The sequence below is a fragment of the Gopherus evgoodei genome, chromosome 12 (genome assembly GCF_007399415.2).
Source record: "Gopherus evgoodei ecotype Sinaloan lineage chromosome 12, rGopEvg1_v1.p, whole genome shotgun sequence".
NCBI lineage: Eukaryota > Metazoa > Chordata > Testudines > Testudinidae > Gopherus > Gopherus evgoodei.
This window is the reverse complement of record NC_044333.1, coordinates 3,002,045-3,073,305: the sequence shown is the minus strand read 5'-3', so window position 1 is coordinate 3,073,305 and position 71,261 is coordinate 3,002,045. Positions and strand designations below refer to the sequence as shown.

Here is a 71,261-nt window from a genome sequence, read left to right as displayed (position 1 = left end):
GACAAATATCTCTTAGGGATGTTACTCTCACTATTCTCTTTTTGGCTTGACTCATAGGATCTGAGCATCAAACTAGCTTCTTTTCTTCTCATGCATAATCAACAATAAATGTTCTGCAGGCCGAGTTATCATCTCAGCAACTCCAGTACAACCCCATGAACTTTAACACTAGGTCTCCTCAATGACATTGGATTGCAGAGGGGTAGCTGATTGAGTCTCAGTAACCAGTTCTGCAAGTGACATCCAAAGAGCAGACAATGCCTGCTCCCTTTCCCATAACTGTGTCAGTTCTGCAGGGCTACCAGGAGCGAAAAGCCGTTAAAAAGAATTGGTCACTAAAGTCAGTAGATGTGACTGACTTGAAAGAAGTTCTGCTGAGAAAGAACGTGTAATTTTTACTTGCTCACTATTCAGAGTAGAACAGTATGTTAACAATTGTCAGTTTCAGGGCACAAGATAGAGACAAGTGCTCTATATCCACATAATAGTACTTAATATTTATTAAATATTATGTAAATAGAAGTCTCTGACTGAGAGTGGAGAGCATATGTTCAGTTAGATGTAGCTAGCATGCAGCCATAGCAGCTAAGGCTGAGATCTTGTCAGATTTTGTAAATTAATCAGGGTCAGGCCAGATCAGTCCTGAGAGAGGAAACATCCAAGCAACCTGTCATTGTGTTGGCAACTGAAAAGATAGTGTTCCCTATTTGTCAACTGGAGTCAGTGAGAGGATGATGCTAAGGGACATTGGAGGTGTGGTCTTGCAGATAAGATGTAAGAGGAGGTCTTAAGCCTGTATGTTCTTTGCAGATCACCTGCAAACTTTTGCACAAGTTAGTGTGTATGTCCTAGCCAAATTCCAATTTGGTAAGTACATTCTGGTTAGCTAAATACCCTCTGTATTTGTACATAGTTGGATATACTCTTCACTTCCAGTCCTAAAATGGTGTGCGTATTGCTGCATTTGGTTACACAGCTGGTATGTCCCACCCCAAAAGGGTGGATAATAGATTTTAACATTTCCAAGCACTTTGGGGACAGATTCACCAGAGACTGCTAGCACTGTTGAATTATGACTTGAAGCAGGTCACACTATGGGTGGATTTTTGTGACCTGCACATGCCAATGTTAGACCCGCAATAGAGGTTTCCCTACAGGATGGGGCGCAGCCAGATGCCGGACACAGTATTGGTATATAATACTTTCAGTGCTCTTTATTAATTAAACAAACCTTACTTACTCCACACTCACACCCCAAACATACTATACCAGAGTCCAAAGGTCAGATTGGTCCCAATGGCCAGTCAAGATTCCTTCCAATCATAAGATGCGGGGAGCCAGTGAAAACCACATTTATATCCACACGGAACTCTGGATCAATAAACGACTCCAATTTGCAGAAATCATAGGCAACTATTTATAGTCCATTCCGTCACATCATCGGTTCTTTGCCTTTGTTTACTGGGCCTTCTATCCACACAGTTCCAAAGAGACAATCCTGGGTGGGCCGCCATGATCACAGGTGTGCCATTTCCTCCAATTCTTATACCATTTTACATCAGTCCAGCTGGTGGTGGTTACTTTTCTGATAGATTTTCTGTATTTTTCTCAGAACATAACAAAATTGTTTTTGCACAAATAGTTCTAATAGTCCTTGACCCTAAGTTTTTGCTTCGATTGTCAACTTGCAACGCATGTACTCATGTGAAACATGTGTCATTCATACCAGGCCTCAATGACCTATAGCATATTACATGGATATATGAACGACAATGTGTGTGTGTGTGTGTGTATATATATCCCAACACCAGGACCATATGCACAAGTGTGGACCAAGTGAGAGTTCGAACAGAAGATGAAAGACAAATGCCCAAGATTCTGTTTGGCAAAGGCAGCTTTAAAGAAGTCAAATCTGGGGCTTTCGGAGCCCTGCTGGTGGATGCAGTGTTGCCAACTTAAGATTTCATCGTGAGTCTCGCAGTATTTGGTATTTTTTCAAAGCCTCAGCTGCTGAAATCAATAGATTACATTCAAATAAAGTAAGTTTCCAGCCCTTATGCTTTCTGAGGAAGCTTGAAAACATGAAGTGAGTTCACCCTAAAGCCAGAAAACTGAAGACAAAAAGAACTCAACGTTTGTTGTTTGTTTGTTTTTTAATCTCATGGTCGTTAAGCCAATCTCCTGATTTGGAAGCCTGACTCACCCTTTTTAATGCTTGGGCTTGGTAATATGGCAATAGGATAGATGCTGCCTGGTGGCTACTTAATCAGCACAGCTCCTGAGCAGCTGGGCCTCATACCATCCCAATGGGCAGTCCTGCCACTTTGAAGTCAGGTCTAGACCCAGACTTACCACTGCTGGGGGGCCATCATCCCAGGAGCAAGCCTGGCCCATCATATGTGCCTGCCATTTAACTTTACCTGTTCATCATTACACAGAAAACTTTCATGAAAGCTGGATCTTCCTCCCCTAGGTGGTCAACTGCTGCTGCCTTTACTCCACTGACATTATCGATAATCCTATCCCTATGCCATCATGACTGTCTTGAATGGAAGTGATTATGACAGAGGACCCCAATAACAACATGGGCCAGATCACACCATTAGAAATCCCCATTGTTAGCAGGAAAAAGATAAAAACAAAAACAAACTGATGATGAGATTGGCCCCCATATATCTTGCAAGGTTTCATTTATCAGACACTCTCTCTTACACAAGAATAGCTATTGAGGCTTTTTTTTTACCATAAAAATAAACGGAAAACCCTTTTTAAAATGCAACTTCAATCACCCATCTCAGTAACAGGACACACGTGCTGCTTTCAAAATTATCAATGTCCTTCTCCGATTTCTCTATACCAGAAATCTGCATTTGAATGTTATTTTTAAAGCTCTCTCATTCTTCACTGGAAGGATTTAATACAGATGAAGAATTTAAATCCTTCATTTTAAGGATGAATCCATGAAACTACAAAGAGGTGACACAATAGAGCTCAGACCGAAGAGAAGTAAGTAAAAGTGATGAGCTGAACTAAGTTAATTTAATTTAGCTACACAGAAGATATACTTTGGGATCTATAGCTTGATCTCACACGCTTAAAATTAGACATATGCTTAAGTATCAGAGAGGTAGCTGTGTTAGTCTGGATCTGTAAAAGCAGCAAAGAGTCCTATGGCACCTTATAGACGAACAGATGTTTTGGAGCACGTCACATGCATCTGACGAAGTGGGTATTCACCCACCAAATCTCATGCTCCAAAACGTCTGTTAGTTTACAAGGTGCCACAGGACTCTTTGCAGCTTTTACAGATGCTTAAGTACTTTGCTGAACTCGGGCCTTCTGCAGACTGACTTTGCAGGCAGAGGGATACAAAGTTATTTAAAACATAAATCTCAAACATTTCTAGAGGGAGTGTTACTTTAAGGTAGTAGCACACAGAAAATACACCAGACACAGCATGGTTTCATTGTTTGGCCTTAAAAATCAAACAGGCTCATCAGATCATCTAGTCTGACTTCTTCCGTAACTCAGGACTGACTCGCCCATGGCTTACCTACTTGTGGAGATCTTTTACACAGGCACTAATACTCTCCTTTCCCTGCCAGGGGCTGTATTCCCCATTCGATTAAATTGGCGAAGACCCTCCCTCAAAGCCTACACACAAGAAAACATAAAACCAAATTTTAAAAAAATAAATAAAAACAGAAATCAAAACCAAAAAAGGCTTACTTCCAGAACTGCCTCTCAGCATGACCCATTCCTCCTACAGCTCTCCTGGAATGTGCTTTATACAGGCCCTTTAAGTCCCAGCATGCTTTGCTGCAGGCTAGAACTATGGTCATGGCTGCCCAGGGGACTACATTTCCCAGTACTCTCTGCTTTCCAGGATAGCTCTCAGGGAGGAATTGGCTGCTAACTCTGCTGAGCCAGCCTTGTCCCTCACTGCTGAGGGCCCTAAAAACAGCATCAGTAGCACATGTTTTTTCATAAACCCCAAATTGCCTTCATGAGGTGAGCGCCACTGTCCCACAGATACTGATCCTGGGATGAGGAGGAATTCACACATGCTGGTTGCCTTCCTGAACCTTATAGTGCACCATTACAACGAAGTAAATTAGTAGCACATTATTACAAGCAATCCCAAACGCATGATGCTTACACCGCACCATTCTCCCTCAGATATGGCAACACTATGTTTATACCTGCACACAAATGCATGCACATGCAGTTCTGGAATAAGATTAGATTTAGCTGGTTTTCCTCTCCCTCTCATGTCGCATTATATTGTTGGGCAGTGCGGTTCCTCACTATCCATTGGATACCTGGCAGTGCCCAGCAACTCTGCATCTGTTTCCATGGAAACCAGCCTGAGCCCTCAGAAGTGAGCTGCTGCATGCTAGGCCTTGTAACCAGAAGGCCAGCATCTTCACCTCTACAAACAGTAATCAGGCCAAGGGTGACCAGACAGCAAGTGTGAAAATCGGGACGGGATGGGGGGTAATAGGAGCCTATATAAGAAAAAGACCCCAAAATTGGGACTGTTCCTATAAAATCGGGACATCTGGTCACCCTACCCAGGCCTGACCTTTTTAACAAGTCAAAATCAAGTTTAAAAAGAGCCAGAAGAAGAAACGAGATGGTGGAGGATGGAGAGGAGGAATCAGGCTCAGTTTCTGCTGAGCGAAAAGACCAGCCCCAGGTATCCGAACGGAAGTCCTGCCAATTTGTAAACCCAGATGAATTCAGGAGCAATTGCCTGCAGCTTTCTCTCTCCTGTTCTACCAGCCTCCAGATCAGTTAAGAGGTCTCCCTCCATCCCCCCAAAAATGCGATCTTGCAAGTGACTGGTGTTTTGCTGTCAGGGAGGGGAAATAAAGGCCTAGTATTAAAACAGACAGTTGTCCTGTCTTTGGAATCAACCACGTTGACTGTGGCTAATTAGTGGACATGGAACCCTGCGAGGTGACTGTGCAGAGATTAGCACCTGCAGTAATTACACCATCCAGCAGTAGGTTTAAGACACTGGCAGTTTTGACCATCTGTGCATAAATCCTCTCTGAGCAATTACTCAGCTGAGAACAGACTCTGGCCCAGGATTGCTATTTTGTAGTTCAATTTTTTTTATTTAAAATATTGCATTGTGCAAGTAAATTTCTTGAGCCAAATCTTTCAGATCCTTATTCAGCTTGCACACAGGCAAAACTCTCCCTGCCCGCAGAAGGCATCTTGCCCAAGGAAGCAGGGAGTAGACACTGAAGAAGGATCTCAGGATTTGGCCCTAAATTTGCTACCTGCCCTTGGCGTTTTAGAGCAACTCCATGTTCACTCACTGGGCTCCTGGCATGTCTGAGTTGAGAGCTGATGGCAGATATGATGGTTGCACAGCTGATGTGTTGGAGTGAGACCTGGGGACCTAGGAGCCATGGCTGTGGCACTGTACTCTGGATCCCAAGCACCAGAGAAGGGACCGAGGTGACTGGTTCCCAGAAGCAGGGTACTCATGGCCTGATCAGAGACTAAATTCATGCAAGTACAACTCCATTGAAACCAATGGAGCTGCACCCACTTGCAGGAGTGGGAAGTTTAGCCCCAGATCTTTGGGTCATTTTATCTGACCTCAGGCAGTAGCTGACATTGGATGTTCTAAAGAATGGTGACCCTTCCCTTCCCTGCCACTCCTGTATAAAAGGGCAATGTGATACCATGGCCTGTGAGAAACTCTGTCCTTCCCACTCCACAGTAATTTCTGACTTAGCTAGATGGGCTGCCAGTAAACCTTGCTCTTTGCTACCAGTAAGAGCTCTGAGCACTTCACAAAGGAGTAGAATAATTCCTGGTTTTCAAATGGGGAAACTGAGGTCCAAAGAGGTCCAAAGTCACACAGTCAGTGGTACAAGCGGTGTTAGACTCGGGGTCTCCTGTCTTGTAGTCTTGGGCTATTGCCTCAACCCCAGTCTCCCCCCCTTGCCTAATCCTTTCATGGAAACTCTCTGTCTCAGTTATTTCCCCAAGGCAATGAATACAACAAGCTCAATTAAAAGCTTTTTCCTCTGACTGGCAGCAGGGAAGAGGCCAAGATGGAAGGCAGGAGCCATGGTGGTCCTTATCCATGCAGCAAAGCTGGTACCTGGCCTGAGAGGAGGATCTAGTTCACTAAGACATGGTCCTTACCCAGCCCTTCAAAGTACAGAGACAGAAAGGTGATGGCTGTGGAAGGTGATTTGAGATGGGGGACAGAACGCCAAGCTGAGTGGGCCACATAAACATTATTACTATTATTTACTTGTATCGTCTCAGTGCCTAGAAGTCCTAGTCCCAGTCCAGGACCCCACTGTGCTAAGCTTTGTACAGACACGAACACAAAGTGGGTTCTTGCCCCAATGAGCTTCCCATGTAAATAAAGAGGCAAAAGATCCCAAAGGCTGATTTTAGAAAAGATAAGTGGTTAGTCTAATTTTTTCAGCCCAGTTCCACCTCCCCCTGCAAGTGCTGACCTCCCCATCCTCATCATGCAGCCGCAGGATTCCCTACAGCAGAATGATAGCAATGAGATCATTGATCGCCCAGTGTGTGCTGACTCAACTCCTCAAGCTGGAGCTATATCCTCCTCCCTCTTGGTTTCAGTTCCCCTTCAGGAGGTCTCTGTTCCCACGAATGACCCACTTGTCTTGTGCTAGAGATAAGCTCTGGAAACGCTCTGACAACTAATGTGCAGCAATAACCTCTTTTTAAAGCAGTTCAGAGAGTGTAGAGGTGCTCTCCTTGCAGTAAGCCACAAAAACCAGGGCAAAGCTTTACTGAAGGGTCTGGCCCCCAGCAGCTGAAATGGCCCCAGGGCTGATGGTGACTGGCATCCTGCGGCTTCGCAAATCAGCCACATGATGGGGTTGGTACTTAGAGGATCAATGTTCACTCTCACTGCCCTGACCTCTCATTGGCCAATACTGTGCTGTATGCATGTGAGCTGGGGAGGCTGCTACTGAGGTCAACTCCGAGAAAGTGGTGACTTTCCACTCCTGGATTATGGAAGCATTCTCTCCTGGAAGATGAAGACACACATGGAAAAGAAGCAGGCTCAGGTTCCCAGAAAAGGGCAGATGGCAGGAACAAGAAAAGAGAAACCCCAGAGACGGGGAAATGAAGCCTCCCCTGCACATTTAAATGGGCACAGCTTGAGATCCTCCATGCAGCAGGACTCCACAGGGGCAGGCACAAGTCAGTGCTAAGCAGATACCCTCTGAAGATAAAGGGTCTGAGTCTCAGGTAGCAACCATGTTAGTCTGTATCCGTAAAAAGAACAGGAGTACTTTTGGTACCTTAGAGACTAACAAATTTATTTGAGCATAAGCTTTCGTGGGCTACAGCCCACTTCCTCGGATGCATAGAATGAAACATGTAAGAAGAGTATCTATATATACATACAGATAAGATGCCATACCAGCTCTAAGAGGCTAATTAATTAAGATGACCTGTTATCAGCAGGAAAAAAACCATTTGTGGTGATAATCAAGATGGTCAATTACAGACAATTAACAAGAGGTGTGAGGATAGTTATCATAAAGAAACAGATTCAAGTAGTGCAATGACTCAGCCATTCCCAGTCTATATTCAAGCCAGAGTTAATGGTATCTAATTTGGTCTGATTCTCAGTTACTCTAAGACCCCTTTATATCATTGTGCACCCACTTTAAGGCCCTTTGCACAGCCAGAGCAGGGGAGAGAGTCCTTAGCATAAATGAGACTCAGGCTTGGCTATGGTGACAGGTTTTTTTATTTCATGGTGTCACACAGTGACAGGTCCAATGCTCTGGAACTGCTTGGTATGAAGCCAGCCAGGATTCTGGTGTAGCGTAACTCCCATCAAGGCATGCTGTCCAGGGCAAAAAGCCTCCTTGGCTGTGGCCTTCCTGGGTCTGACCTCAGAGCGTTCAGCACCCCTGTTCTCACTGTGCACATCCCGCAGCGGGCTCTGAACCCCAGCTTCGCAATCAGCCGTGAACATAGCATAGAACAGTTTGCTAGCACAAAAATCAGGAACTTTCAGCAAAGTCCACTTGGGGGGACCCTAGTGCCCCTGAACAGCCCCCATCTAAGTCCCAAACAGGAGACTGGATCCAGCTGCCTGGCCTCCAACACGCCCATTGCCCTTCCTCTGGTCTTTGGCTTCCCTGGCAGTGTCATCTCCCTCCTGGTTCTCACATGCCCATATTCCCACCACTTAGCCTTTGGTGCAGCACACAGGGAAACTGAGGCACACACAGCACTCATCCAAAACAGTAAAACTCACATACAACATAACAAGGGGGAAAACCCCACTTTGTCACACATGTTTATTGGGGAAGGTGGAAGTTACAGACCCGAGCCAGGCAGTAGTGCACACTGATAGGCATTGTGCTAAAGCACTCCAGTCCTCAACTGCAGCCAGTCTGATGGAAATTAGAATCCAACCCTTGTGTCTTCACTAAACTAAGGACTCTTCCATTGTGTAACGCTGCACCCAGGGGCGGGAAAGGTGCCCATGAGCTGCACGGATCACACCTGGGACCTTTGAATCTTAAAACATGAACTACTACTGCCTGATCTAAGAGACTCGGCTCTACTTGCTACGGTTGTAGTAAGCTCATCAACCTCTATATGTGGCCCAGCTACCACTGAAATGACAGAGCACCATGCTGGGTGGGTGTGGGTTATAACTGCACCTCACAGTGATGAGAGCTGGTAGAAACAACGTACCACATCTGTGCTGCTTCCTGTGACAAGGATGGGCGCTCCATGGGGAACTGAGCATTATGGAACGTGTGCTGCAGCACAGAACACAGTCTAACAGAAACAAGTTAGTTAGCCCACCTGTTTACTCTACTCATCTTGTACACACTTCCCTGCCTGACTTATGAACACACCTTACCAAATGGTATCAGGAAAGCCCGTGTCACCTGCCTTGGCACTATCCCAGAGCAGGTCTCATTTGTTATCAGAATTGAGGCAGGACTGTAGCAGCAATACCAGAGGGAACCAGAGCTCACATAGCACACACTGCGGGGAATGTACATTTGTAGCTGTGGCGAATGTATTTTGTATTAATAGCATGTGTGCCTCAGTTTACCTGCTTAAGATTATTTCATCTAACGACATGGAATCAAATCAAAGGATGCTGTTAGGGAGAACCAAGCAGGAACTGAAACAATGACAGAGAGAACTAGAAGGAAAATACCAACGGGACTTAAAGGAACAATGAAGGCACTGTTAATTAGGAAATGCCCATCTTCCTGGCTGCAGTCAGGCTTGCAGTTTTATTCTTCATTGGTCCGAGCCCAGGATCCAAAACCCTTGGCTAGAGAGGAAGGACAGGGTGCGTGGGCAGCAGCTGCTCAGGCGAGACACAGCAAGAGGCAGAGAACTCTGCGAAAACTGCCTGTCTCTCCTAGCCCAGGACTAGGAGTATCTGGGTTAAGCAGAGCTTGTCAAAACCTGCAAAGGATAAAGTTTGGGTGAGTCCAGATGCATACAGACTTTTGTTGTGTTAACTCACTTCTCTGAATGGTACATACCTATGGGTGAATAAATAATACTTGGCTTTCAAGGAGCTGTTCTGAATTACTTTAATCAGCCACTGACCACAGACTCCCAGAGACAACTTCCTTCCTTTACCTCAGGTAGTACACAGGGGCCCTGAAGTCCAGGGACTCTGGTGGGATCTGGGACTCACCCAGAGAGAGAAGGCGGCAGGGCTGGCCTAAGGGAAAATGGTGCCCTGGGTGAAGAGGGGGAGGGAAGGGATGGGGCAGCTCCCCGTACAGTGACCCCTCCCCCCACAACTGGGGAGCAATGGGGGCAGGAAGCGGGGGTGAGGGGCAGAGCTTCCTGCAGCTGGAGGGGGAGTTCCCAGAGGTGGGTCTGACCCAGCTGTGGGCCCGTGCACGGGATGAAGAAGTGCTGTCCCTCCCCATCCTGGCCGGGACTAGCAGCAGGAGCCTAGCACACAGTAGGAGCTTCTCCCTGACTCCAGACCCAGAGCTTGGGGATTAAAGAGGTCTTGGGCTGGCTTGGGGGTGGGGGTTGAGTGACCATGGGGCCCCCCTGACCAGTTGCTCATGTCACCCACATGTAAGGCTGGCCCTGGGCAAAGGTAGTGAAGCCTGTCATCTGTGGGGTGCACTTGGAGAGACTGTAAAAGGGTCTAGAGCACAGCTTGCCCTGTAATCATGACAGTGGGGAAAGCAGGTGCTTGTGAAATTTATATTGATGTAAAACCAGCATAAGAGGGTAAAAAGATCCCATCTTGAGTAAGGGCATGTGTAACTCACTGGCCAATGCAGTATGTGTCCTCTCCTGTACACAAGACCACCACCCATCTAGGCTAGTTGCAGGGCAGCATTTTACTGTCTCCTGCTTGCTGCGCTGTTTGGCCAAACAGAACCACTGGGCAAATGGCCAGGACAACCCAGGCTGCTCTGTGCTAGGCCTCATAAAATATAGAATCATAGAAGATTAGGGTTGGGAGAGACCTCAGGAGGTCCAACCTCCTGCTCAAAGCAGGACCAATCCCCAACTAACTCATCCCAGCCAGGGCTTTGTCAAGCCTGACCTTAAAAACCTCTGAGGATGGAAATTCTACTACCTTCCTAGGTAACCCATTCCAGTGCTTCACCACCCTCCTAGCGAAATAGTGTTTCCTAATATCCAACCTGGACGGTCCTGATTTTGTTTTTCCCTAAATTGAATTCATCTCTCACTACTTCTTTGACTTTTATTCTCCTCCCCAACCCCAGCCTAAACTTTAAACACAAATATTGTAACAGACGGGCCAGTTTGAGTGTGCACATCACTGTCTTCTAAGGATAGACTTAGCACAGCTCAGGTGTGGCTTACAGCCCTGATAGCACTAATAGACGTTCTCCTTTGGTTCAACCAATCAAGGGTGGCTTCAGGCACCAGCACGCCAAGCACGTACCTGGGGTGGCAAGCCATGGGGGGTGCTCTGCCGGTCGCCGCGAGGGCGGCAGCCAGGCTGCCTTCAGTGGCATGCCTGTGGAGGGTCCGCTGGTCCCACAGCTTTGGCAGACCACCCGCAGGCGTGCCGTCTAATCTGTGGGACCAGGGACCTCCTGCAGGCAAGCTGCCGAAGGCAGCCTGCCTGCTGTGCTTGGGGTGGCAAAATACCTAGAGCTGCCCCTGGAACCAATCACTGCTTGTGCTCCTTGGAGGAAGGAAAAGGAGTTCTAGCCCCATCCTTGCCAAAAGCCAAACCGCCATTGCATGTAGCGTGAAGTCCTCGACATCTTGTGATAATAAATTCTATGGAGATAACTTCTTAGCATCTGTTTGCCAGTGATTAGTTTCCTGTTCTGTGCCTGTATGAACTTTTCTATAGTCCTTTAATTTTTAATTAATCACTTACTTTGGACAACTCTCCTCTTTGGATCTGGGTTCCTGTATCCATGGCAACATCTCTTCCCTGAGGCACGTTTTGTTAGAGCAAGTGATAAACCTCAGGTTTCACCTGTTCGTTTGGGTCTGGAAATCTTCCTATAATTCTGAAGCTGACAGGAAGCAGAAAAAAAATCCACCAATAATCTGACTAGATCAACAAGGAGTCCGGTGGCACTTTAAAGATTAACAGATTTATTTGGCCATAAGCTTTCGTGGGTAAAAAACCCATTTCTTCAGATGCATGGAGTGAAAGTTACAGCTGCAGGCATTGTATAATGACACATGAGGAGAAGGGAGTTACCTCACAAGTGGAGAACCAGTGTTGACAGGGCCAATTCGATCAGGGTGGATGTGTTCCACTCTCAATAACAGACGAGGAGGTGTCAATTCCAGGAGAGGCAAAGCTGCTTGTGTAACGAGCCAGCCACTCCCAGCCCCTATTCAAGCCCAAATTAATGGTGTTAAATTTGCAGATGAATTTTCCTTCTGCTGTTTCTCTTTGAAGTCTGTTTCTGAAGGGTTTTTGTTCAAGAATACTGACTTTAAAATCTGTTATAGACTGTCCAGGGAGATTGAAGTGTTCTCCCACTGGCTTTTGTATGTTACCATTCCTGATGTCCGATTTGTGTCCAGTTATTCTCTTACGTAGGGACTGTCCGGTTTGGCCAATGTACATGGCAGAGGGGCATTGCTGGCACATGATGGCATATATCACATTAGTAGACGTGCAGGTGACTGAGCCCTTGATGGTGTGGCTGATGTGGTGAGTCCTTTCATGGTGTCGCTGACTTGATGTTACTAGATCCGGGTGGGGGGGAGAAGATCTCATGCATAATTTGCTGCTGACCCCAACTTCTGTATATAATCTTTGTATTGTTTTCCGTGCATGAAAATGTCTTACAAAGAAGATCTCAAAGTAAGATTTAGGCCCAGATCCTCAAAAGTATTTAGGCAACTAACTCCTATTGACTCTGGTCTTTATAGGTCTGCTCCTTCCTCTCATTCATATCGATTTAGCTGCACTGATTTCATACAGTCTATTTCTCATTAACACTGGTGGGAGAGGAGAATCAGACCCTAAGATTTTATTGGGATTTAATGCTAATTGAAGAAAAGCAAAAGTTGCTAAATGCAAAGACACCCATGGGAAATTTTGGAAGGGAGAGCAAGGAGAGGACATTTTCAAGATAGCAGAGAGTCGTATATTTCTGAGAGCTGCTTGAATAAAGACTCCACTGTACTCCTAGAGACTGCTTGCTTACATCATCCGAACTACAACTCCATAGGCCCTGCAAGCTGCTCTATGCAGCCACACCTGTGAGCCTGCGAGGAGACTTCAACAGGGCTCTTTTGGGGTGCAGGGGTCTAGCTGCGGGAAGTAGCTCCCTGCTTCTGCAAACAGTTACACGCAGTTACAAACAGTTACACGAGCAAACAGTTACTCAGGTGAGTAGCCCCCATTGACTTCAATGAAAGTATTCACATGCTTACAGTCAAACACATGCCCTAGTGTTTGCAGGATCAGGGGCTTATTTTGGAGAGGGAAATAATGAGGCACTACAGAAGATCAGGCATTTATAGGGACAATAATCATATTGGCCTCTATATTAGATAAGACCAGTGGCCTGCTGGGTGACCTTGGGCAAGTCATTTCGCCACTCTGTGCCTCAGTTTCCCCATCTGTCAAATGAGGATAATGATGTTTCTCTCCTTCCTTGCTTTGAGATCCATGGCTGAAAAGTTCTGTAGAAGAGCTGGTGGTATTATTATTTAGAGCTCAGTTAATGTTGCTCATGATCAGCGGGCAGATATTTCTCTAGCAGGCCGTGACAGTAACCCGGCCACTGGGAAGTTGATCATGCTTCCACCTCCCAGCCCTTCTGGTCCCACTGGGTTGGAGAACAAGAGACCAGAGAGTCCGGGCCTCACAACAGCGGACAGTGATATTTGCCAAGGCATGCTCAGTCTGATTTCTTACAGCAAGATCCTTGTGTGAGGGTGGGCCAGGAATGAAGATACATCTCTCGCTCTGGCCTGGCCTAGCCTGCTCGGCATGGATCACACGGTCTCAGTGCTATTGAGCACCACTGTCTCTGATCCTGTCATTTGTTACACAGCACAGCAGCTAGGCCAGTTTGAGTCTCTCTTTTAATTGTCAATGGCCAGTGCCTGTTAATGTTCTGGACTGAGAGCCTCAGAGCCCTGCATCCCCTCCCCAGTGACCAGGCCCATCAGGAAAGAGGCAGCAGCAATCCCCCACTGATCCCACCAGGAGCTGGACCCGCGTTCTAGAAGGGCTGCTTTGTAAGGAAGGCCTGTTGCAAATACAGGGTAGCACAGCCACATACACTGGGGAAGGACAAGCTGCAGAGCTGAGGGGGGCAGCATTCCAGATCACACCAGCCTCCGAGGGTGAGAGGGGACTTCAATCTCCCCGGCCTTTCCAGGCCTTGGTTTCTCTGCTGAGACTGACAATACAGAGGCCAACGAGTATCAGTTTGGGGTGGTGGAGCTGGCTGGAGACCCACAGTGACCACCCATCAGCCTCCAGATAACTATGTCTCCTCACTACCCAGCTGGATCAAGACAGAGCAGCACTGAATTCTCTTACCCCGGTCCTGTCTAGGGGCTTGGGTGCCACAACCCAGAGGAGTCTTGAAAGTCTTTGAGCTCAGCCCAGTTTGCTCTGGGCTCGGGGTCCAACTGGTCCGTCTCAACCCAGAGCACAGCAAGCGCTGCCGGCCAGTTCGCTCTGGAGCACACAGCCCACTTTAACAGGGAGGGTACCATGCTAGGGCTGGTGAGCTCTCAGCAGCCTGCAATATAGATCAGGGACATCAATCCCAGAGAGACAACTGGACCTTTTCAACTAGATTGGTTGGCTCCTGCTACGCAGAAACCCCCGGATGTTAGCGAAATCCTGGAAACTCTGCTCCTGCCTTCAGCTTCTCACCCCTTTATGCTCCACACACCCCCAGCCCTCATCGCTACCCATTTCTCTCCTGCATTCCCTTCCTTTTTCTGGCTGGAGCTTAGCTTCTCAGGGACTGCGCGCCCCCTTGTGGCTGCCAGGGCCCTGTGCAAGCTCCGGAGGGTTTATATAAAGGCGGAGCAGAGAGAGGCTGGAGATATTGGTGGCGAGATCACTGGAGCTGAAGAGGAGGCAAAGAGCAGCACTGAGGGTTGCCCTGGCAGCTGACCATGGCGGTGAAGCAGCAGACCCCTTACCTGCACCTGGCTGAGCTCACAGCATCCCAGTTCCTGGACATCTGGAAACATTACGATTCTGATGGTCAGTAAGAACCTCACCCCCAAAACTTCTTTTAAATCTCAGATACTTTTAAGAGGATTTTTTAAACTCTTAAATATTTGATAAAAATCCATCCCTGTGTGCTATTGCTAGAGTCAGAGCTGTGTGCATTTGGGCTATGGAAATGTATATTGTTCTGTTGGGACAGCTGTAAAAAAAAACTTTTCCTAACTGCGCATTTTAAGGGGCTTTTTATTGTTATTAATTGGAGGAAACTTTTTCAATGGACACAGCTCCAGCTAGGAGACCCAGGCGCTAGGTATTGCACCTAGTCATCTCTCGGCCCCTCTGCTCTGTTTGGCGTGACATTGCCGCCAGCATCCTAAGCTGCACAGGATGAACTCCTATCACTGTAACATGCTGGGTCTGGCTTTGCTTGTGCCAAGGCTGTGCCCTTGTGGGAACCACACAGCTGCCTTTTAAAATACGGAGCTGGCTAGTATTTTGCTTTGTTGCCCCAATAGTTCTTGCTTGCTGGACTCCCCCAGTCTTAACTCCAATCCCTTGTGGTGCTGTTCTGTATTCCAGGTCAGGCAGCCCAGTAATCCTCTTTCCGCTGGTTCTGTTTGGTGTTCAGCAGGGTCCAGAACTGATGGGGAATAAAAATGACACTTGGACTAAAATTAAACCCTGGGGTAACCCAGCATAATGTAGCTGAAGTCAGTGGTGTTGTACCTGTTTGCACCTGGGCTGAATTTGACCCCAGTCTTAAATCTCTATGTGAAGAGTCCAGATCTTTGGTCAGTTCTGTAGCTTTTGTCCTCTGTGCAATAGGAGGGGGAATGGAATGTGGATGGTTACGCTGGTAGCAAGCTATGCTGAGCGGATGGCCGAGCAGGTAGGGGTATGCTAGGATGGGATGAGCTGTCTGCAGGCATGACAGCCAGCACCATCTCCTAGGTAAAGGTTTAGGGGTGTCTGTTGTGCCCTTTCAGTCAGCTGTTGGCTTCAAAACCAGATGGCAAGTGAAGTTTTTGCAGTTTTGACCCATCTGAGCCCAGAGATACCAATGCAACCTGAAAATGAAAATTGGCTTTAAAGTTTCCTAATTTGAGCACGGCTTTGGTGGAGCAGAAAGAAACCCCCTGTGCATGTCCGATCCCCTTACTTCCTCTCTGTGTCCCTCTCGAAGCAGGGAGTGAGCTTGGCTGTGCAGAAGGGTCTCTATACAGCTGGTATTTCAAAGTGCCCAGCTTCTCTGTCACGAACAACTGCTATCTTGGGGTAGTTAGTCAGGTAAGCCAGCGCTGAATCATAGCCACTTGCAGACCCTTGTAATCCGTCCATTTACCTGGTCCTGAAACCTTGACATACCACCCATCCTGCACAAAAGGAATGTCCTTCGTGGGAATTCCATTATATAATTTATTTAATGGAATTCCCCATACAGAGCAGGAGGAATCTTAAGTTTCCAGGACTCCAGGATCTTCATTCACAGGGGAGCGGGAGCGCTGATGTACAGGCTGCCTGAGTGTTTACAATAAATAAATAACTTCTTATCAGTTTCAAGCCTCTCCGCCTCATAGGCTAAAGGTGTTGAAGGACTTTCCTGGGACATGGATCTGTAGCTTCCATCAGAAGGAAACAGCAGCTATGAAATGGGAGAAAGACTCGGATTCCCCCAGGAATAAGCTGGAACACTAGCAAAAGGCAGGGAGTTCCATGCACAGCATCAGTGTGGTGGGTGTGCAGGTCACCAAGATACAATGACCTGGTGCTCAGCTACTTAAGCTCTCCTCAGAAATCTCCTTGTAGAGCTTTCATCTCTAGAAGTATTTGCTAATTGGAACAGACTGGTGGGGAGCCTTGTATTTGTGGAGGGGTTAAAACATCAGTCCTGATACATCTGGAACATCTAATAACACACACAGTCTGGGTAAACGGGGTGTTGATGTGTAAACTGCAATTTATGAGTGAATCAGTACAGATGGATAGGGCAGGAGAGCAGAGGACTTCCCCGGAGACCGGGGGGCACTTACTTGGCATGGCTGCCAATTATTATTGTCATGCTAGCTTAGCATTAGCCATATCCTTGCCATTACATCACACTTTGACAGCAATTAGAGCAGAAGACGAGAAGCAGACGTTTGCCTGAAGCAAAGCCCCAAATTGAAACACCCCTGAATCTGGAGGGACTCCAGATGATCCCAGTTTAGCCCATCTGTAGCAGAAACTCCGCAGCTTGGTAAAGGGGTGAGAAGGTGAAGTTGAGGCCAGGGGGGAAGAGGCACTAGGGAATGGTCGTGGAGGGGTCTTTACTTGTGAGTCCAGGGAGCCTCCAGGCACTTGGGGTCATAAACAAGGGAAGGGAAAAGACAAGAAGGTTTAAAATCCTGTAGCAAGAACTAGAGTGAACAGCAAGCCTCAGGAACAAGGGAGAGGAGTCAGTGGCAGCAGTGAAATAGGAATTAAGTAAGATCCAAAGATAGAACAAAGATTCCATGGGAGTGTCCCATCCACCTTTATCTCCATCTCTTTCCATCTGTGGCTCAAGGTTTGTTCAGCCAAATCATCATTTTTTTTTCAGCCTTGTCCTTGGGGCCCTTCTCTTCCCCCTCCCTTCTCCACCCCTCATCTCACCAACACCTGTGAAGGAAACCTCTCCTGATTATCATCTCTCCCTTCAGGGCATTGTAGAGACCAATTAAACAAAGCCACCTGCTTAAGAAACACTCTCACTCCACAACCCAACAAGCCTCGGTAAACAAACAGCAAAAGTGATCTTGGGAAGCATTTACAGAAGGTAGTGGCTTGGGTTCATTTGCTTTCAAAATCTGCCCACATTAGTTTCTATCTCAGTTTGAAAGCACTTGTGATTATTTTAAATCAGACAGTCAGGAAAAATATGCTAGATGTTGAGTGCAAAGCAATTCAAAGAATCATTGCTGGTTGAACTAAAATAACCGCAGAGCTCTTTGCACTGGCAGAGTCACTGCAGCTAGGGGAGAGCTACCTGGGTTCTCGTTAACATCTAACAGTACCAACTCGATTCTGTTCCAAAACCGTGAGCTGAGTTCTGGCTGCAGAAACTTTATTATCAGCAGTGACGGAAGAGGCAGAGAGAACCCAGCTGGAGGTTTCCATGCTGCCGGGTATGAGAAAAATCATGGCAAATTCTGCTCCTAGTTACATTGATATAAATTTGGAGTAATGTCACTGAAATTAGTGGTTTGATTTGGATTTACACCACTGCCACCAGGAACAGGGTTTGCCGTCCTCTGCCTTCTTTTGATTTATAAACTGAACAGATGTGCTCAGCATTCGCTGAGAGATTCAATGTGGAATGTCACAAAGTCATTTCTGGTCAATCACTTTTCCAGCCAGCGCCCTGAAAGATGCAAAAGGCTGGGCTTTAACAACTCCAGTTCCCACTGCAGCAGCATCCCCTCGCCCACTTTCCTCCTCAACATCGGAAGCAAGGAGTACAGCTGGGACTGAAACTGTCTTAATTTACATTCATAAGAATTTTTCGCACTCGGTCTCAGAGAACCGAAGACCAGAAGGGACTGTTGTGCTAGTCCAGCCTGCCCTCCTGCAGCACACAGGCCAGAGATTTCACCCAGTGGTCCTGTATGGCAGAGTCTGGGGGTTCGACTGAGGGATTTGGGAAATGTGATGTCTCTGCCATCTGCCACACAGGAAGCCCCAAGGGAAGCATATTCAGTGCACCATTGGAGTGCAGAGCTGCTATATTTCGGTCATTTCTCTCCTTGACAGTGGCTGCACATACAAATGAAAATATTAACCCATCTGTTGGGCCCTTGGAGGGGGCCATACTTGCAAATGAGAATGGCAGAGGTTACCCGACAGGTCAGCACACAGCACGGGTGTCTGGCGGGTCGATGTGCCTTGTTTACTTTTGCACCCAGTTAAAATGATTTCTCAGCCCCAGCGGAGTTGAAGGTTTTCAGGCTAGAGGCAGCCAAAGGATTGAGTCTAATGGCCAGGGAAATGCAATTAAAACATGAGGTGCATTAGCGCCAAGCAGAATCCAGCTCACTGATCTTCTCTGAGTTTTCTTTCTCTTTGTCATTTCATCCTTTCCCCCTCATTCACTCCTTACCTCTTACAGATGTGTCAATTTCTAGTTGGCTTTTCTCTCTCCCATGCTTTGTTCCTCTGCCTGTGTCTCTTGCCTCTTTTACTCAGTCCCCATCTCTCTCTCTTTCTGATTTCCCAGGTCTCAACATCAGCTACAAACTCCTCTGCTCCTAGGGCTCCATTTCTCCTTTGGAAGATACAAATGTTAGCCCAAGAAAACTTATGCTCAAATACATGTGTTTGTCTCTAAGGTGCCACAAGGACTCCTGGTTGTTTTTGCTGATACAGACTAACACGGCTACCACTGAAACCTGACTTCAGTTAGTTACTCATGCATGGACTGAGTCAAATCCCAGTGAAGCCAACAGGATTCTTTCCAATGGATCCAGTGGGCTTTAGAACTGGCCCACACTGCCATGGGGCCGAACAGGGCCACCCGGGGGGTGGGGGGGAGGCAAGTGGGGCAATTTGCCCCAGGCCCTGGGCCCCACAGGGGCCCCCATGAGAATATAGTATTCTAGAGTATTGCAACTTTTTTTCATAGAAGGGGCCCCCGAAATTGCTTTGCCCCAGGCCCCCTGAATCCTCTGGGCAGCCCTGGGGCCGAATGAGGCTCCAATTCACCTTTCCCAGTGTTGGAAGATTGCTGCAGAAGAGCTATCTGTACATAGCTAGTTAATATGGTAATATGCCAGTATCCAGCATTGCTCACAGGTTTTCTTGGACCAATAAATGTTGAGCATTGCAAATGGTCCCTGCTTGGAGCTCTTGTCTTGCGCAGGATGCAGTGGGATGCTACACGGTGTTGTATTGTTCAGGCACTAGGTGGCGCCCTGTGTAACATACCTTGCTAGGCTCACAACTGGGATTCCTGGCAGGGCTTTAAAGGATCTTATGGGAGACGCATCTCCAGTGTCGCTCTCTGAGAAGGAGCCTTGGTAGCCTGCCCAACTCTGGTACAAGAGCCCAGTCTGTTAGGAGGAACCCTGCAGCCTCCCGGGTACAAAGCTAGTGCCTCAGGTCCTCACCCATCTGAAATACTGGCCTAGTCAGGCAGCACACTGGCATGGAAAGGCCAGGACACCTCTGGGCAACTGGCAGATTCCTTGCTCCTGGGAGACCATCTCATTTCCTCTTACCTTGAAAAGCAGCTTGTGTGTGTTTTTACCTAAATTAAGTTCCCTCAAACTGGAAACCCCCAGCCTTGCCAGGGGCTGCCTGGACGTGTTAGTGTCAAGAGAGGGCAGAGGGAGGGGTTTGGGCCCCATTGCAGGGCAGGAGTCTCCCCCAGTACTCAAAGTGGTTGGAGGCACAATGCCAGGCAGTTCACCATGGAGGTGTGGCCAGTCGCCCTGCTGCTTGTCCCATATGCTGCGGGGTGCACCAAATGGGGCAGAAGGGCGCAGTGCTCCATTACAAAGGGCTACCACCCATGCCCAGTGTGCCTGCCCTAGAATCCTACTCTGGATGCAGACTCCAAGGGCAAAGGACACACCATGTAGCATCCCTGCTTCCTCTCAGTGACAGCCAGCCACAGCACTGACAGTACTGGCCAAAATGTGGTCACTTCCTGGTGAGCAAAGGGTTAAGTTGAGCTCAGCGTGGGCAGGTGCTCAAGGAAGAGTCTGAGCAATGCCAGGGTATGGTCATGCTCACGGCTCACTGGGCTGGGTTGAACCCCGCACTGAGGAATTTTAGTTTAGAAGAATTAAGCCTTGAGATAAGACCTTGCTAATGGTGACTGTTTTATTCCCTGCTGGCTTTCTCCACCAGTTATAGCCTCCCCACCCTCTGCTTTCTTTCCCAGTTCGGAGGGTTACTAAGAGTCAGTGGTGCCTGGGTCCCTTCATGGACTTAAAGGCCAGAATGGACCCTAACTCGCAGCGTAACCTTGCCCAGCGAGTCCTGCATCACGCCCAATAACTTGGAAGCTCCAGTATCCTGACTGATGAGGCACTGTCCCATTTGGTTTTACTGCCCCCCTCTCTGTAAGATAGTCAGGAAGCGATTATTTGTTGACAGACAAAAATTCTGTTTAAAATGCAGATGCCTCAAAGCATCTAGCAGTCTAAGCTGGACCTGCCGTCTCCATGTTGGAAGACTGGGGCTAACGCTACATGAATTCTTCGCTGAGCTGGTGGGAGCTATTTTTCCTTCTGGATGTGAAGCCCTGTGGTGTGTAAAGGAAAACAGATGTGTCCATTGGCAAGTTGCTGGACACAGCAGTCCTGTGGTGAGTGTTTGGTTAAACCCGGTCTGCCGGACTGATTCAAAGTCCACAGGAGCTTGCAAGAAAAGGGAGAGAGAGATAAGGGCCCCAGCCCCTCTGCCCCTGCCTGCCTTTTCCCTCCAGCGAAGGAAGGAATAGCATCCTGGTGGGCCTGACCTGGATTTTCACGGGGTGTCCATTGGGTGCAGAGCTCTTGTGAAAATCTGGTCCTTGTTTCCCTGGGGCTGAGGAGCCAGGGAACAGAGAAAACTGAGCCAGCCATGGTTTGCTCAGAGAGGTTGGGGACACTCCTCTGCCTGCCAGTATATCCAGGACATTAGCCAGGACAGTAGGTCCCCAGGACATGAAAAGCCGGACACTGTCCACCCAACTCAGTGCTATTGACGGGCACAAAACACGATTAGGCAGTGCATGAGGTACGGCCACCCAACCACAGCTCCCCTCCAGCTGAGAGGCAGGACAGCGGCAGCACAGATACGAGTCTGTCATGCTGGCCGAAAGTGGGTCAGAGGAGCAGCACAAGCTGCCGCCAGAAACATGGCTGTGGAGACGGACCGCATAAGGTGGCCAGTGAAGTCAGAGGTGCTGCACCTGGCCCACTGAGCTGAGGATAAATTGATCCAGCCATTAATTCATGTCTACACTAGAGCCTTTGCATTTCCCACCCCTGCTAACACTACAAACAGTGCGTCTGTTGAAACAGACGGCAGCTAGTGTAGATGGCCTCTGGCATTTTACCCACTATGTCATCTCTACTTGCTCTGGGCAGGATTAGCCAGCATGGTGGTATGAAGGTTCCCATTGTCGCTAGCATGCTGGGCTTCCCCAGTGACTGCAGTGGTGGGCGACTGGAAGGGTAAACGTCCCTAGTGCAGACAGCTGCAGCGAGACCCACAGAAAAGCAGCAGCTAAATCCTTTATCTTTGCAAAGAGGCTGTTTAACAAGGACTGTTCAGCCCGTTACTATCACATCAAAGAGCCCAGCCAGAGCTGGAAAGAGCCACGCTCGCTTCTTGCCAACAAAGGGAAAAATTGTATAAAAATCATCATTTTAAAAAGATGTGAGCCAGGCTTGGCTGGGACTCCCTGCGGCTCAGACACAAAAGGGGAAGCCATTGACGTAACCATTGTCCTTTGCACCCCTCGACTCCCAAGCAGCCATCGCTCAAAAACTATTGAAACAAGGGAATGGATCAACTTAGAAACTGCCATCACCCAAAAGACCACTGGCCCATAGGGTTCTGTCCACAGCACCAGAAGCTTAAGAGAAAGAAGCTTCAGGTATTTCAGGGACTCATACGGCCATGTTACTCTAGTATCTGAGTACCTCACAGTGTATTTATCCTCATAGCACCCCAGTCCCACAGGGAAGTACTAGTCACTCTATTTTTATGGATGGGAAGCTGAGGCTCAGGAGACTGTGACTTGACCAAGGTCACACAAGAAGTCTATGGCAGAGCAAGGCACTGGACCAGGCTCTGTGGAGTCCCAGGCTAGCGCCATGATCACTGGACCGTCCTGCATTTCCCATAAAGCTGTTGTAATGAACTGGTTTATATGTGCATGACTGCCTTCTACTGGCAGCAATCAGAACTGCTCAGCTGTGTGCCATCAACCCTATATTACTTATGCTTAGAGGAGATTTTCACTGAATTCTAATGGCAGGTGCCTGTGCTGTCTGTGATAGGAGCATCAGAGTTCTAGCCTGCTGTGATCGTGAGCTTCCAAGAGGGTTTGCTCAACGGTTTTTGTCCATGGCTGCTGCTTAGATGTAGAGATTTTTTTCATGAAGGGAATTTCCTAGCTGGGAAATGTACACCTCTACCCCGATACAACGCTGTCCTCGGGAGCCAAAAAATCTTACCGCGTTGTAGGTGAAACCGTGTGATATCGAACTTGCTTTGATCTGCTGGAGTGCGCAGCCGCCCCCGCCCCCCCCCGAGGGCTGCTTTATCGCGATATATCTGAATCCATGTTACAGCGGGTGGCGTGATGGCGGGGTAGAGGTGTATTTTCCCCCAACTTCCACCCCCTTCCTCTTGATGTGACAACCACCTATAAATACATTGCAGCACATTCATTTCGCTCAGCCTGTAGCCCTGGTCTGGACTGTTGCCTGGTGAGGACATTCACCAGTAAACCACTGACCATTGCGCTCCAAAGTGCACCAGGGTTGATTATGTTGGCTGTGTCCATCCTTGTGAATGGCACTGCCGCTCTTATGTCTATTCATTCGCTTCTATTTTGTGCTCACTGGCTTGAAGGCTGTCTCAGCTGATATGGAAAAGAACGGCCCCACTGAAGCACTGGGCTTCTTGGGACCCAGCTGAGAGTCAGTGACTGTGGATAAATCTGCTGCCCCTCTGGCTGTGGCCTCTCAGACCTCAGAACACCGTGGGACAGTGTCAATAACCATCTACCTCTGCTCTGTCTGGGCTCCTAAGCAGAGGCCAGGGCAGTGGGACAGCAGCAGAGTCCTTCAGTGCAGCAGCTCACTGCCGAAGCTCGAACATCTCATTTACGTTGGTCTCATTTCCAGGGCTGGGTTTAGTGTGCAGGTGTTGGAGGTCTGTGATCTATCGTCGGTCAGGTTAGATGAAACTCATCTGATGTCAGAGCAGGGTGGACTCAAAGTGATGGCTCTGAAATAAATAGCCACAGCTATGTCCACCAAGCTCTCTGGCCTCTCTTCTCACTGGGCACAGATACCAGGGCAAGGTTCTTCTCACTCCAAATAAACAGACCGCAAAGCTCTGTGCCTGGCTGCCGCCAGCATGAGGTCCACTTGTCAGCCACTCTCACCTTTGACGGTCACTGTGGATAGCCGAATCCTGCAGGAATGTGAACTAGCTGGGTACAGAACTCACAGTGCAAAATGTAGTCACTAAAACCAAACCGACTCCCCAGGCTTGCAGTGCCTGGCTCTGTGGTGACACAGATGGAGGGATGCACAGGAGATGGAGGATGGCCCAGGGGTTATGGAAGTAGCTAGAGAGCAGAGTTCAATTGTCTGCTCTGCCACAGACTCCTTGTGTGACCGTAGGCAATTCATCTAGCGTCTCTGTGCTTCAGTTTCCTCTCTGTAAAATGCAGATAATAGCAGAGCCCTACCTCACGTGAGGGACTGTGGGGCTCAGATGCTGTAATGGGGGCCAAATACGTACTCTAGCAAGGAGACCAAAATTCTGGACTGAGCCACTTAGTTGAGCAGGAGCCATGGTATTTTTTAAAAAAAAAAGGGTCTGTGAAGAGCAGAATCTGAACTACCATGTCTGTCCATGGAACAACTAAATAACTCTATGGGTGAAACTTCTGAAGCCATCTGACACTGGGCTGTGGGTCATTTACAGTGCAGTAGTGGGAGTGTAAGATCCACCTGCTTTGCTGAGAGCTCTGACGTGGCCATGGCAAAAGAGAATCCAGTGACTTGGAACTTTTCCTGTTTTTCTTTTCAATTTGCTGAACGAATTGCTGCTGTTTAACTGAACTGAAAGGTGCTTGGGGCTCCTCTGCATTTTTTATTGATAAAGAGGATGATGAATGGTGTCCTGGTTAAAGCACTGGCCTGGGGCTCAGGTTATCTTCCTAGTGGTGCCATAAATTTCTCGTGTGATCTTTGGGAGGTCACGGCATCACTCTGTGCCTCAGTTTCCCAGCTGTAAAATGGGAACATGGGGCAGGGGGTGTTGTGAGGCTCAATCCAGACACAGAGATGCTGTCGTCCATAGAAGTACCTAGACAGATTTTACATAATGATGACAAATCCACCAGCTCCTTGTCAGTCAAGGGTGGGTGACAATGGAAACCCCACATACAGGAACCAGCCGACTGGGTGAGCAATTGCCTAGCCCAGTGCCCTGGGGTCTCTGAGAGGCAGGAATGGAAGCACTCTAACCTGGTACTTTAGCATGCGTGAAAGATGACCTTTCCAGTAAGGCACGGCATGACCTTCAATCCCTAATAGTCTTAGGGTCTGTCTGCACTGCAACTAGACACCTACAGCTGGCCCATGCCAGCTGGCTTGGTTTGCGGGGCACGGGCTCAGGGGCTGTTCGATTGCCATGTAGTTGCCATTGCAGAGTTCAGACCCAGCCTGAACATCTACATCACAGTCAAACAGCTCCTAGCCGGAGCCCAGAACCTGACATACCCGAAAGAGTTAGTCATTCCCAAACAATTCAGGAAGAAGGTGGGGGGGTGGGAGGAGATAAGCAAGTGTCTCCCTAGCTTTTGCCTCTGGGTGTTTTCTTTTCCAGGGCTTCCCTTTGGTGCAGCCGAGAGAAAATATGGTCACAGCTTCCTCTTCTGTCTTCTAGGCAGGGCATGGGTAGAGACACTCAGATGTGTCCTTGCTCCTTCCAGCCCCAGCACAGCCCTGTGCAACGCAAACCAGCCTGGTACGTGTGTGTCATTCCGGGCATGGCTGCAGGACAAGCCTCATTAGTCACCGTGCTGGGAAATCGCAGACACAATCCCACTGCTCGCTGTTCCTAGGGGCCTGGTGCACTCACACGCTCAGCTGCTGGCTGGGGGAGGGGCGTGGAGGGGGTGTCAGCGGCACAGCTATTTGTGTAGCGACTTGGATAGGAAGGGGGCAGGCGCTGCCGGCAGGCGATAGTGATCGCTGCTCCCCGGATTCCTGGCTGAGCGCCGCAGCCCCATGGTCGCTTGATTAAATCTTCGCTGAAGCCTCACCCTGCTTGCGCTGCTCCACATGAGAACGCCCGAGCACAGGAGCCTTTCAGATGGCAATTAGAAAGCGATGGCAGAGAGATGCGCTGGAGTTAGAGAGACAGGAAGGGAGGCCGAACGGAAACTAATTGGGCATGGATTCATTAAGGGAGCGAGAAGGCACTGTTACCATAGGAACCCCAGCTTTAAGTGTACAGCAGCGTAGAAGGCCAGTAAATGTTTTGCAGGCCAGACGGCAGCTCCTTCCAGGGCCAAAGCATCAGCCATACTCTGTGCACTGACCCTTCCAACCTGACTGCCCAGCGACTGGGGAAAGGCTGCTGAAAAATCTGCATGAGGCTCAACTGGCAATGGCTTGCCTGCACCCTTCCTGGGAGGACTATTTTTGGGAGGGCAGCAAAGAGAGAGGGCCTTTTCCAGGAAACCACTCGTGCAGCCCTGTGTATTGAGGGCCCAGAGCCAAGTGGCCAAACGGAAATCAGCAAGGGACTGGAATTTTCAAAGTACTTTTCAGTGCTAGCGAAAGGCTGTGGGCTCTTTGATTTCCAGTGGAGGGAGGGCCACCCACTTCGAAGTGGGGAAGAGCCAGAAAAACCCTGAAATCAACTAATGGGACAAATGAACAGTGCAGAGATGGGTCAAAGGTACAACAGAAGAGCATCAGTGCGAGGCACCAAGCGGAGACCCCCGGAGAAGAAGGGAGCTAGTGGAACGCTGCTTGGATGTATGTGTGGGTGCAGGGTACCAGCCTTTCTGATCGGTGTGTGGTGGGGCTCTGCTCAGGGAAACAAAGAGGTCACAAGAACACAGGAGCCAGCGAAAAACAAAAGAGGAAGGGGGGTGCAGGTCCTGGGAGCAAAACAAGGGATCTACAAGGAGACAGCAAGCGGAGAATCCTGGGCAACATCCATTGCTCCAAGAGGATACCGAGGGAGTTAGTGGGTGCCGTCCAGTGGAACACTGCGTGGATGAAAGGTGCCAGCAAGACAGTCATGAAGACTGATGTCTTCTAGCCCCACGAGCTAGTTACTGCAGGGGCCATGGCAGTGCCAGCCTCCCCATGCACAACAGCAATGATCCCTGCGACTAAGACACACGCAGGTCCGATTCCTTGCTCTGCTGTGGGTCCCTGTGTGACCCTGAAGAAGGGCCTTAGTCTGTCTCTGTGCCTCACTTCCCCATCTGTCAGATGAGGGCAATAGCACTTCCTTACCTCCCAAGGAAACTGCCAGGACAACTCTGGTTCACATTGTGAGTGCTCAGATAATAGAGGCCATAGCAGGACCCAGCAGTGGACATTTGTTAATGACCAACCCTCAAGGGAAGTTTCTGATTAACTCCTCCAAGAGGTGTTTGTTTAGCCCCAGAAGCAACGCAGACTTCTAGCCCTTCCCTATTCTGGAGTTCGTGCATGTATATTCCTAGTTAATCTAAGCGTGGATGTTCTCACTAGCCATATAAATGTCCGAGTCTTTTCTGAATCCTGGTAAGCTCTTGGCTCAGTGATATCTTGTAGCAATGAGTTCCACAGGCTAATTATGCATTGTGTAAAAATGGTCTCTCTCTTTTTTTATTATTATTTTGGTAAAAAGTAAGTAAACAAAGAGTTCTAGTGGTAGATGCTGAATGTATATATTTACAGAAAATTGGCACAGCCTAAACACCAAGTTGTGCTGTTAGCTAAAGAACATATGGGCTGTTTTTCTATAACTAAGGAAATTCATCCGTTATCACGAGGAGCTACTTATCTCCTTGGGAATTTTAACAAGTGAGTCTCTGTTACTGCAGCATGTCACAAAGCACTGGGGCACTAGCCCATTGGCCCATCAAAAACCATCTTCCAAAGCAGTCAATGCCAGAGAACTCAGAGGAAGATAAGAACTCCTAATGATGCACAGGAATGCCCGTATAGTTTGTGGGAGATTAAGGGATGAGGACATTATTCCTCCTGACCATAGCAGCAATCAGTGTATGCCCAACCCCTGAGCCATGAGACTGATTTATCTTTTGCTTGCAATAGCTGCAGATGTTCTTTATAAAATCATTTTGGTAAGTTCCAGCCATAGCGTCTGACACAATGGCCTTCTGTAGCCGTGAACTCTACCCTATAGGGAGAAGCATTTCCAGCTGCTGACCCCCACCATTCTCATTATGGGAGAAAGAAGGAACTGGTCACTTTTCACTGTGCCGTTTGTAAATGAATCCCTCAGTCACATCCCTTCTTACTCCTTGGCCCTAGTCTTTGCAGTAGGTAAGTCCCACAAACCCCTTCCCGCCAATCAAACAATGCCAGGTGTTCAGCCAGGAGCTGCCATGTGGGGAAGGAGATAGTGACCAGGCAATGGAAGCCTTGTAGGGCCCCACTTGGCTGTGGCTGTTGGGTGCTACCGCATTATAAATGCTAACTCTGGACACCCTAGGGCAGGGGTGGGCAATTGGCAGCATAGGGGCTGCATCCAGCCTGGCAGTCATTTTATTTGGCCCACCACAGTCCAGCTTGGGGCAGGTGATCTGGCAGCGCTAGGGCCAGCAAGGGTGGAACATGTGTCATGTGACACTGGTGGAAGCCAACGGGCCAGCGCAGGAAGCTGTGCCCAATCCTGTGGGACAGGAGCTGCTGCTGCAGGGTTTGCACAGGGCAGGCTTGGTCACCAAATCCACTCCCCAGAGGCAAGACCCAACACACCCCCACACACACAGAGATCACACCACCCAGAGGCAAGACCCAACCATCCCAGCCCGCCAAAGGGTTTTTGTGGGTTTTTGTAGCCCTCTGCTACCTTAAAGTGCCCTAGGGAATGGGAATAGACTGGATGAGTCGCTGCATTTGGCTCTTTCCACTGCTCACTCTGGGAGCCTAGGCTGTAATTCCGAGGAGGACAAGCACACCCTGGAGGTCTCACCTGCAGCCCTGTGGCTGGGCAGCATGCACTGGGTGGGCAGCTGGGCTGATTTGCCTGGGGGAGAGCCGCAGCTCAGTCATACCCAGCAAGAAAACATCATGCAGGGAGCATGGTGTTCTTTACATTCAAACAATGAGAGCTTGTAGTTAACAGCAGCTGTGGCTGCAGCCAGCCACTGTCGGATCTCCCCCTCCCCTGCCTTCCAAGGTCGAGGGCACTTTTGTCTCTGCAGTCACACGGTGCATTGTGCCACAAAGGCAGCTGTGAAGGAGGAAGAGCTAGCGAAGGGGCAGGTCTAGGGGTGGAAGGAGACCAGCAGGAGGCGCTGCAGACAGCAAGCTCCGAGCAGAATGGCTACACTACTCCTTTTAGCCCTGCTGCAGCACAAGCCAGTCCGTTGACCCAGGCTCTGAGACTGGCTGCTGCAGGGTTGTGGTACCCCTAGTCTCTCCCTCCTTTCTGTCAGACAGCAACTCCCAAAACTGGATTCTGTCTGGCTGTCCACAGGCTTCTGTTTGCTCTCCACCCCAGAGGCTCTGATTTAGGCATGTGACCTGCCTGTCACCTGACTGCTCATTTTCTGCACTTGGGGGTGGAAGTAAGTATCACAGGTGAGCTCTGCAGCTGTTTCCCCTTAAAGGGCCAGTCACCCTGTTACAGTGGCCATGTAAATACCATTCATAGATATAACAAACAGGCAAGTTCCTGGTATCCTCCCAGTCCTCGCATGGGCAGAATTCCCATCACCTTCAGGGTGGTTTTTAACTTGAGTAAGGGCTTATCCCATCATGGGAGAGCAGATGCTTTAATGGTGACTCGGGACTCGCAGCAATATTGTCCCCAAGAGGCCCTGCCCGGGTAACCCTGTCCCAGAGAGGGAGGCGCATGAAAGGAGCTCTCCATAAGAGCTTCATTTCTAGCAGCAGTAGCTCTCTGAGATTCCCCCCACATCAGCTTCCTGTCTGTGCTGCAGTTCTCCCAGTGACCCGCTTGCCACGGCTTGGTCAGGCATTTTCAAGTTCAGTGTTCGGTAGCTACGCCTAAGGCCTGGTCTACACTACTCATTTATACCGATTTTAGCAGCGTTAAACCGATGTAACGCTGCACCTGTCCACACAACGAGGCCCTTTATATCGATATAAAGGGCTCTTTAAACCGGTTTCTGTACTCCTCCCCGATGAGAGGAGTAGCACTGAAATCGGTATTACCATATCAGTTTAGGGTTAGTGTGGCCGCAAATCGACAGTATTGGCCTCCGGGAGCTATCCCACAGTGCACCACTGTTACTGCTCTGGACAGCAATCTGAACTCAGATGCACTGGCCAAGTAAACAGGAAAAGCCCACGAACTTTTGAATTTCATTTCCTGTTTGCCCAGCATGGAGCTCTGATCAGCACGGGTGGCGATGCAGTCCCAAATCCAAAAAGAGCTCCAGCATGGACCGTACAGGAGATACTGGATCTGATCACTGTTCTATCAGAGCTCCGTTACAGAAGACGAAATGCCAAAGCGTTTGAAAAAATCTCCAGACACAGGCCACAGCAGGGACTCAGCATAGTGCTGCGTGACAAGCGTAACGGAAAGCCAAAGAATCAAATGGACGCTCCTGGAGGGAAGGAGGTGGTGCTGAGGACTCCAGCTATCCCACAGTCCCCGCAGTCTCTGAAAAGCATTTGCATTATTGGCTGAGCTACAAATGCCTGTAGAGTCAAACGCATTGTCCGGGGTGGTTTAGGGTATAGCTCGTCAATTTACCCCCCTTCCCCCCCGTGAAAGAAAAGGGAAAAAAATCATTTCTTGACTTTTTTATATGTCACCCTATGTTTACTGCATGCTGCTGGTAGACACAGTGCTAGGGCAATGAACAACAGCACCCTCACCCCTCCCCGGCGGCAGATGGTACAATATGACTGCTATCCATCGTCATCATCAGCCTATGAGTGCTCCTGGCTGGCCTCAGGTGAGGTCGGCCGGGGGCGCCTGGGTAAAAATAGGAATGACTCCCGGTCATTCCCAGTAGATGGTACAGAATGGCTGGTAACCGTCCTCATCATAGCAACTAGGGGCTGAGCTCCATCAGCCCCCTCCTTTCATGTGTAAAGAAAAGATTCTGTACTGCCTGGACTATCATAGCAGCAGGATGCTGGGCTCCTCTCCCCCGCACCGTTTAATGTCCTGCCTGGACTATCATAGCAGCTGGAGGCTGCTTCCCCTCATTTTATCTCACTAATAAGTCAGTGTTTCTTATTCCTGCATTCTTTATTACTTCATCACACAAATGGGGGGACACTGCAACGGTAGCCCAGGAGGGTTGAGGGAGCAGGGAAGCAACAGGTGGGGTTGTTGCAGGGGCACCCCCCATGAATAGCATGCAGCTCATCATTTCTGCGGGATCTGACATGGAGCAGCTGTGCTCTCTGGTACACTGGTTCTCTAGCACATTTGCCCCATATTCTAGGCAGGACTGACTCTATTTTTAGATAAACAATAAAGAAGGGAATGACCCGGGGGGTCATTCTCATATTTGTCTTTGCGCCCCCGGCCGACCTCAGCCAGGAGCACCCATGACAGCAGCAGATGGTACAGAACGACTGATAACCATCATCTCATTGCCAATTTACAATGGCATGGCAGATGGTACAGAACAACTGATAACCGTCTCTGCTATCTTGCAAAGACAAATGAATGCTGCTGTGTAGCACTGCAGTACCGCCTCTGTCAGCGGCATCCAGTACACATACGGTGACAGTGACAAAAGGCGAAACGGGCACCATGGTTGCCGTGCTATGGCGTCTGCCAGGGCAATCCAGGGAAAAAGGGCGCGAAATGATTGTCTGCTGTTGCTTTCACGGAGGAAGGAATGAGTGACGACATTTACCCCAAACCACCTGCAACAATGATTTTTGCCCCGTCAGGCATTGGGATCTCAACCCAGAATTCCAATGGGCGAGGGAGACTGCGGGGACTATGGATAGCTACGGGATAGCTACCCACAGTGCAACACTCCGGAAATCGATGCTTGCCTCGGTACATGGACGCACACCGCCGAATTAATGTGCTTAGTGTGGCCGCGTGCACTCGACTTTATACAATCTGTTTTACAAAACTGGTTTGTGTAAAATCGGAATAATCCTGTAGTGTAGACGTACCCTCAGCGCCATGAAACTGGGAGCAATTCCTCACACAAGAAGCAGAGAAGAAACAGGCCCCAAGAAGTGACTTCCCAGTGAACAAGAACTGGTGCAGGAGAGAAGAGCAGCTAGTGAGGGTATGTACGTTCCATTAGATCATTTCATCTGGCAGCAACAGATCATGTATCTGATCTGCCCTGGGACATTACAGCAAACTGCCCCTGACCCCCCCGCAGCAGCCACATTCACTGCAGTTACAGCACTGAGCACACAGTCAGGAAAGTGCCAGCCCTGGAGGCTTACAGTAAAGCAGGGGTGAGGGGTATGCATGGAGGGGTCCCCACTCACTAGCCAGCGCACACCCTCATGGGCAGCCATGCTGCTTCCACAGCCCTCAGCCTGCACTGGTCTGTGCCATCTCACAGCTAAGCCCTTCAGCCAGGCGGACCTCACGGCCTTGCTGGCCCAACCTGCGGCTCTATTAAGACATGGCCACATTATGCCCCTGCCCATATTAGAGAAATCTCCCCAGTGTAACTAACCAGGGCGCTTTACTTTCGTAAGTTACCAGGTTAAGCTGACTTTGTACTAAAATTTCTGTAATGCAGACAGGGCCTATCAAAAAGTTTGAGATCCTGTGCTGGGGTGTACAAATCTCATCCTGCCGCAGCCACGAAGGGGCAGAGTGACTCCTCTTCAGCTGTGGTTAACTCGCCGACCAGCAACAGCTGGGCTGAGAGCCTGCAGACCAAGCATAAGGAGATGCCAGGGAGCCTGGCTAGAATACTCTGCAAAATGGCAGGAAATAGTCTGAGGAGCTGGACCCTCCAGTGACAAACCACTGGAAGGCATCGCCCTCTGAACAGCGCTGGGAGGCAGCGGAAGGAGCCCAGGGAAGCAGTAGGGAGTCTGAGGAAGCACCTTTAGCTGTTTAGTACAGGGTCGGTGGCCTAGAACCCAGAGCAGAGGGAGGCGTCTGGGTTCCCATACTGACCCCAAGGCAGGGGATATAACACCCCCTCCATCCTCCCTGATGCAAGGCAGGGACAAGGACTGTTGAGCCCTGGGTGGGGCTGAAGGCCTGGCACAAGGTCATTATCCTCTCTGTTTGTTGAACTCTTTACTACTGGCCAGCCTGGATTTGAGCCAACAGGTTAGTGAAAGGGAGAGCCAGGGCATTCCCATACCTGAGCTCAATGCTGCAGGGAACCAAGAAAATAGATTTAAAAACAAAAATCTGCCAGCTGGACCCCTTCCCAACTACCCCCTAGCTGGGCAGCTAACCCTAGGCCAGCCAGGGGAAGGAGTAAAGGGGAGATGAAATCAAGCTAGCTCTACCTTTGATCCTGTAGTAAAGGCTCCCTCCCTGGAGACACGGTGCCCTCCACCCTATTGGGGCACATGGCCCTGTCTCATCCCGCCCCACCTTCCATCCGTGCAGCTCTCGTCACTGGCTAACCTGCCTGCCCTGCCCTGCCCACTTCAATAGCCGTCTTTCCCTGCGTCACAGGGTGCGCTACGTACTACGGAGCAGCGAGAAAGAACACGTGGCTAAAGACAAGCCCTGGCAAAGTGCGCCTGGCTTTAGCAAACTATTTAATTAGCCTCCACAAACTTTTCCTTGCCTGCAGATTATAGTGATCTCAGCCCAAGAAGCCCTGGAATGCGACTCCTTCCAAACACATGCTCAGTTGAGACATAATGACATTGACTTGGTGTGCAGCAGAATGTAGTAAGAACAGCATGGAATGGATTTTATTAACATTACTGAGCGGCTTGTCAATGATTTAGTGACTGGGCGCATATACAGATAGAGATATATGGTAGATAGACGTTGAATTCTCTCCACGGTTTTGTTTAGTGACATTTTTTACTCCTTTTGAGTGCTTAAACAGCCACATCTAGCGATTTTTCAGGTGACTTCCTGCTGTTTGGAACTGGCAACCCTACCTGGTTTCTTGGCACGATCCCTGATCTGCTGTGTGATCTTGGGCAAAACCTTCTCCGCGCCAGGCCTCAGTTCCCCCCCTACCCTTGTCTGTTTAGGCTGTAGGTCAGGAACTGTCTGGCTTACAGCACCTGGCAGAACTCAGAGATTCTAAGGACAGAAGGGACCACGGTGACCTCCCTGCAGAACACTCGGCCCTTCCCTGAACTAACACCTGTTAGAACTGGAGCAGATCTTTTAGAAAAACATCTGGTCTTGGTTTTAAAAATTGCCACGGATGGAGAAGCCACCATAATCCTAACAAATAATAAATGCCTATTTCCTGTGTAACACTTTGTGACATGCATTGAGTTGTCCAATGCAATCTTTAATGTCTTTATCTTCACAACATCCATGTCAGGCAGGGAAGCATTATTATCTGCATTGCACAGAGAGGCTAAGGGCCTCCCCCAAGGTCCCACAGGACACCACGGCCCTCAGTACATTGCTCCCATGATTTGTTACTTCACTGGTAAATCATACAACTTCGTTCCAGTCCTAATTGGTCTAGCTTCAATTTCCAGGCATTGGCTCTCATTGGTACCTCTCGGGGAGGAATAAAGAGCAAGGTTTTGCCTCAGTTGGGATTAAAAACAAGTGAATCCAGAGGATCAGGCATGGTTGCTGCTCAGAAACTTAACACCAGCCCAGGGTTGGTGGAATCTTGGCCCAGTTTTAAGAATCTTTTGGCAAAGGTGAGCTGAATTTCAAGTCTGAAACCATAGTAAAGCTTCCTGTAACTCTAGGCTTCAACCCTGGCATCCTCCCTCCCCACCCTTCCATTCCTAACAAAGAATGATTGTAGTGTAGAGCGTTGGGATACAGGCTATTCGATATCCCAGGTGAGAGGTTGGATTTCATTTTGTTGTGACTCTTTCATGAGAAAGATTCCTGAGCCATTTCTGGAGGTTGGATAAATATGGATTAAGGCAGCTTTTTCCATCCATAGATGTTCTCTCCATCAGTTGCAGAGATTCTAAATGGTGTTTCGGGCCATTTACGCAGGCAGAGGTATGGGACCATTCCAGCCTGTGGCCTGGTAACACCCGAGTCAGTATTCAGCATTCAGATGAGATGGCAAGGGACAAGGACCTAGCATCATGGCAGGGATGAGGGTCTCAGTGTGCTGGACAAATTCCAGTTTGGGGATTTACATCCTGCCTCCCTAAACTAATCCACATCTTTATAGCCTCAAGGGTGGACGCTCTACATGGCCACCTTAACGCCATGTGGAAGCTGACGCAGAACGCAGCTGTCAGCTTGCTAGGTGGAGTACTTGCCATTATAGAGTGCCAGACCAGAAGGGAGCACCAGATCATCCAGTCTGACCCCTGTATAGCACAGGCCACTGGGCGCTGGCCCACTGACACAACAAAAGAAAGGAGACCAAGGTGTTATGGCCCCCAGAAGACTAGACTATGATGTGCCACAGGCAGAGAACAGAAGGCCCTTAGGAGGGCAGAGAACTGCTTACGTGAGATACACCCAGATAATCCTGGCAAGTGACCTGCACCCACACACTGCAGAGGAAGGTGAAACCCCCCACAGTTACTGCCAATCTGACCTGGGGAAAACTCCTTCCTGACCCTACATGTGGCCATCAGTTAGACCCTGAGCATGTGAGCAAGACCTGCCCATCCATGATCAGCAGTGGCTGCTTGTTGGTTTCTGAGTGGAGTGCAAGATGTTGGTGATGACCTACGAAGTGTGGGATCTCAAAGGCAGGGTGACCTAATGGATGGAGCACTGGACTGGGACTCAGGAGACCTCCCTTCTATCTAGCTCCGCCACTGGCCTGCTGGGTGACCTTAGGCAAGTCATTTCCCCTCTCTGTGCTTCAGTTTCCCCGTCCCCCGCGGGATAATGATTCTAACCTCCTTTGTAGGTGCTTTGGGAGCTGCAGCCGGACAGTGCCAGATCAGAACTAGGGATTAGTAGTAGATGAGAGAGGCCTCTAGCACTTTGCCAGGCTGCTACAGCAGTTGTGAACATTGGACGTGGCCAAGCTAGTTGAAAAGACGGTTCTTCTGACAGTGCATTTTCCATGAGCACCTATTGACTTAGGAATTCCCTCCCACCTGTGTCTGAAGCAGTCCTAGCCTGGCCTTTGGGGCATGCTACAAACTCCATCTTTCTGAGCGATGTTTGGCCTCTTCTTGGGAGTCAGGGTTGTGGAGATTTTGGTTACGTTTCCTTCTGCCTGGCCAGTTTCCATTGTAGAGGGGCTTGTTGCTGGAGGGTTCTTTGTTTTCATATCTCGGGTTTGTATTTAACGGATTGTAAAATGGCTACAGACTGCCACATTCCACGCCTGAAGTGGCTGCATTTTAGTGGTGATCAAAATAATTCCTCTGGTTCTGCAATCTTTCGAGGCCTCAGGAAGGAGCAATATCACTGTAAGGTGTCATTATGCACAACCAGAAGGCAAATGAAAGTGTTTTTAAGACAAGTTGCTGCGTAGTCAGTGGCTGATTTTCTTTTACTATTCGTGCATTGACTGATGTCTAATCTCAGAATATAAGCAATGATCTGATCAAGTTGTGGGAGACTCACCACATTTCTTCTTTTTAACAAAGCCATTTTTGTAGCCTGACTTCTAAGAAGGATCAGAATTGGACCCATCTTTCTTTCCCCCCTCTCGCCTGCAATTTCAAAAAGGGCCGTGGTTAACGCTCGTAGGCCATGTCTGCACTACAGCCGGATCGACACTCTGGCGACTGACACACTGGGAGTTGATTTAGTGGGTCTAGTGGGTAGACCACTGCAGGTCTACACTGCGCTAAGTCAACCTAAGCTACATAGACTCCCGTTGTGTTATTCAGCTGTCTGGAGTGGCGTGACGTAGGTTGACTTGCTGCGGTAGTGGAGACATAGTCTCAGATTGGTAAGAAGAGAGAAGTAGGGGGGTGGGCTGACACCCTGTGCAGCAAGTCACAGCCCAGACCGAGGAGCTGGGGCTGAGCTGTATGCCCCTGAAATGAGAGTTTGTAATGGAAATGCTGCCAGACTGTTAACTACAGAGCCAGGGTTGGAACAAAGCTACATAGGCCCCAGATCGACCCAATGTAAGACAGCCCTGGGCTTTCGTTCTGAGCGCTTGGAGACCAGGAGAGAGAGGCGAGATTCTCTCAAACATGGGGAGGAGGTTCCAAACCCACTGGATTCCATCATAACTTGACACTAATCACATCACACACCAGCCACCTGTTACGCTCAATACGGGGGACGGATAGTTCAGCGCTTAGAGCAGAAGCGTAGTACATAGGAGATCTAGTGCTGTTCCACAGACTTCCCATGTGACCTTGTGCAAGTCACTTAGCTCCATTTGTAAAATGAGATAATAGCACTTCCCTGCCTCCCAGGGTGTTATGTGGATCAATACAGTAATGGACTGTGAGGTGCTCAGATACTACGGTATTGGGAGCCATATAAATACCATAGAAAGACAGACTGGTCCACTGCTGCAGGTTATAACAGCCCACAGGCCTGCTTAGGGCTATAGGTCTGAGTTTCTGGAAAGGCTTTGGCTGCTGTAGCTGGTCCAGATAGGCTAACCTGGGAGGCTGGCAGACTAGGTCTTGCTCTGCTGGATGGCACCTAGTGAATCTCTGTGTGAGATCTTACCAAGTTGTTGACATGCTGTGGCGGGGTCCCCGAGGTGCATCCTGAACTGTGGACTCGCTGAGTCCTCCAAAGCCACTATCCTGGGCTGTCTCTCACACTGTGATACTGACAGGCCCTGCACTCACACAGCCATCCACTGGCAGGGACACACTCAACTGAGTTGCATGAATGATCTCCCAGCCACTCATGACCCATCAATGGGGAGCCTCCAGCCAATCCCCCCCAGCTCCCCAGTCTTGCACCCCAGAACTGTACCAATTTGCATTGGTCAGGAGCCTGGCCAGTGTAAATTCATTATCTAGTTTGCCACTTCACCAAAGGAAAGTGGGCTGGCGCCAGCCTTTGTGACATGAACAGATTCCCCAAGCACTTCAGACAGACTCGCTGGTAAGGGGAACATTAAAATAAGTTTGTTAATGACTGAAAGAGAGATTTGAAGTGATTGTTAGTGGGAGGCATAAAGTCAGAGATCGTTACCTCAAGAAAATTAAAAGGTAACATTCTAAATTCTAAATGTTTAGTCTAAGCAAGAATTGAATGAAACAGCTTTTCTCACCCTGACAGAGGGTACAAGCAGGTTACAGTTCTTTGTCCTCCAGACCATCTTCCAGGTGTTGAGTTGGGGGCAGGGAAAAGGCCAAGTGATTATGTGATTATGTCAGTGTCTCATTTTATACCTTCTTCCAGCTGCCAGGAAGGTCCTTGCTGTGACGCGTGGATCAGGTGGTCTCCATTGTGTACCTGCCTTCTCTGAGAAGCCTCTGGGCTAGTGGACTGTGCGTTGATGAGCCATTAACGACCATCTGGCTATTGATGGTTACGCCTTTGTTGTAACTGAAAGACTGGCTGTGGGTGTTCCCAACCTCACAGCACATTTCAGTAAAGCAATACCTCGGAGCTTTGCACACAGTGATAGCAGACGTAATCCAACAAGATATTATTGTTCAGCAAATCAAGACTTACAAAATGAGACCTCACAAGGCATCCTTTGTACAAACACATCATATTCATATCACAGTGGTGAATAGGGAGTTCCAGGGTGCTCCTTTGAGGTACAGAGTGTCTCACGTGGCAAATGACTTTGATTTGGTTTCCTCCAAGTCACAAGGTCGCTGTAAATTCCAGGTACTGAGCTTTAGTCCTCGGGATTGCTATCTCCCCCCTGGATCGGGAGGGGTTATTCACGAGTTACCGGCTACCATGCTAGCTGCGGTCAGCTCCTCCCTCTTGCTTCAGAAATCAGACAGATTCCAAGCCACCAGGCACATTATTCCCGTTCTTCCTGTAGATGTTAAATGGAGATGGCACCTGAGCCACTCACCTGGACCCCAAACAGACAGGGTGGGATCGAAGGCCCTGGTCATTCCAAGTCAATGATCTGGGGCTTGCATAAGGCAGCTATGGCACTACATACTCCTGTTTGGAAGCTAGTGCAGGAGTCCTGCTTACTGGCCTAGTGAAGGGCAGACATGCCACAGATGGGCGCGGAAAGACGGGGGCCTAAGCAGCACTGGAGAAGAATTTGTGCTGCATTTCACAAGGTGCCATGCTAATCTTTGCTTCCCTTCAAATGTGTTTACAGCTAAGTAAGGCGACCAGGTTTTGTGAAATGGGCATAACTGGCTTGGCAGCAGCACTTCTAAGAAGGATCTGGGAGCTGTGGTGGATCACAACCTCAGCATGAGTCAGCAATGTGATGCTGTGGCAAAAAAAGCAATTGCAATTTTGGTTGCATTAACAGAGGCATCGCATGGGAGTGATAGTACCGCTCTACTTGGTGCTGGTTAGCCCTCAGCTGGAGTAGTGTGTCCAGTTTTGGTCACCAGTGCATAGAAAGGATGCGGAGAAACGAAAGGATCCAGAGGTGAGCGACAAAGATGCTCTAAGGGCTGGAATGCAAGTCATATGAGCAAAGGCTGAAGGAACAGGGTAGGTTTAGTTTGGAAAAGAGGAGATCGGGGGAGGGACGTGATAGCTGTCTTCAAATACTTGAAAGGCTGCTATAACAAAGATGGATAAACATTGTTCCCTCTTGCCCCAGAGAGCAGGACAAGGGGGAATGGATTCAATCTACAGCGTAGCAGATTTAGACTAAATCTCAGGAAAAACTTCGTATCTGTAAGAACAGAAGGACAATGGGACAGATACCTAGAGGGGTTGTGGAATCTCCTCCCCTGGCGATTTTCAAAGGAGGCTGGAGCCATCTGTCTTGGGTGATTTAGACCCCCAAGAAATCCTGCATCTTGGCAGGGGGTCAGACTAGCCCAGGGGTCTCAACCTTTGTGAGCTCAGGATCCCTTTGTAAGTGTTTATGGCCTGTCATGGCCCAGTAAATAGTCTGGGGGTGGAGGCCTTGGGGTGGTTTTGGTCAGATCCTACCTCCCAGGGGATTGGGTCCTGCTGGCCTCACCCCACAGTGGTGGCTCCTACAGCACCTGTGGGCTTGGCTCTCTGCTCCAGATGGTGCAACCTCAGGGGTGCAGCACCACTCCAGTTTGGCCCCGCCTTCCGACTGGACCACATTTGTGTGAGTGGAGTTGTGACCTAGCTCATGGCAGCTGGGCCACGCCTGGGTGGTGCTGGGAGCCAGAGGTTGCAGTGACTGCGGCAGGGAAGGGAGCCCAGCTCCCCACGGACTGAGAAACCCTGAACGAGAGGACCCTTGCGGTCCCTTCTAACCCCGCGGTTAGATGCAAAGCCGTGACAGCCCTCACGCTGTGCACTGGGCAGGGGGCCGGGCTGTGGCAGGGCTTTAGCTGTCAGCGGGGGAGTGAGGGGCAGGAGGGGATGGGATGAGGCAGGGTGAGGGTTAGACAGAGGCATGTGTGGGAACAAAGTGTTGCATGGAGCAGGAGCGGCGCCAGAGTTCCTGGCGCCCTAGGCAGAGTTCGGGAGGCGGCATTTTGTGCGTTCCCCATGGGGCGCGTGGGAGCTTCCGGTTCCATTCCCATCATGTCGCCGAAGAAGGACCCTCCGCTGAAATGCCGCAGGCAACAGCGGCAGTCATTGAGCTGCTCAATTGCCTGCAGCTGTTTTCAGCTGCACACTGGCAGAAGGTCCTTCAGTGGCGCAACGGGAGTGGAACCGGAAGCTCCCGTGTGCCCCGTAGGGAGCGCACAAAATGCCACCCCCCGAATCCTGGCACCCTAGGCGACTGCCTAGGGTTGCCTAACGGAAGCACCAGCCCTGGCCTGGAGCTGCACCAGATGTGATGCTTTCAGTTAGCAGAGGCTGCGTCAATTGGTCTGATTTCGGCCCAACCCAGCAGGGCTCTGCCTGTCTTCCAAAGATGAGGCAAGAGCCTGGCTGCAACAGCCTCACGCTTCCGACCTGGATCGAAAATGTTGTGCCGTGGACCCACAGCCAGTTCTCTCCTGATACAAGCCCAGGCCCTTTGGCCCAAGTTCTGGGCCTCGTTTGGAAGGTTCGAGCCCCAGCTGCGCCAGTCTCTGCCCTCGCAGGAGTGAATAGTGCCAGAGGGAAATCCAGGGAAGAGACACTGCCTGAATCTGTGCTGCTCTCTCCTGAGCCCGCTCCCTGCCCCGACTGAGTTACTGGCTCCCGAGCTGAGTGTAGGGGACAAAGCCTCCTTCCTGCCTGTGCTCAGGGGCCAGGGGAGTGTGGCAAGGGTGGCATAGACACACGAGCTCCTCCTGTTAGATGGACTAGGGGATGGATAAGGCAATCTGGGACCACAGGCCCCTCATGGCTCTATCCCCAGAACCCTGTGCCCTGGCCCAGCCCCAGCTGGGAGTGGAGGTGGGGGGGCCTCCACTCCCAGAGAGGCAAGAGAAGCAGTATGGAGCCTGCCCTGTTGTCTCCACCATGAGCAGCAGCGTAGGCTGTGGTGAAATTCAGGACATACTTCCGCAGCCAGGTGAAACCACTTAGATATATGGGCCAGGCCAGCTGCACTCGACTCCTCCTGTTACACCCAGTCCTCTGACAGGCTGGGTTTGGTGGGTCATCCTGGAGCAGGTCTTGGAGTTAGCCCCCTATTGAGAAACAAGGGGCAGTTTCCCTCTCAAAGCAATTGTTGCAGGCTCTCTGCAGACTCAGGCAGACATCACTGCATTGGTTACGCTTGGGCAATGTTTTCAAGCTTTTTTTCCCAACCACAGAGGCTAGAAATTCATTTTGGTTTTTTTCTGAATGTTTAAATTCTGGTGTAATCACAGGACTCCAGGAGCTGGGCCTCTCCGCACAGGCCTTAATCCAGCACTGCCTTAACCCCCTCCCTGGCTCCACCACTATTAACCATATGTTTGTTTTCCTTGCAGGAAATGGCTACATTGAAGGCAAGGAACTGGAAAACTTCTTCCAGGAGCTGGAAAGTGCTAGAAAGGGGGCTGGAGTGGTAAGAAAAACACATTTCCTTTCCTCTTGCTGTTCTTCTTCCTCCTCTTTGTTCCCTCCTTCCCTGTTCTTCTCCTGACTTGAGTCTCCCGCACAGCACAGTGTTGCCTCATTCCCTGTGAGGGTTGCAATGAAGAGTCCTTCTCAGGGAGCTGGCATCTGTGCCCGTCACCGGCAAGTTTTTGGGGTCATGCCCAGAAGTGAAAAGCAAACTTGAAAAGGACTCAGGGGCTTGGGACTGACTCAAGATTGGTGTGGTGTCCCGATCCTGGCTCCAAACAGCTCTGGACATTGGAGCAATCTGGTTGTGAACGCTCTGTCTCAGGCCCACTTCTCGGGTACCTAAAATCCCAGTGTGGGTGCCAAACTACACCTCTTGGGGTATGTCTACACTACAGGATTATTCCGATTTTACAGAAACCAGTTTTTGGAAACAGATTGTATAAAGTCGAGTGCACGCGGCCACACTAAGCACATTAATTCAGCGGTGTGTGTCCGTGTACCGAGGCTAGCATCGACTTCCGGAGCATTGCACTGTGGATAGCTATCTTGTAGCTATCCCATAGTTCCCACAGTCTCCCCCGCCCATTGGAATTCTGGGTTGAGATCCCAATGCCTGATGGGGCCAAAAATTTGTCACGAGTGGCTATGGGTAAATGTCGTCAGTCAATCCTCCCTCCGTGAAAGCAACGGCAGACAATCATTTCGCGCCCTTTTCCCTGGATTGGCTGGGCAGACGCCATAGCATGGTAACCATGGAGCCCATTCAGCCTTTTTTCACTGTCATCGTATGTCTACTGGATGCTGCTGACAGACGCGGTACTGCAGCGCTGCACAGCAGCATCCTCTTGCCTTTTGCAAGTTAGCAAAGATGGTTACCATACCATACTGTACCGTCTGCTGCTTTGCAAGTTGACAATGACGGTTACCAGTCACACTGTACCGTCTGCTGCTGTCATGGGTGCTCCTGGCTGGCCTCAGTGAGGTCGGTCGGGGGCACATGGACAAAAATGGGAATGACTTCCCAGGTCATTCTTTTCTTTACGTTTTGTCTAATGGAGAGTCAGTCCTGCCTAGAATATCAGGCAAGCCTACTAAACAACCAGAGAGGCAAACAGCCACTCCGGGTCAGAACCCCAGACATCCCGCAGAAATGATGAGCTGCATGCCATTCTAGGGGGGGCCACCGCAACAACCCCACCCGTTGCATCCCTCCTCCCCCACCCCTCCTTGGCTACTATGGCAGTTATCCCCCCATTTGTCTGATGAAGTAATAAAGAATGCATGAGTAAGAAACAACACTGACTTTATTGCCTCTGCAAGCAGCGATCAAATCGGGGAGGAGAGGGCAGCCTCCAGCTGCCATGATATTCCAGGCAGGACTGAATCTCCATTAGACAAAGCTTAAAGAAGAGAATGACCTGGAGTCATTCCCATTTTTGCCCAGGTGCCCCCGGCCGACCTCACCGAGGCCAGCCAGGAGCACCCACGGGACAACGACGATGGATACCAGTCCTACTGTACCGTCTGCCCTCCGCAAGGGAAGGGAAGGGAAGGGGATGTTGCTGTGTAGCGCTGCAGCACCGCGTTTGCCAGCAGCATCCAGTAGACATATGGTGACATTGAAAAAAGGCGAGAGAGGATTTTTTTCCCTTTGCTTTCATGGGGGGTGTGGTGTGTGTGTGATGACATGTACCCTGAACCACCCGCGACAAAGTTTTTGACTCTTCAGGCTTTGGGAGCTCAGCCAAGAATTTAAATGGTTTTCGGAGAGTGCGGGAACTGTGGGATAGCTACAGCTGTCAGTCGCCCCTCCCTCAGTGAGCGTCCATTTCATTCTTTGGCTTTCTGGTACGCTTGTCTCAGCTCCTTAAGTTTCACGCAGCACTGTGCTGAGTCCCTGTGTAGCCTCTGTCCATCATAGCCTTGGAGATTTTTTGAAATGTTTTGGCGTTTCATCTATTGGAACGGAGTTCTGATAGAACAGGTTCATCTCCCCATACAGAGATCAGATTCAGTATTGCCCATACGGTCCATGCTGGAGCTCTTTTTTGATTCTGGGACTGCATGGTCGCCTGTGCTGATCAGAGCTCCACACTGGGCAAACAGGAAATGAAATTCAAAAGTTCGCGGGGCTTTTCCTGTCTACCTGGCCAGTGCATCCGAGTTCAGATTGCTGTCCAGAGCAGACACAATGGTGCACTCTGGGATAGCTCCCGGAGGCCAATACCTTTGAATTGCGGTCACACTAACCCTAATTCAAAATGGCAATACCAATTTGAGTGCTAGTCCCCTCATCGGGGTGGAGTACAGATATCAATATTAAGAGCCTTTATATTGAAATAAAGGGCTTGTTGTGTGGACAGGTACAGGGTTAATTCGGTTTAATGCTGCTAAATTCGAGATAAATTCGTAGTGTAAACCAGGCCTTGATAATGATTGGTCCTGACTCTTCAAAGTCAGCAGGATTTGGCTAGTAATCAATCTGTGCCTTACCAATTTTACTTGGGCAAGTATTTCCATGTCCTGAGAAGTTAGGATATTTCCCCCACATGTTCACATTATTACATGGCTCACAGTTGGGTCTAAAAAACCTATGGCCTCTCTGTAAACACTGGAAACATCTGTTGCAAATATGCATTTGTAGGCTGCGCTGTCTGTGTTGCCATATTTGATGTTTCACTTAAAGCCCCAGCTACTGGAGTCAAGTGATTACATGAGACTCTTTTGCAGCCCCAATGCCCCAGCTACAGGAAGGGTGTGTGTGTGAAAGGTTCAGTAGGTAGGATACTACCCTCCACGTCACTTTTGACCCCACTAGCCCAGCATAGAGCTAGAGGTGCTGTTCTGCAAGGAGCAGGGTGGTCACTCACTCTTCTGCATCACGACTGATGTTAAGGCCCCAGCAGCTGGCAATGGCATGTTGCAGTTGACGCTGGGAATTCAGGCCACGACTACTTCTGGTTAGTAAAGAACAGCTTTAAAATGGCCAATACAAATACGTTTCTAGCCCTCAGGCTTTGCGCACAGCAGCTTGAGAACGTGACCCGAGGACAACCTGAAGGTTCCGATATCAGTAGGCAAATAAAAAGCACCCCAAATGGCTTATTTTTCTCAAAAGCTCATGATTTTGGAGGGGGCCGACTTGTGATTTTGAAACATTTGGGGTGGGTTCAGTCGCCAGTCCTCGCTGGCTAAGGACCAGGCTGAAAGCCATTCAGGCCTCAGTCAGCTGAGAGAGCCACTGCTGAGCAACTCAGGAGATTTGCTACTTTCAGACCCTAGCTACCAGCTCTGCAGCCCGAGCCCAGTCCCTGCTAGTCCCAGCTGGACCCTGAAGCCACTTGTCCTGCATGACAGCACAGAGCCCTGCCACCGAGCCAGCTCTGATCGCCTTCCTTATGAAACCTTTATTCTAGCCCTAACATCCGGGAGTGGGTTTTGGGAGAGGGGGGTTGGAGCCCCAAAGAGCCTCATTTATTCTTCTCATTTTCTACTCCCCTCCTCCCTAGTATCACTCTCATATTCTGGGTCATGGGGCCATCTCTCTGGCCAAGGCAAGCCAGAGACGAGCTTTCCCTGCAGCTCAGCACCCTTCTCACACCATTGTGAGACTGAACTAGGCTCGCCCGCTGCCATGTGATCATCAGGTTGGCACAGGTGGCACAGAGCCTGGCAGCCTGCCGGCGGATGTCTGTGTAATATTCATTGGAGCATATGCAAGGCTGCAAATGGAACTGACAGCATAAATTATGGAATCACTGGAAACACGATCTCTTCTTCCAAACAGCCTTGCAGAGCAGGGCCTCACTGCCTCGGAGGGGCTGTGGCATAACCAGGCTGCCATTTGATTGTTCTTGCCTCCTGGGGCTGTGTTCTCTTTACAGGGGGTTGGATGTGAGCGCTGAGAGGGCAGCGGACGAGCTCCACTCTGTGCCGCTGGCCCCTCCACATGCAGTTTGGGGTCCCCATCAGCCAAGGTTTGCTCACTCAGGCCAAGTCATTTGACATGGCGTGAGCCCAGACAGGGCAACTTTTTTTATGGAAGGGACCCCCGAAATTGCTTTGCCCCAGGCCCCCTGAATCCTCTGGGTGGCCCTGAGCCCAGACACATACTGTGTGTATAAGCCTGTTGCTTAGCAGGTCCATTGCCCATCCCCTGCTGACCAAACGCTGCTCAGCCCCAGTCATCACACTGCCCCCTGCTGGCCAGTGAAAACCCCTCACCTAACCAGGTTTAGCCCAGGTGGCCTTTTCTACTGCTTCGGCTGTGCAAAGGCCAGAAGGTAAGAAGGTATGGCAAGCTCATGCTGCTTTAAAGAGGGACCCGCCCATCAGATTATTCACATGTGGAAGAACTGGCCCCAAACAAAAGTCAACACTTTTAATAGCACCTGGCATTTGAGGATCTCCAGCCACTGTGTGTGTGGAAATTAATTAAGCCAGACAGCAATCCTAGGAGAGAAATATTATTAGCCCTATTTTAACAATAAGGAAACTGAGGCACAAGGAAGGTGAAGAGACTTGCTTAAGGCCATGAAGCAAGTCCGTGGCTGAATCAGGAACAGTATTCAGGAGCACTAGCACCTAGTTCCCCCTCCCCTAACCACTCGACTGCACTTCCTCTGCACATCAACTTCTTAACCGCTGCCGAGCAGTTGTTTAGCATCTAATTCGGTCTCTTCTAATGGCTGAGACACTCTAGCAACAAAGCCTCATAACTCGTGATCTTGTTTCTTGTTTTCAGTGAGTAAATGACAAGCCAACTAAGGAAGAGGGTGCTGAAAAGAGGGTGACCAGTAGACTCCTGTCTGCTGCTTGGGGAAAGGCTGGGTTATTGTTTTCCAGCTCCTATGACTTGCAAGCTGAGTAGAGCTGGATGTGGGTAGTTTGATTTGTCTTTTTCCCCAGTACACATAATATTCTGCTTGTCCATGTCCTAAGTGTCTCCAGTATCTGGCCCTCCAGGCTTGGTCTCAGCCCCAAGGTGATGTTTGTTTAGGAAAGTTTCTGCAAAATCTACTTTGCCATTTTTGAGTCATTAACAACATTGCCAAACACCACCCTGCAAAAATCACAGGCCAATCTCCCCACCACCACCGCCACCCCTCCCAATCACAAAAATAAAAGCTCTGGGGTCTTTATATTTGTTGTTGGAGCCTTTAGGGAGTCACGTTTTCCAGCTTTTCTCCACAGACCAAAGTGCTCAAATCCTACTTTTTTTTAAATGCAAGCTGCAATTCCCCTATAATCACATGACTCCAGGTGCTGGGACTTGAAGAGAAAACACCAAATAGCGTGAGCCTCATGATAAATCATGTGAGTTAGCAACGCTGAGCTAACATTGGAGCCATGAGGTGTAACAAGTCAATAGGAGCTTTAGATAGAGTCACCTTAGCACAAGTTATATTAATAGATCCTGCTCCTGCAACCTCTCCCCACCTAAAGGACTCCCAATGGCATTAACAGGACTTCTCTGGTTAGTACGTGTTACACTCACTGCTAAGGTTTGCAGCCTTTGCAGAGTAATCTGTAAAGCCGGCGTTAGCTGGCCAGGGACACATGGGCAGCTCCCTTTCCTGGTTTGATGTGAGGCTGGGTTGTTACTCACCTCAGGCTCATTTAGATGAGTGTTCCCTGCCAGCTAGCGATCTGCTCTCTTGGACTAGACGGGAGTCCTCTTGGGGTTAAGGCACTGGCCTCAGATGCAGAAAATCTGATTCACCTCCTAGCTCTGCCCTTGCCTCCCTGAGCCTCCCTCAATCTCACTGTGCCTCAGCTTCTTAGCTGGGAATGAGACTAATTCTTCTTGTCTAGTTAGACTGTAAACTCTTCCAGGGAGGGCCTGTCTCTTTGTGCATGTGTACAGAGCCTAGCGCAATGGGGCATATAGACACTAGTGTAATTTAACCCTAGTGCACTGAGGTAGGATATTCTGTTGGCTCTCCTGCCTTGGGTTAAGAGGGAAAGGGTCTCCTCTCTGATGTACTGGCCTGTTCAACATCCAAGCAGTGTCCTTCCCATTTGCTGTTCTCTCTCATCCTTTCCTGGCTCGAAGCCAGTGCACTGACCAGGCACAGTCACAGAGCGGGAGGGGTCGGTGAGCACAGAGGCCCTGCTGGAGGTCAAGAGGGACAAACCTTTTTGCTTTGTTCACAGGACTCTAAGAACGGTAACTTTGCAGAGAAGATGAAGGAGTTCATGCAGAAGTATGACAAGAATGCAGATGGCAGAATTGAAATGGCAGAGGTGAGTGGTGCTAGCGCCAGCATCGCTCCCACAAGCTGCTCTCATCGATACTACTATGCTCGGGGAATCCTGGCCCCACTGGTGTCAGTGGGTGACTTGTCATTGGCTTCCTTGGGACCAGGATGTCCCACCTATGCTGGAGGATTAGATCCTAGCATGAACACATGGATCCTCTTGCACTCCAGAAGTGGGGAGTGGGAATCCTGCCGCATGCTGCATTAGGCTGCCTTGTCAAAGCAGCCTCAGAGAGTCCGGTGTCCAGATTCCACTGGATTTCCATGGGATCTGAGCGCCTGATTCCTTTAGGCACCTTTGAAAATGCATCCTTGGTTCCCTACCACATGGACAACAGTACAATCCAATAGCCATGGGAGAAACATCTTCTGAACCCCTGGCAGCTAATGTGGTTGCCTCGTGTCCTGAAGCATGAGCAGATGCTCATTATGGATTGTTATCTCAGCTAGTGTAACTGCTGCTGATGTTCTCACTATTCAGATACACGTTTAATTCCTCCTTCTATCCCACTAACATATTGTGGCAGTGAGTTCCACTGGCTAACTATGCATTGCATAAAACAGAATTTCCCTTTATCGGCTGTAGAAGTTGTTGATTTACATTTCATCGGCTGCCATGGGATTGGGCAAATGGGAATCCTCCTCTCTCCCAGTAATGATTTTATATCCCCCTCATTCATCTCCTTCTCTAAAAGAAAGCATCTTAATCTTTTACATTTATCTTCATATAGTCTCTACAGGCTTCTAATCATTTCTGCTGCCTTTTCCTGGACCATTTCTATTTCTGCTCTGTCAGAGTGACAAGAACTGAACCCAGGAGGCCTGGTTCTCACTGCTGCAGGAAATGATTAAATCCAAGAGCTTAGTGGGATGTAGGGAAGGATTAGACATTGATAGGAACAATAAAAATGATATAGCTAAAATAAGATTTGACAAGGGCTATAAACTCTTACATCAACTATCAGGTCAAAGAAGAAGCTGATTGTTCAGGGACAGTGGTATAAAATCATACCTGGCGTGAGGTATCAAAGTTGTATCTATTTTGCATATTGTTGCAATATGAGAGAGAACTGTGGGGCATATTGTTTTAATGAGACAGTATTCCCAGACTACGGTCTGCAGAGCACTTCATGGTGACTAGTGGGGAGCTGGCTGGTCATGAAGATTTGGCTTCTCCGTGTTTCCATTCAGCACTAATATTGCCTGCCCAGGTAAGTGTGGTCTGCACTCTGGGTAGTGAGGAATCTCAATCTGTTGCCCTCTAATGGCTGATATACAGAATAGCAGGCTCTTACACTGATCATCATAATCCCCATTTGACAGATGGGGAAACTGAGGCACAGGGCAGCAAAGTGACTTGCACAATGGCACCCACCAGGCCAGTGACAGAGCTGGGAATATAACCAAGGTCTCCCGGTTCCCAGTTCAGTGCTCTGTCTGCTAGACCACACTGCGTCCCATAAGAGGTGTACGAGCCTGCTAATGCTTACTTCTTTAGCTCCAGTGGTGGCACTTCATTGCAAACGGGGGAATGGTCGAACTATTGTGGGGAACTTTCCTGGTTTATGCACTACCCCAGTGGAATCAGATAGAGAAAGGACCTGAGTCCTCACTCCCACTTCCTTTACCCAGAAGCCTGCCTGACCTTGAGGACACTTCTTCCATGCTCCTATGTGGCAGAGTGCTTGTTACACCCCATAGAGCTGGGCCCAGGATTCCTGGGAGGTTTAACCCCAGTCTTGTTGTGGTCGCTTAGGCCAAGGGATAGAGGTGCTCTCTCTGCACCAGCCCCATCCCTGGCCCACTGATCATTACTTACAGCTTAAACCAAATACAATTTACTAAGCAGCAACTGTAAGAAAAATGAGGGAAAATAGAAAAGGTTAAAGGAACAAGGACACACACACTCCCGCCGCCCATGGGCCAAAGGACACCCCTCACAGCTGGCTCCGGGCCTGCGCTGGGCCCTCTCCCCAGAGCCCTTTGCTCTCCCCAGCTGCTCACCACTCTTTGCTCTGGTGTTACTCGTGGCATGAGGGATGCCTGCCATCCCAGCTCAGCCCTGGCTCCTGTTGGCACGGCTGGTCTGCACTGCACCAGCTCCATCCCACCTCTGACTCCATGCTGCTGCTCTCCTTAGCTCTGCCCTACTTGACTCAGGCAGCTGCACCTCACAGGGAGGACAGGACCCCAGGCTCCTGACTCCCTCATTGGCTCGGCTGCCCTGTCAATGGGGCTGACTTGGAGTGTTAGCCTCTCCCCATTGGCCCTGTGGACTGACAATCTCACAATCCTGATTGCTCTTTGGCCCTTCCACTTTCTTTTGATAGTGAGAGGGACCGATCAAAAACCCACTAAGTTTCAGTGGGGGGCCAGCCCCCCACTTACTTTCTGCTTTCGGCTTGGTAGGTCCTAGATTCGAATCCCACGACTGCCCCAAGTACTTTGGCTACATAAGTAGTTACTGTGGTTGGCCCAGGGCAGCTGTTCAGTCGCCAGCAGGGGAGCTGGGTGCACACAGTGATTGATGGGCGAGAGGATGGTGGCAGAGAGACGCTCTCTGTTGTGATGTGGTCCACACATTGTGACGATGCTGGCAAATCCCTGTGCTGTAGGAGGCTAGGCACCAAGGAAGGGATGTCCCTGTAAGATAAGGGCAGCATGTCTGGCTCGCTCCTTCCTCAGAGATGGATTAGCATTTCTGTACTCTGCCCTCCCTCTGAGAGAGGAGGTACTAGCTCCCAGAGCATGTATTTCGGTCTCTGCCTCTCCTCCCATTCCCTTTCCCCCCTTTGCCATCAGTGATTCTGACTCCCCGTCCTCAACCCTTTCCCTACCCTTATGCCTGTGTACACCCTCATTTTTTCCTTCCACCCGCTTCCTCCCTGTGACCATCAAGGAGGCACTGTTGGGTCAGGACTGATCCTGCTAGCCTGACTCACACTGACTAGTCCCATTAACTACTCATGAACCAAAATGCTACTCAGCCTGAGTCAGGCCCCAGGCCTGGGCCCTGCGTTTCAGCCAGCACATGCAGAGGGAGCAGTAATTGACCTGACTCCGTCATATCCCAGCACGCTTCACACTGTGCGTCCTGCTGACCATACCAACGAATGACCGGTATTTGTGTCATTGCATCTCATGTGCAGTTGCTCATGGGCACAGCAGAAGCCGAGCAGGGCTTAGGATGGCAGCAATTCAGCTGAAGCCAGTCACATCCATAATGGGTGGGATGTGCATGAATCCACTGTTGGTTTGCAGAACCGGACTCCATTTCTTTTTCCGAGGGGAGGACTCTGACTGGGGAGCAGGGATACTGTATATACAATGGGCAGTGGGGGCTATACGATCTTTTGCTCCCCAGTCTACGTCCTTCCAGCTTTATAGTATCTGGGAACTCGTCAGGCCAAACTCCTCCCTGTTGAAGTCACTGGAGTAACACCAGGTCTAAATTTGGCCCTACCTGCAGAGGGAATGAAATTGCTCTGGTGAGTTGCTGTCATGACAAAGCCAGCTATATAGCCAGGATGTTCTCAGTGGCTAGGACATGGTTCCTTTCAGCTGTTACCACTGAGTGAAAAAATCAAGGAAGCCAGTCACTCTGTCTCCTGCGGGTCTGCTGCCTGCTCTCTCGATTTACCAGGAAGCTCCACATTGTTATTTTCCTAATAAAAAGGAGGCTCCTGCCAACCTGAGTTTCCGAAGAAATCTGTCCAGCTGCTCGCCTGCACAGGCCTTATTAAAAGTTGTCCAGCCCTTTGATTAAGACACTGACACTATCTTCGGAGAAATGACTCAAAGTTAAGAAGACAGCTGTGAAAAGGGCACTGAAAGGCTGGCAGACAAGGAGAACTGAAATGATTGGAAAAATAGAGAGACCTCACAAAGTTTAGGTCTGTTTTATCTATGGCCTTTTCAAATTGTTAATCTTCTTTGGAACGATTCTCTTTGGTCCTAGCTGCCTTGATCTTCAAATGTTAAAAAGTTCCCAGCCCCCTTGCTAATGTTTTCATGGGTTTTCCTTTAAAAATGTCACTAAAGAGAGTTTTTTGTCCCTCCTGTGCTTCAAACCCAGTTTCTGCTTGAAACTGACTAGGAGCCACATGTGAACTTGTCTAGCTTGTTTTCCCACCCAAATGGAAAAAAGCTCAAATTGTAAATAGTGTCAATGAAACTGAATTTCTTTAGGATTCTTTTGCATTCAGTTGTCCTAGGTGGTGTCAATAGTACATGTAAGGACTTTTTTTGCCTCATTTTTAAATCCTCCTTTTCTTGATCACCAAAAATTAAAGTGTCAAACAGCCACTTTATAAAAGCTTTAGGTAGAACAAAGTGTTTAGTGTGACTGGCCTTCCCCGGTTAGTTCTGTGGCAGCATTTAACCGCCTAGCACGACTCCGAGAGCTGGGCTCAGCCTCAGCAAGGATGCTGGTGCACCAAACAAGGAAGTAAAAAAGAGCCACAATACTTTCAAACTCCCTTATTAACGCATGGAGCAAGTCTGTTGAATTACAGTGTAACAAACCTCATTCGTAGCTATCAGCAGAATTCAAGGCCAGGACCTTCACACAAAAGCACAGACCTCAGTCACTGGAGCTAGTGGTTTCACTCTGTTAGCTGGTAGTGGCAGTAGGCTGTTATTGACTAGTGGCCTAGCCATTAGAGAGGAATGTAACATGCACTCTGCTAATGTGTTTCATCAGGGGATGTTTTTCTAGGGAATTATTGCAAACAATGGAGATGGGACTTATGTTCTTTCCATGTGCAAAGAGCAACCATATTATTTCAGTCTCAATGACTTATTTTAGGTTAAGCAAAACAACAAAACAATTAAGAGCGAAAGTAAATTTGCAATGAGAGAGAGAGAGCACAACGTATGTGTCTCCTCTGCAACATTCTGCATTGATTCTCCCTCACAAAATGGCAGTGGCCTGTGACAGCAGCAAAAATTACAAAGATGCAGTAAGAAAGGAAACACAATCCTATTGTGTCACCGTCTACACGCACCAGTGGGATGGGCCAAGGATTCTCTGTGTGTTGTGTAACTTGCCTTCTACTCACTGATGGCTTTGCTGTCTCCCCCACCCTCCAGCTGGCTCAGATCCTGCCTACAGAGGAGAACTTCCTGTTGTGTTTCAGACAGCATGTTGGCTCCAGCTCTGAATTCATGGAGGTGAGCAGAGATTTTTATTATTATTATTCTAACCAAACCAGTTCCTGAAGCCATTTTTAGGCTAAATTTCCACTGACATCAAGGGCTGAATAAGGAATTTGGCCTGTAATTTCTTTAATTCTGATCAGTTAAATAGAATGTTTCTTCTGCATGTTAAGAGGCTGAGGATGGGGGGAGCATGAGGCAGGCAGGCAGGCAGGGCAGGGGGAATGTACTTGAGCTATTACCAGGGGAAATGCATTGAGTAACAAGCTATTGCTAATGAATACAGCCTGGCCACACTCTCCAGGTGAGTGGTTTCTCTGTCCAGCAGCCATGCTGGCTTCCTCTGAATGTTTTTACCTGGAAAAGAAATAGCTACATGCCAGCTGTAATTCTGTCCTCCCACTGAAGGCAAGCTATAGCTATGGACACAACAAGCCAAACCGTGATGCCATTAAAGTCCAGGGATGTTTTGCCACAAGCTTCAGTGGGAGCAGCATTTAGCCCTACACATCCACACAGTAGTTTTGTCCTTTTTGTTGCTTGTATTAAGCAGTTCAGGACTGGGGCCATATTGAGCGATGCTGTAAGGACAGACAGGGTCTGCCACAGAGCCTGCACCATAATTCTGGTGTCATAATGCACTTTGTTAAGGGGACAGGTACTCTGCAAGTCCCTGAGCTCGTCAGATAGTTTATGACAAGTACAAAGTGGAGTGTGGGAACGTCCCTGCTCCCTCTTCCCAGAGTGACAGGTTGGCTGATTTCTAACCCCCAAGTCCCAGTGACTAAGGCGCACCTTCAATCCAGGACCTTCACTGATCACAACTGCACAACAATGGCATCCAGAAACACTCCCTAATCTCCAAAGGCCTGGCCCAGCTCACACTGGAAAACCTGAGAGGGAGTTTTGGGGCAGGAGCTCTCTTCTTTAATCAGCCCCAAGTCCTAGCCAGGAATCTGGACTTGACACCCTGGTGCTGCTCACTGGTGGGATGTTTCCTTATGGAAGAGGTAGAGGACTTCCTTGTGTTGTGCTGCCGAAATTCACTTTGCAAGAGAATGTTCTAAATTTCCAGGTGCTTTAAATCAGTTATTTAGCCTCTTTCAAGAATTTGAAGAGGAAGGGACGAGCAGGGAGATAGATCTGGGCTGCAGGAGGTGATTAGCGTCTATAGGCATATCTGTCTGTGGGTGCTGTGCTGTTGGAGGTGCTGTCTGTGGCACTTCTCAGAACAGTAAGGAAGTTAGCTCCTGTGTCTTGCCCAAATTGCAGGTTAGATATTTATATTCTGCCTCCCTAAATTTCACTCCCAGTATTATTTGGATGGTCTTTTCTTCACTGTCAGTCCTAAACTATGTAGTGCTACTTTGTGCCATCAAACAGCAGTTGTGTTCCACACAGAGGTGGCAGCATTTTGGAGGAGGGTAAAAAGACCTTTATCTCCCTTGTCTACTTCAGAGGGACATTTTTGGGTGTAAGTAGTTAATATTTAAACACTCTTTAAGAGGATAGGATAAAAGACCCTCTCAAATTATAAAGTAATATGGCATCTCTGTCTGACAAATTCCAAAGTTCTTCATAAATATTATATGTACATGAAAGGTTTCACCAGCTAGTGAAGTGTAGCAGCTGTTTAGCAATGCACAGCAACACTGCAAGAGTTTAAAACCCTTATTGGAAAATGAGAACAACATGCAAATGTGATGCTGTTCGATGAAACAGGAGCCTACCTGTTGCCATTTAATAGACAAGTGGAGTTATTGCTTAATAAGCACGTCATTAAATATTAAATTCAGCCCACTCCACCAATAGCGAGTATAATAATGAGCATGAACTCTTGACACCGTTTTTCCCTGAGTGCACCCCGCTCTGCTAAACCAATTCCCCTCACGACAAAAACCTGTCCCCTGAGAGATGATGCTTCAGAAAACTCCAGAGACCAATGAGGAGCTGTGCCCTCCCTGTGCCAGATGGTGATGGAAAGCTACATAGGCAGTAGAATAGCACTTAGCAAGACCTCTTCTGACACACCGTGTGGGGGAGACAATGTGGGATCTTCAAAGGAAGAAGGAAAATACTTTGATCAACCAACTCTGAACAGATAAATGTCTTTTGATTTGTTAGGTCCACATGAATATCTGAGACAGAGAGAGACTGTAAACAGGATCCTGCTCTATAGGGCCTGACTTCGATTGGGGACTCAGCTGTCATGGGAAAGGATAAGATAGACCTGAGATAGAGAGAAACTTACAATAAACGCTAAGCAAGTGTGGGGCAAAATGCACATTTCTACTGCCCTTCCCTCCCCCTTTGTCACCTCTGTTGTTTATGGGTAACAATCTCTCTCCTCCACAGCTACAGAACAGGGTCATGCTCACTGAGCCAAACGCCACAACAGGTTGGGTTTCATTTGCATTTGGTGCAGGTGGTTGTGGGGTAGTTCTTATTGTATTTGAGATGGATGCGCCAATGTTGAGACAACACACAAATCACTAGGAGAATGGACCTCATGCGTTGTAGGTCTGTTGTCATAGTAGCTTTAGTTATTCCCATTCCCAGTGCCATGAGAGAGGCTACCTAAAAAGGAAAAGCTGACGGGTAGTCCCAGTCCATTCACTGCTGTGTACATATGTACCTCAGGCCAGATCCAGCCCCAATGTTCAGTGGATGCAGTTCCCAGTAAAATCAGTGGATTCCCAACGAGTATGTGATGAAGCTGCTACGGCCAGAAGGGACCATTATAACCATCTAGTCTGACCTGTATATCACAGGCCCTAGGACTTACCAAGTAATTTCTGCATCGAGCCCATAACTTCTGTTTGACCTATAGTAGATCTTTTAGAAAGACATCCATTCTAGATTTAAAGACTTCAAGTGATGGAGAATCCATCATGTCCCTATGTAAGTTCTTCCAATGGTTAATTACCCTAAGGATTAAATTTTCTCCTGATTTCTAGCCTGAATTGGTCTAGCTTCAGCTTCTAGCCATTAGATCGCATCCATACCTTTGTCTTCTAGATCAAAGAGCTATCACTGTCTCACTATCCAAAATCTATTACTTTTTTCAGTAGGGGAATCACTTGTACTAACATGTGGCATTTCCGTTGCAGGCCTGGCGGAAATATGACACAGACCGCAGTGGGTATATAGAAGCCAATGAACTCAAGGTGGGGGATGACTGAAGAGTGTCTTGGAGATATGACTTTAAAGGGCTGTGCTGTTGGTGGGGGCTATTCTAGGGTGGCATTCTATACCATGCTTCTCTCGAGAGTCATTCTCTAAGGAAAGCAGCGTGTGCATGGCTGCAGTTCGTGTCTGTCTTATGATCACTCAGCCTGTAAGAAGCTAGGCTTGATAGCTTACACTGTCCCTTTGCAGCTCCTGATCACTTCAGCCTGCATTGTACTTCACAGCATAGCACCTGCTCCTGCTGCCATTGAAGTCAAATGGGAAAACTGTCACTGACTCTGGCAGAAGCAGAGCTGGGCTCTGGTTACCCAGCACTAGGGGCTGTGCAGCATTCAGGGAGAAGGGAGGCTCTTACTGGATGTCCTGCATTAGAATAGTTTCGGGAGATGAGCTGATAACGATCAGAGGTCTGCAACTGTCCAGAAACACCAAACACACTCAGGGTCAAATCCTGCCCAGTTACTTCACTGCAACTCCACTGAATGCCAATGGGGTTGCACAAATGCAGGCAGTAGAATCTGCACTAAGGACCCACTCCACGATGGCATTGCATTGTCTTAAGTCACCTCTGTAAAGGAACCCCAACATTTCCATGGCAGTTTGGTGTAGTCCTTAGCAAGCCATTGCTCCTAGGTAGGCAACTGGTTTCTGCTTTGCCCTGTGGATGGTGGCTGAAGGCAGGTTTCACTGTGTATTGTCTATATTGCCCCACATTATAAGACTGTTTGCAGACTGCCTGTGTTAACATATCGATCTTAAAATTCCACTTACTGTGACCTACTGGCTTCTGCAGAGCCAGTGGCCTCATTTCAAGAAAGCTTCATTCCCTTCGTAACTATGGGCTGTTCCTGTAAAGTACTGAGCAACGTCAGTTGCCATCAGTGTCCAGGGGCGTTGAGGGCTCTCTGCACTGTACAGAACCGAGCCTACTAACACCAGCTGTTCCGGTGAAATGGCAGGTCACTCTCCGTGCACCTTAGGATATTAAGACCTGTACAGTGCTGGAAGCTGCCCCTTCCTCCTAGCTTTGCCTTACTCGATGGGTTGCTCAGGTGCTCCTGATCTGAAAAACCTTGTGAGAGACGGGGCACGTCATTTGGGCCAGTCCCCTTGGCTGGGTGCCATGTACCTTTCAGAGGGTGAAGAGCCAGCAGAATGTTTTGGTGCACATCAGCAGGGCTGCACTGGAGTTGGTCAGAGCTGTGGTGCAATTTACTTTTGGGTTGGGGTGTTTCTCAAGGCACATAGAATGAAGCGGGGATCAAGCAATTCCCATTCTGGAAGGGAATTTAGAGCTCTTTTAAGAAGGTTCTGTTGGGGGTGATTCAGAGTGAGAAATGCCTAATCTCATGAGTGATGCTGTGAGAGAAATGCTCACTGCGGATTACACCAACAAACCTAAAGACAAAATCAACCCCAGTGGAAATGGGTCCAGCCCCACTGATGTCGCTGTACACTGGGGCTAAATCTGGCCCCAAGAGGCAAGAGGAGACGCTACTTCCTATGGAGCATGTAAGGAGTAGGCACTTCACTCTAAGCACTCATTCCCCAGGCTTAGTCCGAGAGGAATTTGTGCCAAGCACTGTGCTGCTTTGAGACTGGCACAGCGATGGGGGTGCCAAGGTACTAGCCACTGACCACTGCATCCCCTTGATGTTCCCACACTAACATTTTCAGACGTGCTCTTGCATTGTGCCCTTGACTGGACAGGTGGGACGTGTCTCAGCACCATTCCTAGACTGCCCAGCAGTGAATGTGCCTTTTTCCCCAGTGAAGAAAAACAAGGGGCATGATTTTACTACAGCAACGCAGGTAGAATTCTGCCTTGGTAAGCCAGGGTCTGTAACCATGACGAAGCTTACGTGGTCCTCTCCTGTCGCAGGGGTTCCTGTCAGACCTGTTAAAGAAAGCGAACAAGCCCTACGATGAGCCAAAGCTGCAAGAATATACACAGACCATAGTAAGTGAGACCAATCCCGGGGGGTACTGCTGCTGCCGCCTCCCCTACGGCAGCTGACCCAGCTCCCTCCCTTCAGAGCCCATTCTGCTTCCTGAGGAAGCAGCTGCAGCAGAGGAGCAACCTGCTCAAAGAAGTTGTGGGAACAAGGAGTCAGTCTGCACGAGTCCAGCTGCCTGAAGAAGGGTGAAAAGCCTAGGGGTTGGAGCAGAGGGAACACAGCTCCTCCCTCCACTGCTAAAATCAGAGATGCTCCCACATCCCCCGCCTGGTTTGGGTAAACATCTCCCCCCACCCAATCCTCCTCTTCAGCTGGTGCAGTGAGAGCAGCTCCATTAGCCAACGTGGGGAATGAGTCCCTCGCACGAGTGACTGAGCCCATGTGCTGCAGTGCAGCTCCTGGCCTGGCTAGGTGTTCTGTATTACAGGAGTTGTGGTAGCACTGAGAGGCCTGCTCAGGCCCCCGTTATGCTATGCATTGGACACACACATGCCCCAAAGAGCTTGTGGTGCCCGTAGCAGAGTAGCACTGGGATGAATGCTATCTTCTGCTTGGACTGGGGCAATTCTATTTCTGTCTCAGGACCCTGAGCCTCCCCAAGGTCACCGCTACCATCTTCCAGCCAAAAAACTCTCAGAGCCTGTCAGAAGTGCTGCTCTGTCTAACAGCAATGGTAGGCCCTCAGAGGACTGGGGCACTTGTTCTGCAGCACTCCCTGCCCTGAGTCCCCAGGGCAGTAAGAAATCTGGCCCAGAAACGTGAGCCCATTCTGTTGTAGGAATGTGAGCAGCACACCCCTGGGCTGAGCCCTTCAGTCACCGGAAAGGGCAGGCTGGGGCCAGTGCAAAGTTCTCCGGTGCTCGCCCTGGAGAACGGAGGCCTGTGTCTAACCACAGAATGGTTGGCAGCAGGGCAGGCTTCCCCCACTACCCCAACAGGTCCACTCTTAGCACAAAAGGGGAGTTCGGTGTCTAGGCCTCCAGCAATTCCTTGGCCTCTCTGCTGAGATTCCCAACAGAATCTGGCTAGTGGCCTGTGATGTGGAAAGTACACTTGTTCCACTTGTCTCCGTTTGTCCTAATGAAGAGTGCACTAGACTGGAAGTGTGGAGACCTGGGGCCTTGTCCCAGCTTTGACACTGATCTGCTAGGTGACCTTGGGCAAGTCCCTTCCCCTCGTGGGCCTCAGTTTTGCTCTCTGTATAATGGGGATAATGATAATGGCCTCCTGTTTAAATTGCTTTGAGCTCCACTGATTAAAAGTGCTATGTAAGAGCTTGGCATTGTTAAACCTGTCCCAGGCTTTACTAAGAGTAAGATGCAGACACACAATCTATCCCTGGGGGTTGCCCATTACAGTTACACTAGGGAACAGTTTGGCTCAAACTTTTCTCCCTACAGTTCATGTGGCTATAAACTCAAGCTTCTCTGGCTGACGAGAGCTTTCCCCATAACACACCCTGGACCAGGCCTGCCCTCCTCCTGGGGTTGCCAACTTTCCAACTGCTGAAAACCAGGCACCCAGCCCTACCCCTGCCCCTTCACCCAAGGCCTCACCCCTAGGCCCTGCTTCCCACCTGCTCCTCCCCCCGTTGCTCCCCCCGCCCCGGGACTCACCTGCCGCCAGCAGAGCTGGGCTGGGAGGAGCGGACGCAGTGCCTGCCTGCCCATGTGGGGCATGGAGGGGGTGGGGGTCAGTCCCTGGAGCAAGAGGCCAGGGTGGGAAGAGCAGGGCAGAGCAGGGCAAGCAGGAGCTGGCAGGATTCCCCCACACGCACCAATCTGTCTGCTGGAGATGGCTAAGAGCCAGCCAGCTACTTCTCTCCATGAGCAGCTGAGCAGAGAGCAGCTCCTCCAGGCTCCAGCTGCAGCTGCAGTACTTCCCGTCCTGCATTGGGGAGTCGCGTTACTGCAAGTGACCAGACACTGCCAGGTTCCCTTTCTGACTGAACTTTCCAGTCAAAAACCGGACCCCTGGCAACCCTACCTCCATGACTCTGAATTTAACAGGTCCCATTTCCCTACCCCCAGTAGAAAGCTGGCGAGGTGCCAGCTGACCCCCTGCCTTGCCAAAGGCTTAGATGCAATCCCAACTGGGGACGTTGGTGGAGGAAAGAGCCGGTCACTAACAGACTGCTGGCTTGTGTCCCATCAGCTGCGGATGTTCGATATGAATGGGGACGGGAAGCTGGGCCTGTCGGAGATGTCCCGGTAAGGGTCCTCTTGCACTGCTTGCTACTTGGGCTTCTTAGTCTTCCCCTGCAAGAGCCAAAGAAAACTATGGGCCCTCCCCCCAGTCAAATCCATCTTCCCCCTTGCTGAATTACAGCTCCATCTGCATGCAGCCAGGTAGCCTCTGCACTTGTTCAACAAGCCACTCCAGTCCTGCCTCAAAGCCATTCTAAAAGAAGGGCCTTAGACCCTGCTGCGGTTAGTCCGGGAGCCTGACACCCTTCCCAGTTGCACCAGTGGAGCTCCATAGAGTTACTTCTCATTCACACTAGTGCCACAGAGGAATCAGCACCAGGCGTGGAAGAGATACTGCGGCTTGCCCAGCTGCAGAGAAAGCATTCCATGCGGGCTGATACCGTTGGCCTTATGGCTCTGTAAAAGAACATTACCCCCCACCGCCCATGATTGGAGATTAATCACCAATAGCTGCAGCCTGTAGTACAAACTGCTTCCTGCCCAATTCCTCCAAAGCACCTCGCTGCCAACCTGTAGCACCCGTAGCTATTCCTCATCTGGCCTGACTCTCCTCAGCATGCCAACTCAGGGTGCAGACAAACACCCACTGGAGTCTGGGCTGTGACCAGCCGATCAATCTCAACAGCGTTTAACCCTCGGTCTCCCTGAGTGGAGGACCATGCCCTTCCTGAGCAGGCTGCATGGCAAAACAGGGAGGCCTCCATTCAGCAGCTGGTTGGTGCAGACTGTAGGCCCATCTTTACAGGGCTCCACTAACTAGCTTGAGTGCAGGACATCCCCAGAAAAGCAGGCAGGGCTGATCGCTCCAGGGCAGCATCTGTGTAGAGCGCTGAGGACGATCCCCGCCCTCCCCCATCCCCGCCCTCGCCACATGTGCAGGGTGAGTGTCTCCTCTCAGCTCCCTATTTACCCTTTCACAATCTCTCTGCAGACTCTTACCTGTGCAGGAGAACTTCCTACTTAAATTTCAGGTAAAAAAGATGGCTCTCTTTTTCCCCATGTGATTGTTTTCCCCCTCATCCCTCCCTGTGTGCATGGCTCATTTCTTTCTTCTTCCTGTCACTGTCCAGGGAATGAAACTAGCCACTGAGGAATTCAACGCTATCTTTGCATTTTATGACACGGTAAGAGGCTTGCGTGGATGGGGTGAGGGAGCACAAGGGGATTTGAAATCCCATGAGCTTGGTGCAAGAAGAACTCTTCCTAGCACTTTATTTCCCCTAGTCTCTAGCCTGCTGCGACTGGGAAAGGCATTTTGGCATTTTCTCCCATTCACCGTCATAAAACCAGCCCAGAATAAAAGACCCTCTAGCCAGATCCTCTGCTGGTGTAAATCCGCAGGGCTCCATTGAGTTGCAGCATAATTATGCTAATCGATGCTAGCTGGGGCTCTGGCCCACAGCACACAGTCAACCACTCTGCTCATGGAAGGGGTGTGGAGGACTCTTGTTTCAATGTGAGCAGGGGAGTTGTGCCCGCAGAGGACAGAAGAGCACATTTTAAAGTCTCTGTGAGTCCAGGGATCTGAACACAGGGAATATGTGGATTTAGAGACAGAATAATAATGGAGAATGAAATCCTGCTTTTCCGGACCACTGTTGCTGCGAGCCTTTATAGCGAGTAGAGCTGGCACCAGCCAGTATATAGGGCAGGATTCTCCTGTCACTTACACTAGTGTAATGCCTTTTATTTCAATGGAGTCATGCCAGTGGACTCTGGTCCAGGCCATATACTCAAAGCCTTTCTGGTGCCTGCAATGGGCTTTGACTCAGGGCCTTACCCCAGTGAGAGTGGCAGTGTCTGCGATGGTGGCATCATCACATTATGAACAAAGTCAAAAGTGAAACCAGTTCCCCACTAGTGCCCTCTGAGCTAAAGAAAGTGCTGCTGTGTTGGGTTTCCTGTAGCTTACAGGCCCCCAAACCTGTGAGTGATCCAGGGGAATGGCAGGTCTGGTGGTTGACAGCAAGGCCACTGCGGCCCTAGGGAGCAGAGGCAGGGAGATGATTGAAGGGCCCCTTGGGTTGGATTAAGTGTCCACTAATGTGTGTGTATTCTCCTGCTCTTGCTAACCAGGATGGGAGTGGCTTCATTGATGAGAATGAACTGGATGCCCTTTTGAAAGACCTCTATGAGAAGAACAAGAAGGTGAGCTTCTTGTGGGTAAACAGATGGAGACAAACCTAAGGGCTGCTCCTGTTCAAGTCAACAGGCAAATCCACTGGAGCAGCTTTGCTCTCTAGGTCTGCCATAGCAGCTGTTGCATCCTCTGCGACTAGTCTATGTCTTGTGTGGATGAAGTGCAGGGCAGTGCCTTAGCATGGATCAGTGCATCACAGGGTCATCCTTTATACCTGCAGCAAGCATGGGGAACTCCTCTTGGGGCCAGCTGGCTGCAGACCCGTGTGGTGCACAGAAGCTTCACTGGAGTATCTGGCCCAAAGGTTAACATGCTGGAGGCCTAGCTGAACCCTAACCCCTTTAGGGTTCAATCCTGCAGGGTTCAGAACAGGGCCGGTGCAACCATTTAGGCGACCTAGGCAGTTGCCTAGGGCACTGGCATTTGGGGGGCACCATTTTCTTTGGCAGCGACTGCGGCAGACGGATCTTCGGCCGCCCCGGTCACGGCTGGCATTTAGGTGGAGGGAACTAGGGCAGGGGAGTGTGGAGAGGGCTGCCTGCAGCAAGTAAGGGGGGGGGACAGTATGCAGGGGAACTCCCTGCCCCAGGTCACCCCTGCCCTGCCTCCTCCCCGAGCACGCCATGCTGCTTCACTTCTCCTGCCTCCCAAGCTCGCAATGCCAATCAGCTTAGGCGCCACAAGCCTGAGAGGCAGGAGAAGTGAAGCAGCAATGGCGTGCTCGGGGTGGAGGCGGAGCAGGATGAACTGGGGTGGGGGGGCTGCCTCAGGGTGGGGGGTGGGGAGCTACCACGGGGGGACGCCTCAGGGCAGAGGGGGAGAGAGCTGCTGTGGAGGGGGCGCCTCAGGGCAGGGGCGCAAGGGGGGCGCATGGTGGAAGTTTCGCCTAGGGCGCGAAACATCCTTGCACCGGCCCTGGTGCAGAAGGTGGGCCAGAGTGCTAGTGCTGGGCATCTGGGGTTTGCTCAGCACCCAATCAGGTAGCTGTGAAGAAGCCTGCGCAGTGCTGGCAATGTCTGCCCTGAGGAATACAGGAACAATGGAGGCCAGGTGCTTGAATCACTGTTGCCCTGCACTTGCTTGACCCTTTGCAGCAGTGCAAGGTGCTGCTCAATCAGAGTGGCACAAAGGAAGCTGCTACTGCCAGTGAGCAGGTTTATTATTAAGCTTAGAAAGCAGAGGCTCATGGTTTTAGATCCAGGTCCAGTCCCTGCAGATGACCCAGCCAAGAAGCCATTGAACTGTGCAGTGTGAATATGGCCCATTGCCAAGTCAGGACATGGGTGCTTACCTGCAGGCCGCTCAATGCACAGAGTTTGCCTCCGTGCAGAGGCCTGTGCTCCACTGGAGTCCCACATCTGCTCCGTTCTAAGAGTTTGGTGCTTCTGACTCTCTGTGCAGGGGTGAGGGTCATTCTAGCCAGAGTATGACCAGCTGCTCCAGCTGTTTTGCAGAGTCCAAGAGGTACTTAAGGAAAGAGTAAGCAAGTCTGTAGGCCAAATGCAGAGACTGGGCCTGATTTACCCATCTTGCTCTCGCTTTACGCTGGGGAAACTGCACTGCTCTCAGTGGTGTTGCAGCCGCATACCACGGTGGAGTTCGAGTCTCTGGGCCTGGCCCCCACTGAGGAATAAAGCAGATCACCTCTTGCCTTCAGACACAGCTGCTGTCCATTTCCCCTTGCTGGCCAAATCGCATTAGCCCTCCACCCAAGGGTCTCCTACAGGGCCGCCCAGAGCGGGGGGCAAGTGGGGCAATTTGCCCCGGGGGCCCCCCATGAGAGTTTTTCAGGGCCCCTGGAGTGGGGTCCTTCACTTGCTCCAGGGGCCCTGGAAAACTCTCACGGAGCCCGGGCCCCCGGAGCTTCTTCCGCTCCGAGTCTTCAGCAGCGAGGGATCTTTCTGCTCCAGGGCGGAAGGACGTCCCAGCGCCGAATTACCGCCAAAGCGGGGGCCCCCCACCGCCGAAGACCCCAGGCCCCCTGAATCCTCTGGTCGACCCTGGTCTCCTATGAGGGGTTCTGCTCCCTTCTTTTCAAGGTCTCCCCACATCCAAGCTTCCTCCCATGGAGAAAGCCAACTCTCCTCTTTTTTTCCCGCTCACTAGAGGGAACTGCCACAAGCAACCTTTATACTGCCTCTCTTCCCAGCATGCTTTGCTACCAGCCTACAGTGCCCATGCTCCCTGCAACTTACAGTCCCCCAAATCCTTCTGCTCTGGGAGTAGGGTAGCCAGGTGCCTGGTTTTCAACTGGAAAGTCCAGTCAAAAAGGGGACCAGACAGTGTCCAGTCAGATCTACTGATCGGACACCAAAGTCTGGTTGCTGGAGATGGGAGAGGTGCCAGGTCTTCACCCACTCCAGTCCCCCTACTCGGCTGTGGCTGCCTCCTGCCTATGTCGGGCAGCTGCAGCTCCCACCCCCAGCTCTGCAGGCGAGTCCCTCCTGACCCAGGTGGGAGGGGGTGGGAGAGGAAAAGTAGAAAGTGATGGGGGGGCAGGGCCTTGAGATGAGTGGAGTGAGGCAGGGGAGGTTCTGGCATTGCTGGTGGTAATATTTAAGAAACAGACACGCCAAGTCAGCAACCCTATCTGGGAGGTCCTTGAACCCCACTTCAAAGGGCCAGCTCATCCCATGACACACCATTGAAATCTAGTCCTGTGTATGCAGCCATTCTATATCACGTTCCTTTCTGTTACTGTCTGCCAGGAAATGAACATCCAGCAGCTCACCAACTACAGAAAGAGCATCATGAACCTCTCCGACGGGGGGAAGCTATACCGCAAGGAACTGGAAATTGTACTCTGCAACGAGCCCCCCATGTAAAGAGGCACCACCCCCAATCCTCCAACACCTCCCCTACCCTGCCACCTTCCACAAAGATGACTAGAGAGGGCAAGTGTGAGCAGGTGAGGAGGGAGAGCAACTGGGTGGGTCCCTGACCAATCAACTCCAACCCCCCCTGCCCCGCTAGGCCTGCTGATCTGCTTGTGACCCAGGTCACAGAATCTTTGCCAACAGTAGCGAGAGGGGCAGTGGTGCATGACCCCATCCACCAATGGCTCTGTGATTTAGGCTAAGTATTCAGTAGGGTGATAGTCCAGTTCTCTTCCTGGGTACAGCCTGTGTCCCTTGCGTTGGCATAGTTTGTTTCCTGTGCATTCCTGAATCTAGAGTGAATAATTTTTCTTTGTCTCTTTTTTTTGTTTTGTTTTGTTCTTTTCAAGTTCTGTCTTATTGTTTACCAAAGAACAGTTTACAAATAAACTTAAGTACTGCTACCGGGGCTGACAGCCTGCGCTTGGATCTCTTTTCTCTGGGACAATGAAGGCCACATCTGCAAGCAAATAAACACTAGGTTTTCAAAAGAGCTCAGCTCCCAATTTGGAAAAATCCAGCTGGTGCCTAAGTGCTCAGCACACGGCATGCTGCACTCAGTTGAAAATCTCTCTTGAAGAGTCACAGGAATAGAAGGTGCTGGGTACTGAGTAGAACTGTTTGGAAAGCGGTGGTGGTTAGGAAGAGGTTCCACAGAAAATTAAGGGGTATTTGGAGAGGGAGGGGAAAGAGGTGGGATGTTTGCAAAAAAAACACGTGATATTGTGGTGCATAGTGGGAGTTGTAATTCAGATGCCTTGTGAGCCCATTCTCATTTATAGACTGGGCTTCCTGGTCAGACTACCTCTCCCATGACGCATCACCATCTCCTCCTGGTGAGGATAAGTAGTATATCACGGCCATTGCTGGATTTGCTGCATCATGGGAAATGTAGTTTAACCAGAGAGACCAGCCCATAGAGGAGGATGGAAGCATGAGGCTCTGAAACTACAACTCCCACAAGGCACCACGAGAGCAATTCTGAATTGAAGTATTTCAGTATTTGGGTATTCAGTTTTTAAATGGCGGGGGGCGGAGAGGATGAGAATTAGAATCTCCCTGTGGAAAGCAGATACTTTTAATTCAAAAATAATTTAGTTAAAACCCTAATCTTCCCTCAAAAGAGCCTCAGTGCAAAAAAATCTCTCTGGCTGTAATGCTGAGCCCTTGAAATTCCAGCCCTGAGCTCTTCTGAAAATCTCATTCCATAGGGGGATGTTTTGTTACTTTTTGCCATCTGAAATTCAGATTCATGATCATGGTTGAAGGCTGGTCAGTGTTTCTGTGGTCCTGCAGCAGCCTTGGGGCTGGCTTGTCCCACTGCCAGTGTCTTAAAACTCTGGTTCTAGTTTGAAAAGAAGCTATGCAAGAATGATTTCTTACTCAGATTTTCTCCTTGCATGTTTATCATCACTTATACCTGTCTGAGGGGGGCATAACACCAGGGGGCAAATTATCTGCTGATAATTCCCCTGAGGTCAGTGGTAATATGCCTGCAGAGAATTTAGCCCTACAACTGTGATTTGGTAGCATCTGACACTCACTTAGCAAAGGTACTGGAGAGAACACAAGAGGCAAGGCAAGGCAGAACTGGGGCCTGAGTGGTTTTCTCTCCAGCATATTCGCTTGAGTTAGTGGATAAAAATAAGCTCTCATCTTGTTCCTGGTGCTAGCTCGGCGCCAGGCAGGGAGTGAGTTGTGTTGTCTGTTCTCCCATGTGCACCATCAATAGAACTGTTCGAAGTTCTAATCATGGACACCTGTGCAAACCCAGGGGTGGCAGGGTGATTACATGAACGTACCTGCGGACCTGATCTGAAGACTACAGGGTTACACAGGTATTAGGGGGTTTAGTTTGGGCTTAGGAACATTTTTACTGGTGATGATGCATGAGAAAGATCCCACCTTGATTCTCTTTGCCCTTAGCGAGCTGACAGCAAGGCTGTATCCACACTAGCCCTTACTGCAGTATAACTTAAGTCACTCGGGGTGTGAAAACGCAACATAAGTTACACCAACGTAAGCACTGGGGTAGACAGCACTCTGCCGGTGGGAGAGCTTCTCCTGGCGACATAACTAGCACTGCTCACAGGGCGGAAGTCGTGAAGCTGAAGAGAGCTCTCTCCCATCAGCTTAGAGCGGTTACATTAGCTTACAGCAGTGCAGCTCCGCCACTGTAAATTCTCTAGTGTAGCTGTAGCCTAGAAATAACATCCTTTAATTTGTAAGACGAGCATACTCGCCATGATGTCATCTGTGCTAGGAGGGTTTGCTGGTGTAGTTATATGAGCAAACCTGTCCTAGTGTAAACAAGGCCTAAGTATGGAACCACACAGTGCCATACTACAGAATGGCTTGCAGAGCAGGGATGCACTTGAGTGCCAATAAGAGGAAATATTTTATACACAACATAGTAACTTATGGAACTTGTTATTGCAGGACACGGAAATAAATAACAGCGCAATTCTTAACGTGATATTGCCATAGATTAAATACAAAAAACTAAGTTCCCACACCACTAAAGTTCCCATTTAAAATGACCAAGTCCAGAGTTACAAAATAAGTTCATTGCAAGATACCTTACAAGGGCTTCCATCAGTGAGCAGGGTCAGAGGCAGGGCACCAGTCTAGACAGACCAGTGACCTCTGGTCTATTCCAGCGTGGCAGGTCATATGTTTGACCAGCATCTACTGCATTTCACCAGGGATGTACCAGGTTCAAGGGAACAGAACAATGCCCCAGCTCTGGCCCACTGTATTTCAGCAAATTTCATTTCATATATGTTATTCCAGCAACATTCCAAAATTTGGGGGGAAAAAAACAGGAAAGATAACAAGAATCTTTGCTAGTTTTCCTATTTTTTGGACCACCTTGATCAAATACTGAGTGGAAGGGAAATTGTCTTCACAAACATGTGTATTCCTCTCCACTTTGTTTTCCAGTGGATGTCAGAAAAGTTATGAATTACAGTGGAGACGCATCATAGGTGCGTTTAACTTACGTGATTTTAACTATACACACTTGGCAAAACAAAACAAAAAAGAGAACAATAGCAATTTACATATTGTACCTGTAGTGCAAGTGATTCCGCCCACCATTCCACTCAATGAGTGTTTGACTATACATGATTTTCGCCTTATGGCAGTGGGTCTCAAACTTTTGTACTGGTGACCCCTTTCACATAGCAAGCCTCTGAGTGTGACATCCCCTCCCCCCCTTTAAATATATAAATAAAGTGTTTTTAATTTATAACACCATTATAAATGCTGGAGGCTGACAGCTCACGACCGCCTGAGGGGCCCCAACCCCCAGTCTAAGAACCCCTGCCTTATGTGCTGACTTCAGAACCTAACCCCTGCATAAGATGCGACTCCCCTGTAAATATGGCCTTTTTATGGGGTGCACTATGGCGCCTCCTTCTGGCTGTTCTGGGGATCAGTACCTCCCAGGAGCAACACCACTTTGTGCTATGTATTTGTGCACCCTGCTGCCTCTTTCTCTCTGCAGCTCAGCGCACCATCTCTTCATGGCTTGGCCCTCTAACCAGATTATTATAGTCCTCCCCTTCAGGGTAACAAAGTCCTGTTGGGCAATCATCCCAGGCAGTCTTCTGTTCCCCTCCTCAGTCAGTGCCACTTCTCCTAGATCAGGGGGGCAAACTACAGCCTGTGGGCCAGATCCGGCCCCTCAGGGCTTTGGATCCGGCCTGCAGGATGGCCACTCCCTTAGCACCGTGGGCCCCGCGCCGCTCCCAGAAGCAGCCTCTGGGCAGGGGGGGGGGCCAGAGGACTCCATGTGTTGCCCTTGCCTCCAGGCCCCACCCCCCACAGCTCCCATTGGCCAGGAACAGGGAACTGCAGCCAATGGGAGCCTCCGGGGAGGTACCTGGAGGGACAGCAAGGGCAGCACACACAGAGCCTTCCGTCCTCCCCCTTCCCCAGGGGCTGCAGCACCTCCTGCAGCAGCGCAGGGCCAGCGCCAGGGCGCCTGCCTTGGCCCCAGTGCACATCGCTGCCACCCCAGAGCCCAAACCCTTCCTGTACCCCATCCCCAACTCCCTGCCTGCACCATGCACCCCAACCCCCTGTCACACCCCACACCCCTCCTGCCTGCACCATGTACCCCAACCCTCTGCCCTGAGCTCGCTGCCACACCCCAACACCCTTCCCTGAGCTCACTGCCTGCACCATGCACCCTTCCTGAACCCCAACCCCCTTCCCTGGGCCCCCTCATACATCCCACACCCCTCCCCCTGCCCTGAGCCCCCTGCCACACCCCAGCACCCTTCCCTGAGCTCACTGCCTGCACCATGCACCCCTCCTTCACCCCATTCCCCGAGCCCCCTCATACATCCCACACCCCACCCCCTGCCCTGAGCCCCCTGCCACACCCCTCTGCACCCCAACCCCCTGCCCAGAGCTCCCTTCTGCACCCTACCCCCTGCCCTGAGCCCCCTGCCACACCCCACACCCCTCCTGCACCCCAACCCCATTCCCTGAGCCTTCCCATACACCCCACACCTCTCCTCTGCCCCAATCCCTTGCCCTAAGCCCCTTCCTACACACCACTGTCCTTCACACCCCACCCCTGCCCCCCTTCTGCACCCCACACACCTCCTGCACCCCACACACCTATCCTGAGCCCCCTCATACATCCCACACCACCCCCTGCCCTGAGCTCCCTTCTGCACCCCACCCCCATGTCCTGAGCCCCTTGCCACACCCCATACCCCTCTTGCACCCCAACTCCCTTCCCTGAGCTCCCTGCCACACCACACACCCCTCCTCTGCCCCAATCCCTTGCCCTGAGCATCATCCTGCACACCACACCCCACACTCCCTCCCACACCCCAGCCCTGCATACAATTTCCCCACACAGATGTGGCTCTCAGCCCAAAAAATTTGCCCACCTCATCCTAGATGCTGGTAGAGGAACCTAGGCCCACTCTCTACTCTAGGTTCCAGCCCAAAGACCCTGTCTAGCAATTGTGATCTGCCTCTTTCCAGACCCAGCTACTTTCCCTGGGCCCTTCCTTTAGTTTAGCACCACACCACTACCCAACCCCATTTCTGCTGGGAACTTCCTGACTTTATGTCAGCCCCCTCACCTCCCTGTTCCTTCTCAGCTGGGCACCATCATCAATCAGCCTCTCAAGCCCTGGCTCTCCCTCAGGTGCAGCCCTTCAGATTAATTAGTCTAATTTAACCTGCTCTGCCTTTTGTGAGGTAAACACCCCACCACAGGCCTCAAATACAAAATCTTAAGAAAGGATAAACATCAATAACGGGCATAGACCAGCATGCATCAGGGGGTACGGCAATCGCTCCATTCCAGGGGTAGGTAGAAACTTCCCCTCCACGAGGTGTGGTACAGCCAACGCTCTGTGAGCTCTTAGGCGAGGTGCACCAGGAACCTAAACTCGGCAGTTAGTTTCCTGCTTCTGGAATGGCCGATGGGGATGGTGTCATTTATTTTAAACGTTGGATGTCTATGGTGAGACAGCGACTCTGTCTGCCCAGTGATGTGTATTTGATAGACTCACTTTATCGTATTGGATCCCTGTATTTCTAATGTGTTAGCCCTAGGCTCCTGCCTGAAGTCCCACCATGTGTGACGTGCCATCTACCTTAACTGCCCCAGTAATTTAAACATCATGTATTGTTCTAAAGCTGGTACCCTGTGCTATTCAAATACTGCCCGAATCCACCCCAGAGGTGGCTGCATTTCAGTGGTTGGGAAAAATGCTTCTGTCTTTTAAATGAGTTC

At 49.9% G+C, this 71,261-nt stretch overlaps 1 protein-coding gene across 1 annotated transcript; it reads left to right on the top strand.

Annotated features, from left to right (window-relative positions):
- The first annotated feature begins 14,559 nt into the window (after positions 1-14,559).
- Positions 14,560-65,903, top strand: CALB2 (calbindin 2). The gene is made up of 11 exons (XM_030582161.1): positions 14,560-14,722; positions 41,629-41,705; positions 47,864-47,953; positions 53,059-53,139; positions 56,235-56,291; positions 58,196-58,273; positions 60,426-60,481; positions 61,410-61,449; positions 61,549-61,602; positions 62,555-62,626; positions 65,327-65,903. The coding sequence occupies exons 1-11, from the start codon at positions 14,632-14,634 to the stop codon at positions 65,441-65,443; spliced, it is 813 nt and encodes a 270-aa protein (XP_030438021.1). The 5' UTR covers positions 14,560-14,631; the 3' UTR covers positions 65,444-65,903.
- Positions 65,904-71,261: the final 5,358 nt, after the last annotated feature.

Excerpts from the sequence above, each read along its gene's own strand:
- CALB2 (XM_030582161.1), top strand. The coding sequence starts at position 14,632 with ATGGCGGTGAAGCAGCAGACCCCTTACCTGCACCTGGCTGAGCTCACA. Across the intron at positions 41,706-47,863 it reads CTAGAAAGGGGGCTGGAGTG|GACTCTAAGAACGGTAACTT; the intron begins GTAAGAAAAACA and ends CTTTGTTCACAG. Across the intron at positions 47,954-53,058 it reads GCAGAATTGAAATGGCAGAG|CTGGCTCAGATCCTGCCTAC; the intron begins GTGAGTGGTGCT and ends CCCACCCTCCAG.